The 71,499-nt window shown below is 37.7% G+C and overlaps 7 protein-coding genes across 7 annotated transcripts; 3 read left to right on the top strand and 4 right to left on the bottom strand.

The window, feature by feature from the left end:
* The first annotated feature begins 19,018 nt into the window (after window positions 1–19,018).
* Window positions 19,019–25,635, top strand: LOC126686748 (uncharacterized). Its single transcript, XM_050380974.2, has 4 exons — window positions 19,019–19,892; window positions 24,141–24,776; window positions 24,898–25,186; window positions 25,301–25,635. Exons 1-4 carry the CDS (start codon window positions 19,227–19,229, stop codon window positions 25,333–25,335), a joined length of 1,626 nt encoding a protein of 541 aa, XP_050236931.1. The 5' UTR covers window positions 19,019–19,226; the 3' UTR covers window positions 25,336–25,635.
* A 245-nt stretch (window positions 25,636–25,880) lies between these two features.
* On the bottom strand, window positions 25,881–27,812 carry LOC126686747 (pentatricopeptide repeat-containing protein At1g59720, chloroplastic/mitochondrial). Its single transcript, XM_050380973.2, has one exon. The coding sequence runs from the start codon at window positions 27,753–27,755 to the stop codon at window positions 25,926–25,928; it is 1,830 nt and encodes a 609-aa protein (XP_050236930.1). The 5' UTR covers window positions 27,756–27,812; the 3' UTR covers window positions 25,881–25,925.
* Window positions 27,813–36,248: 8,436 nt separating this feature from the next.
* Window positions 36,249–37,091, top strand: LOC126687769 (uncharacterized). The gene has a single exon (XM_050382325.1). The coding sequence runs from the start codon at window positions 36,249–36,251 to the stop codon at window positions 37,089–37,091; it is 843 nt and encodes a 280-aa protein (XP_050238282.1).
* Window positions 37,092–48,086: 10,995 nt separating this feature from the next.
* Window positions 48,087–51,025, bottom strand: LOC126687768 (uncharacterized). Its single transcript, XM_050382324.1, has 7 exons — window positions 50,563–51,025; window positions 50,029–50,334; window positions 49,813–49,959; window positions 49,310–49,719; window positions 48,619–49,165; window positions 48,218–48,537; window positions 48,087–48,104 (listed from the first exon to the last, which is right to left on the bottom strand). The coding sequence occupies exons 1-7, from the start codon at window positions 51,023–51,025 to the stop codon at window positions 48,087–48,089; spliced, it is 2,211 nt and encodes a 736-aa protein (XP_050238281.1).
* Window positions 51,026–57,640: 6,615 nt separating this feature from the next.
* On the top strand, window positions 57,641–59,496 carry LOC126686107 (uncharacterized). Its single transcript, XM_050380138.2, has 2 exons — window positions 57,641–58,436; window positions 58,848–59,496. Exons 1-2 carry the CDS (start codon window positions 57,937–57,939, stop codon window positions 59,305–59,307), a joined length of 960 nt encoding a protein of 319 aa, XP_050236095.1. The 5' UTR covers window positions 57,641–57,936; the 3' UTR covers window positions 59,308–59,496.
* A 300-nt stretch (window positions 59,497–59,796) lies between these two features.
* LOC126686109 (thioredoxin H7-like) lies at window positions 59,797–60,685 on the bottom strand. Its single transcript, XM_050380139.2, has 3 exons — window positions 60,454–60,685; window positions 60,229–60,351; window positions 59,797–60,099 (listed from the first exon to the last, which is right to left on the bottom strand). Exons 1-3 carry the CDS (start codon window positions 60,601–60,603, stop codon window positions 59,965–59,967), a joined length of 408 nt encoding a protein of 135 aa, XP_050236096.1. The 5' UTR covers window positions 60,604–60,685; the 3' UTR covers window positions 59,797–59,964.
* A 725-nt stretch (window positions 60,686–61,410) lies between these two features.
* LOC126686106 (uncharacterized) lies at window positions 61,411–66,884 on the bottom strand. Its single transcript, XM_050380137.2, has 4 exons — window positions 66,053–66,884; window positions 65,760–65,956; window positions 62,138–62,212; window positions 61,411–62,055 (listed from the first exon to the last, which is right to left on the bottom strand). Exons 1-4 carry the CDS (start codon window positions 66,711–66,713, stop codon window positions 61,696–61,698), a joined length of 1,293 nt encoding a protein of 430 aa, XP_050236094.1. The 5' UTR covers window positions 66,714–66,884; the 3' UTR covers window positions 61,411–61,695.
* Between the last annotated feature and the right edge of the window lie 4,615 nt (window positions 66,885–71,499).

Genomic DNA, 71,499 nt, shown 5'->3' with positions numbered 1-71,499 from the left:
GTGCACTTGGTTGCACGATCGTGTACCCACCAAAACGCACACCCGTGCACCCCAACTCGTCCCCACGCGAGTACAAGCTGTAATTGACCTAAGTGTTTGACGCTTAGAGTAATTGGACACGAAAGGATGGATTTCGGACTTGGAAAGTTATTAATCTCGAGATTTTCTCGACATTTTAAATGAATAATAATAATGGAAAACGTCAAGGACGTTAAGCGATTCTCAATTATGAGAAATAGTATTTGCTAAGTCGTTTATACGACTCAAGTTATTGAATACGTAAATAAGTGTAAAACGAAACTAAATCCTGAAACCTAAAAGTATTATACGTATAAGAATGCGAGAATCACGTCTAACTATTAATGATTTATCAGACGTGTCAGCGAGTAGTGGAGTCAGTAGAGGCGGAATAGCGAGAGCGTACTATCAGATCGATCATATCATTTCTTGGATTGCGGTCACTGTGAGTTGTACTTTTACTTTCATGTATTAAAACTATTTGATATATATATATATACTGTTTTCACGCATCGCATTATATATGATTGACTGAAATGTTATATGTTTATTTAAATTCTATATATGAGAACTAGTATGCGATCCGAAGAAACTAGCTACCTATTGGGTGTCAATAGGCTGTGTGATCACCAGTATCGAGTCAGTCTAGTATGTTTGCATTTGAGAAATGACTTGACACAGCTGGGAGCTGTTGATGAATATGATATTTACGATTGGGTATATGATTTGATACGAGTGAGTACTCGGCTACGGTGTAGTCTGGAGTCCCCGTATCTAGTGGCTGGGCCACCAGCGAGTTGGACTCGCGATTGATAATTACGATTGGGTTGAATGATAATGATTATTCGAGAAATGTGTCGCATGCTAGGATATTAGTTTCACACGGATCAAATACATGTTTATATGTTTTATATTAATATTTTCTTGAGATGCGATGCTATGTTTCTATATTAATACTGTTAGTAAATTACAACTCACTCAGTATTTTCCCAAATACTGACCCCTCACCTTTGATGTCTTACAGGTGCTTAGTTTGTGGACCTAGCTAGAAGCCAATTTTGGAGTGCAGAAGTCATCTGTATATGTTAGTTTATGACTTATGTGAATGTTGCAGTAGTGGTCCTGCGTCAATGGAATAGTAGCCTAGACAGCAGTTCATTTTGATTGTATATATTAACTGCTGTTATTGTTTTATAGGCATTTTGATAGGCTGCGTGTTATGTATATGATCCACGGCCCCCGTTGCCGGTGTGACATTTTGAGACACTAACTGATGTATATAGTACCGCGAGGCCAGTTCGTGCAGGGTACGGTAACTAGAGCCCGCGAGGTATTGAAACAGTTAGTGTAAATGTATGATTATATGTTATATATATGTATATTTGCTTCCGTTGTTTGATATTGTTTATTTTATATTATATTTGTGAAAAATTAAATTGTGATTTTAGGCTTGCTACGGGTTCCGGAGCTACCACTCCCGTTCCCTAGCGCCGGTTGCGGCTCAATAGTTTTGGGTCGTGACAATAGGCTTTTAAGATGACCTAATAAAATCAATCAAACTTAGACATCGGTTTTAGATTTTATGCATGTAAAATATTCAGAGCAACCAGACTTTACTATTTGTTAGAAACTGCCAGGTTTAGATGAATGTTTAGAGATAACTATTATTTGCCTCAAATGCAGTCCAGATTGAGTCATATGCGCGTCAAATGTGTTTACTTTTTTTAAACATGTTTACTTTTCAGTGCTGTATACCGTGAATTGCATGAATATTGAGATGAGAAACAAAGTATGTCTAGTAATTAACAGCTGAAACAAATAATCCAAGTACACGAGTTTCGAGAAGCTCCACAAACTCAATCTTTTGGTCTGGCATACGGTAATCTTACCTATAAGCGAGTAAGGTCATCAACTCGATATAAAAGACATTTCCTAACTGAGCTAAATGGCGACTCCATATTTATTTCAAAACCTGTCTAGAATAAAGTCCTACCATAAGTTTGGGCGAACGGGACCCCGAGACTCCCGCTTCCGCTCACAATAATATTTGAATACATTATTTGTCATAGGATATAATTGTATAAATTAAAGTAAATAGGCTAAATAAGTAATTTGTAAAATTGAAAAAATACAAACTAATCCTATAGAGTAACGAATAGTGAAACTCTACATGCAGAGTAAATTGTTCAAAATCCTAAATAAGTGAGTTCATAGAGTTGAATTGGAGTTGATTAACTCTAATTGGTAGAACCCAACTCATATTTAGAGTTGGATTGGAGATGCCCTCAAACAACATTATTATAAAATCACTAGAAACTATTGTTAATAATTAGTATTAAATCGGATAAAAAAGATCTGATTTTCGCATACCGTTTAAAAAACACTCTTCTGACAAAATCAGAGAGCGGATTACCTAATTAAATCTAATTAATTATAATTTATTCTAATTAAAATTCTAATTAAACTCTAATTAAATTTTAATTATTACCCTAATTAAAACCTAATTACCATAAATAAACATTAATTAACCTAATTATCTCAAAATAAACTCTAATTCACCTAATTCACCATCTTTTTCTTCTCTTATTCTGTTGACCTACTACTGCTACTACTGCACACCATACCACCAAGTTTTCATTTCCTCCACCATCAGCTGCGTCTGCTTTCGTATCGAGATAATCAGGCTAATGAGTTCAAAAAGGTTTGCCGAAATAGAAAAAAGACTTGCTCTACCATCGTTCGCCTTCGTCCACCATCTGCAAATAGAAAAACCAAAAAGAAAGAAGGAGCAGCGGTTTGAACCTCTTCTTGCATTCTTCATCAGCTTGACGAACCCAATGCTTTCAGTAACAATGTAATTGCATGTGCCGGAGAAGAACAAAAGAGATCGACCACTGTTGTTGCTCGCCTTTTGTTGCTCCTCCTCGCCGCTGATGAACAACATGATCCTAATGCCACTTCTTCTTCTTGCTGTTATTCGTCATTTCGTTGAATTTAATTGGTAGATGGTGAAAAGAGGTGGTGGTTGTCATAGTGGTGGGGATTGTGGATGGTTAATTCGGTTAGGTTTATCATAGTTAATAGGTGAATGTGTATTTAGGTTTAAGTGAAAAAAAATATAAAAAGGTTTCTGATTTTCTTTAAAAAATGACATAATTATTCAACTTTTAAAATTATAAGAAAATAATTAAAACTAAGATTGGAAAAATCTTAAGTTCTAATGTGAAGAATGAAAAAAATATGAAGGTCTATTTAAATCCCAATAAAATACTAAACATTTGCGGATTTTGTCAGTTATAACTAAACTTTTCAAAATCGGCTAGATTACTCCATTTTTTGTATTTGAAACCTTTTCTATCCATTAAACTTTTTAAAATCGGCTAGTTTACTCCATTTTTTGTCATTTTTAAGTTGAAGTTTTATTACCTTTGATGGTAATCACCACCTTCTCTGTCGGGATTTTCAACATTAAGTATCGTATACAGGTGGTAGCTCTGGTGTTATACAACATCGGCCTACCTAGAATACCGTTATAAGCCAACGACATATCAACAATCATAAAAAGAGTTTTTACCTTTCGTGTTGGTTCCGCCAAGACTACTTCTCTGCCATCTTTCTATGGCACTTTCACTCCAAGTTCTAGATTTAGCTCAATCATTCCTTCCGGATTTACCGGGATTCCACCTAATCCAAGTAATGGCACATTCATAGGTCGAAGGTCAGCCTTAGCTCCTCCCATTCTCTAAAAACACTGACAAAGTCGGTAAGTTTATTGAACTCCCGTCATCCGCAAGCAATTGTTTAACCCATCTGGTTTGGACTATAGCCGAAATCAACAAAGCATCCTTATAAGGGAATTCCAAGCCTTTCCCATCATCTGTATTAAAAACAATTCTAGGCCAAGGGGCCTCACTTGATACCAACATAACAAGCTTCTTCTTCTTCCTCCTTCTCGATAATTCGGACACTGTCGTACCCCCCGAGATAGTATTGATCACCCCCGAAATATGTGTTCTTTTAGCCGGAAGGGCTTCCTCCCGACTCCCGCTAGGTTCTACTCTTCCTTATTGTTTCTTATGTGTTCCCCCTTGTGCCTTCTCTTGCACAAAGTTCTTGAGCCTTCCGCTACGCACCATTTTGTCTATCTCTCTTCTCAAGTGACTACATTCTTCAGTTGGGTGCCCATAACTTGAATGGAACTTGCAGTACCTCGACTTATCTCCTTTGTAAAGTTTAGGAGGATAGACGATATCCTCATTGCTGTTTTTGATCCGCATAAGAATTGTTTCTCTTGGGCTGTTGAGTGGGACGTAAAACCTTTCTACTCCGTTCCGGTCAATATAACCTTGGGCACCTCCGTTAATACTAAAGCTCGGCTGAACTAGGATACCAGTATGGTTGTACCCCGACTGTGAGTTTCCTCCTCCGATAAACCCATTTCCACTTCCATATCCCGACTGGTTGCTTAGACCATAGCTCGGTTTGGCCCCTTAACACCTGGTTGCTCATTCAAAAATCGGTATCTCTCCTGATTTCTTCCACTACCGACGGAATTAGATTGCTTATTCCACGAGTTCGTTGTGGCCGTGCTAGCCTTCCGCTTCCTCTCTTCATCTAGGTTGATATAATTCCATGCCCGACTCATCAGATCAAGATAAGTGTCCACCGGGTTAGTAATCAAACTATCTTAGAATGAATGCATCGTTGTGTTATCCTTCATCGCATCTATAACCATGTCTACAATCAATTCCTCTACCATTATTGCTTTATCGTTGAACCTAGACACGAAGTCCTTCAAACTTTCTCCTGGTTGTTGGGTTAAAGCTCGTTGATTCGATTCTCACAGACGGCGCCAAGAGATAAATCACCACCGAACTCCAAGCTGTCAAGGACCTGAAAGCACTAAACAGAAGGGCAAGAAGGAACACCGGTGGGGGTCACCTGATGTCCGCTCCGACAGTCTAGTCAGTTTTCTATGGGGAAAGAAGAAGAAGAATGGCCAGAAAAGAAAAGTACCTTAGGGTTTGCACATAATGTGATTTTAATAGTTCCACCCGTGAAAACTCTGTTGAGCTGTGCTTTTCCTCTCCTCTCTTGGTCCCCACTTTTCTGTTATGCTGAGGTGTCTTATTCTGCTTCATTCGGAGCGGTTTGGTAGGTGCGCTCTGAGCGGGGGACATTCTTCTCATGTTGTCAGAGAATCTTCTGTGGTCCCCAAAAGTGTTGGGCGATCTGGGTATGTCATCTGGTTAGCTGTACTTACCCCTTAAGGAATGATTCGCGAGGCCGACATACGATTTTTCACCGCGCGAGCCCTTATGCTTTACTATCTCGGTATATTAAGCTTCGTATCTTAGGTAACCCGACGATTGTCCGCTCTATAGCCTCGGGCTATTTTTCAAGGATTCGGTGACCATCACCCACTGATGTCCTGGTTATCTCGGATCTTATGTTCCGAGGTTCATTCTCATTGTTCTATATCTACATCAGTCGTCCTTTTACTTGACTTAGTGATGCTCGTTCTTGGTGAGGTTGCTTCGCTAACCGATATTACTACTACATTATCAACTACAAAAAGATAAAAATAAAACTATTATAGTTAATATAAACGATTTTATTTTTATTGTTGAAACATCTTCAATCCATTTTCTATTATTTGTTTGAGATAAATTGAATTTGATATACTTTGTTGATAAAATTTAATTAATAAAAAAAAGAGATTGGTTATTTGTTATATTTTATAAAATTAAAATAATACAAATAAATAGATGGCTATATGCAACGATAAAACTAGATCATCAACAACATTCGAAAAAGAAAAAAAAACTACAAGCGACTAATTTGCTTTTTTTGAGAAAATAAATAAAATGATTAAAGTAAATGTGAATTGCTCTCTCTTTAAAATAATTATCATCTTTGACATGACATATAATTTAACTTATGTTTCTATGTGTTGGTAATATTATAATATTAATAGAGAGTTAGTAAGAAATAAACTAAAATAAAAACATTTTACAATTTTATAAAAATATTTATTATAATTTTCTCATTTTTAAAAGTTATCAAATGTTAGAGTTAATTTTTTATCTTAGTGTTTATTAACGTTCACTTATAATTGTAACAATTCACCATCTCTTTTTTCTCTTATTCTGTTGACCTGCTGCTACTGCGCATCATACCATTAAATTTTCATTTCCTCCACCATCAACTCTAATTAGTTCAAAAAGGTTTGACGAAAAAAAAAAGATTTGATCTACCATCGTTCGCCTTCGTCCACCATCTGCAAATAGAAAAACCAAAAAGAAAAATTAAAAAGAAAACGCATTGGCTTGACAAAAGAAGGAGCAACAGTTTGAACCTTTTCTTGCATTCTTCATCAGCTTGACGAACCCAATGCTTCCGGCAACGATGTAATTGCAAGTGCTGGAAAAGAACAGAAGACGTCGACCACTGTTGTTGCTCGCCTTTTGTTGCTCCTCCTCACTGCTGATGAACGACAGGATCCTGCTGCCACTCCGTTGTTCGTGTTGCTGTTTGTCAGTTCGTTGAATTTTATTAGTAAATGGTGAAAGGAGGTGGTGGTTGTCATGATGGTGGGGGTTGTGGATGGTTAATTAGGTTAGGTTTATTACAATTAATAGATAAGTGTGTATTTAGGTTTAAATGAAAAAACTTGTAAAAAGATTTCTGATTTTTTTTTTAAAATTGTATAATTATTCAACTGTTAAAATTATAAGGAAATAATTAAAATTAGGATTGGAAAAATTTTAAGTACCAATATGAAGAATGAAACAAATATGAAGGTCTATTTAAATTTGAGTTAATCTCGATAAAATATCAAACGTTTGCGGATCTTTTCTGTTATAACTAAACCTTTCAAAATTGGCTAGTTTAACCCAATTTGGAATATTTGAAATCTTTTATAGCCATTTGTGAAACAAACCAAAACTTTGTCATTTGTGAATGAGATAAACTAGCTGATTTTAATTGATTTTGCTAGAAAAAGTTTCAAATATCCCAATTCATTCAACTTTAGGATTGAATTTGTCAAGTTTTTTTAAAATTAACTTCTTTGATACTTCGTGCCAACTTTCAGGGTAAATTGATCCTTAAATCGATCTTTTGTTCATTCAAAAACAAAGGATCAATTCACCCCCTCAACTTGGCACGACCGAATCAATAAAATCCAAAATTTAGTAAAACAGATCAATTTCACCATTCTGGCACAAAAAAGAAGAATGGATTACCTAATTAAAAAAATTAATCTTAATTAACTCTAAATAATCTTAATTAAATATTAATTAAATCTTAAATTAACACTAATTTAAGTTTATTTTTAACAAAAAAATACTAACGCACTGCCACCACTGACACCCACCATCCACCACCAACTGCCGGAAATCACCACTAAAACCTGCCGCCACCGAGACCCACCGCCACTATCCTCCTAAAATCGAACGTCAGAGGAGGAGCTGCCGCTCCTTTCTCGCCTGAGAATGAGCACACGAGAAGGAGCATGTGCTCATTCTCATGCGAGAAAGGAGCGGGTCTGCTCCTTCTCGTCTATCGCTTCTTCTCAGAGGCGAGAAGGAGCAGATCTACTCCTTCTCGTCGCCTGAGGCGAGAAGGAGCATAACAGATTTGCTCCTCCTCCGACGGTTGGTGGCGGCAGTGGTGGGTCCGGTGGATATAAAATGTAAAAAAGTAAATAAAAGCTTGTTAATTTTTATTTAAAAACAATTTAATTTTTTTAGTTTTAAATGTAAGGGAAGAGTTTAAAATTAAAAATCCTTAAGCATTAATTTAAAAAATAGAAAAAATATCAAACACTATTTTGAACACCATTATCATGTGGACTGTTTGTATGAATTAGATGAGATATTTCAGATATGTCCAATAAATGAATTTAATCGATTAGTAAAGTATAAGAATTTTGATAGTGTTCATCGAACCCGGTCTTTTTATCCGATGTACGATGATCTCATCCATAAGCGCGTAAGATTGACTAGTCGGTATAAAATTCATTTTCCAGTTAAGGTAGGTGGTGGACTCCACTTTTCAAATCCTAATCAGATTCGAAATTACTCGTAAACTTGGGCGAGCACTCCCGAAACCCGCTCCGCTCACTTAATATTAAATAAATTCATAAACTATATATGTTTTTTCAATTTAATCACAAACTTTAAAATATGTCAATTGTATGCATAAAGTTTTATTTTTATTTCAATCAATACATATTTTGAATAAATTATAAAAATAAAAATAAAATATTACTCAAAAACATAGTAAAAAAATTAAAATAATAAAAGTGGAAGGGAGGGAGTAAATATCAAATATCAGCAGAAGCATGCAAACAACATTATTATCTATATCTATCTATACTATATATAAAATGTAATACCCCAAAATATTTAATTATTTAATTGGGCCACGTGTCCAATTTCGATTCGCCAGAGTGGTGATATCAGAAGAATTTTTGAAAAGATAAAGTAAATAAGTTTCAAGTAGGTCGGTTTTGAGAAGTTAACTATGAGAAAATTAAGGTTATATTTCAATTCTAAAGTTAGAATTGGAATTAATAGGAAAAATGTCAAGAAAAGTCTAAAATGAAGTACAGGGACCAAAGTGGTAAGTTAGCCACTTTGTGTCGAAAATAGAAATATGGGATTTTGACGGGAAAGTGTTATTATCGGGCTTTGTATTATTTATAGGATATAAATAATACGTATAAGTCGTAATAAAAGAATTTAACGATTTAGTTATGGACTAAATCGTATAAAAGAAAAGTTTAAAGGATAAATGATAAGAAACAAAAAGAACAAGGATCAAAGTGGGCTTTTAGCCATTCAATATAAGAGGAAACCATTTGAATGAAGGAAGGTATCAGAGGGTGGGAGTCCAGAAGCTTCATTTTCCGTCGATCAACTTCGTTTCTTTACGGTTTCTCCGTTCGACGTCCGATTCAAGCGATTCAAGCGGCAAACTCTTCAGAATCTTGTCCTCTATCGATCCTAAGCTTCATTTCGAGGTAAATATCTAGAGAATTGGGTCAAAACGTGATTTATTGGCTGATTTGGATAGGAGTATGATTTTGGATTGAATTTTGATGTTTTGAGGTTATTATGGCGTTTTCGAAGAAACCGAGATATGGGTATTGAGCGTGGATATGTTTAGCACGTCGGGATTGTGGCGAAACCTCGGAAAATCTGATTTCCGGGGCTGTGCACGTGGTACACGACCGTGTACCACGGGTGCACGAACGTGTACTTGAAGTACACGAACGTGCACCTAGCAAGGTACACGATCGTGTACTGAAGTACACGAACGTGTACTTCTCATGGTACACGAACGTGTACAATGAGTACACGAACGTGTACCCCTGAGGTGCACGAACGTGTACTCAGTTGCACGATCGTGCACCCACCAAAACGCACAATGTGCACCCCAACTCGCCCCCACGCGTATACAAACTATAATTGACCTAAGTGTTGGACGTTTAGGGTAATTGGACGTGGAAAGACGGATTTCGGACTTTGAGAATCATTAATCTCGAGATTAGCTCGACGTTTTAGATAAATAATAATAATGGAAAACGTCAAGGACGTTAAGCGATTCTCAATTATGAGAAATAGTATTCACTAAGTCGTTTATACGACTAGAGATATTGAATACGTAAATAAGTATAAAACGAAACTAAATCATAAAACTTAAAAGTATTATACGTACAAGAATACGAAAATCACGTCTAACTATTAACGATTTATCAGACGTGTCAGCGAGTAGTGGAGTCAGTAGAGGCGGACTAGCGAGAGCATACTATCAGATCGATCATATCATTTCTTGGATTGCGGTCACTGTGAGTTGTACTTTTACTTTCATGTATTAAAACTATTTTACATATATATACTGTTTACACGCATCGCATTATATATAGTTGATTGAATGTTATACGTTTATTTAATTTCTGTATATAAGAACTAGTATGCGATCCGAAGAAACTAGCTACCTATTGGGTGTCAATAGGCTGTGTGATCACCAGTATCGAGTCAGTCTAGTATGTTTGCATTGAGAAACGACTTGACACAGCTGGAAGCTAATGATGAATATGAAATTTACTATTGGGTTATGATTTAGATACGCAGAGTGAACTCGGCTACGGTGTAGCCTGGAAGTCCCCGTATCTAGTGGCTGGGCCACCAGCGAGTTGGACTCGCAATTGATATTTACGATTGGGTTGAATGATATATGATTATTCGAAAGATGTGTCGCATGCTAGGATATTAGTTTCGTACGGATCAAATACATGGTTATATATTTTATATTAACATTTTCTTGAGATGCGATGCTATGTTTTTATATTAATACTGTTAGTAAATGTCAACTCACTCAGTATTTCCCCAAATACTGACCCCTCACCTTTGATGTCTTTCAGGTGCTTAGCTTGTGGACTTAGCTAGAGACCAAATTTTGAAGTCCAGAAGTCAGCTGTATATGTTAGTTTCTGACTTCTGTGAGTGCTGCAGTAGTGGTCCTGTGTCAACAGAATAGTAGCCTAGTCAGCAGTTTATTTTGATTGTATATATCGACTGCTGTATTTGTCTATATGCTTTTTGATAGGCTACGTACGTTGTATATGATCCACGGCCCCAGATGCCAGTGAGATGTTTGAAACACTAACTGATGTATATAGTACCGCGAGGCCAGTTCGTACAGGGTACGGTAACTAGAGCCCGCGAGGTTTTGAAACAGTTAGTGTACATATTCGGTTATATGTTATATATATGTATATTTGCTTCCGTTGTTTGTTGTTATTTGTTTATATTATATTTGCGAAAAATTAATTATGATTTTAGGCTTGCTACGGGTTCCGGAGCTACCACTCCCGTTCCCTAGCGCCGGTTGCGGCTCAATAGTTTTGGGTCGTGACAATGTTGGTATCAGAGCAGTTTGGTCCAGTTACCACTGCAAGTTTGTTTCAATGTTTGTTTGAGAGCAGTTTGGTCCAGTTACCACTGCTAGAGTTGTCAGATTGTTTGTTTGACTGAGAGTATTTGTCAGTAAGTATACCTAGGGACTACTGCAGCAAGAGTCATACCGTGGTTGTCTGTAATTGTGTTATGTGTGCATTAGTAGTACGTGGCATTACGCGCGCGGATCAGGACTATTAAGTTAGTAAGTGAATAGTATCTGTTTATACAGACGACTAAGGCAATTAAGTATGTGTTGCTTATGCTAAGATATAGAAGGTGGTTACATGTTTGCAAATTATGATCGATTGAGAGGGTTAAGTATTTGTTATTAGCACTGAGATTGTTAAGTGATTATCTGCTTGCGAATTACGTGCAGTTGGATTAAATGCTAAATGTTTACAGCATTATATAAGCTGACTTTGGAATTGCGTGTGAAATGGGCTCAGATGGTTGCTTACGTTCGAAATTGTTTCTTTTCAGCATGTCTGGGCAAAACGGAGCTCAGTCGCATGCTGATGAAGAACGGGAGGAAGCGCCTCCTATATTTCAAAACGGGTTTCATAATGAAGTGGGCGAACCATCTGGGGTCCATCAGAATGGATTCCACGCAAATCATGGAGCATCGCCAGAAATATATCAAAATGGCTATATGTCTGTATCGGAGATAGGTAGTTCTTCTAGAAATCGAGTTAGAGTGCATTCACCGGAGATAGAATACAGCGAAGAAGAGGAAGAGGAACCGGAGGAAGATCCGGAAGAGGATCTTGAAGAAGACCCTGAGGAGGATCCCGAGGAGGATCCAGAAGAAGAATTAGAAGAAGAAGCAGAAGAGGAAAATCCTCAGGAAGAAGAGTTCGAAGAAGAAGAAGAGTTAGATGAACTAGATGTCGAGGAATACAGAGGTGACTATTTCTGGTCAAGTGTGCGGAGATACCGCAATTTGAGGGAAGATGCGGACATAGCTAACGGTCAGGCGCAGATAGCCCTAAATCAGGTTAGAAGGCAGATGCGTTCATTTTCTAGAGGGATGTTGACTGTAGGAGCGTATTCTACTGATTTTCTGCGGATGGCTGAAGGAGTCCCTAATCTGAACGAAAGCAATAGGACCATTAATCGTAGATATGTCAGGGGCTTAGGACCTCAGTTTGATGAGCTGTATGAGCATGTGGACGAACATTTCAGCACGCTTACTACAATGGCCCGTAGGATTGAAACAGAGCATGAATGGTCGGGTGATCCGATACGACCTTATTACTTTAGACGTGAGTATCACCCAGATTACGTCAGTACGTCCTCTAGAACCATAACCAACCCCTATTTCGTACAAAGAGGTGGACGAAACTCAGGTAGAACAGTTAGGGGCCGACATACAGGCATAGTTATTAGGGAACCTAACGTTCCGCGTCAGGCACCTCCAGGTATTAGTAATTTATATGCTTTGAGTAATTGTGTTTATGTGTTTGCATTATTGTGTTTATATATTTGCTGCATTGCATAGTAGAATGTCAGTAATAGGTTTTGCCTTTTGGATAATACCCCAGAAAGTGAGAACCTATAGGGAGCGCTGTTATTAAATACGTGCCTAAGAAAATATATATAAATATAACTTACAGAAACAATAATATGATAATCATCACAACATAATTATCGCAAACGTAATTCCTATATTACGTTTTGGAAATTGAAGAAAGAGATGGATTACTTACAGGAAGTCGATGTGAAACATCGGTATCTGCGTCTGTATATGACGTAGTTTAGAGTGTTGTAGAAGTGGATGTGGTGATTATATCAGTAGAAAATTTTGAATTAAATTGAGTTGTCGGAGATATGGAGAGAGAAGAAATGTAACAGAAGAACAGTCTGTAAATGACAGCAGTACAAAAATTTGAATTATACCCAATAAGTATAAAGAAAACCGTTAATAGTCGCAGAGCGTATAATCTAGAGTAAGACTTACGATCTTATGAAAATTTTGAAAGTTTTTATGATTTTTCAAAGTACAGTTGTGCTCAGACATCGCATATAACATTGCATAATCATAATAGGAATGCATAAGAAACTGATTTTCAAAATGTAGATCATGCATCATATCTGTACAATGATAAAGAAAATGCGATTTTGAGCAACTCCTTGGTGATGAGAGATGTCATCACTCTGAGCAACAATTGTACTAACGATTTAAAATAATTTATGAAAAGTGGTTTAGAAAGAGCTGCGCAGCCAAAAGAAGTTTTAAAATCGTATTGTTTAGTAAGTAAACTCGGATGTAAAGCCCTGCGACAAATAATCAAAGATTCTTAACAGATAAGAATAAAAATTTGTGAAAGAAACTCCAATAAAAGAATAAAGCCATGTTAATAATTATTTTAATTCGGCTAATAAAGCTAAAAGAGTGATCATCGGGAAGCATACGCAGATAAGCTGCGATGCACTGGCAAAATTTAAGGATACAGTAATTATCTTTATACAAGAGTAGAAGATGGAACGACAGAGAGTCGTGTTAAAAGAAGAAATGTAACGAATACATAAGAGTGATAAGTGTTATGATTATTCTTAGGTTGGAATAAACGAAGTAGCAATCCAGAGTAATAATTGGAGGAAAAAGATTAAAAGTATGAAGGACGAGAAGATGGTAACACGAATGACGAACATCAAGTGATATTCAAAGTATATATAGTGTTATCAATATCAGTAAAGGCACAGAAGTAGAAAGAGAAAGGATACGAAATAATGAAGCATACGATTTTGCAAGATACGAAAGTTTAAATTAGATAAATCAAGAGAGATGATGATGTTATATGATTGGTATTAAGTAAGGTAACTAATATCAGTATCAAGAATTATAAATTGCGTTAACAGAAAAGAGAAAGGCACACGTATAAACGTACGTGTCAGTAACTGTAAGGATGGTGGATAATATGAAGAAAAATGTAAAAGTAAAATGCAAATACCTCAAAAAATTTAGTAAGGTAATTAGAAAAGTGAAAGTTTCAGAAATACGTCATAAGGATTGTCAGAATAGAATAACAGCAATAGAACTGCTATAAACGAAGGAAAGACGTAACGAATATAACAAGTAAAAGACAAGACAAGAGTCGATACTAGTACAAAGAGACCAAGATATTTGAAGACAATTAAAATCAAGATATAAGTGCTAAGGAAGCATAAAATGTATAAGACGACGGTGAGTTGGAATTATTCCTTGACTTTGGGAATTGTAAAGTAAATGGAGTACAAATACTAGAATCAATCGTAAAACCCTTCAAAGAAGACAAGAGATAGAATAAGAAAGAAGTTAGATGAAGGTTAGCCAACGAGAAGGATTCTCGAAACAGATAGACTTAAAAGAAACAGGTGAAATTCTTATGGGGTTATTATAAATAAGAAATCATGAAGTAAAGAAGAGACAGTTCTGATTGATAAATCAATAAGAGTAACCAAAGAGAAGGTGAAAGGGATAAGAGAGTGAGGATACGAATAGTATCAGTCAACGAAGACGATCGTATAAGCTACATGGTTAAAGTCAACACAAAGAGAAGTACATTTAGCAATGGGGAATGTACGAAGGATCACGATCAATAGAACAACATAAAATTCACAATAGCTTAAGCAAAGCAAGGAAAAGTTAAAGGAAGCAAAGGAAGTATCAATCTCAACTACGTTGAGAAATAATAAATATGATAGACAAGATACAAGTTGAGAAAAGATTGATTGGTAAAGAACGAAGTGTCGGATACTGGTAGAAAGAGGTAAATACATCATTAAGGATAGCCGGCACATTGTCACTATTAACGTGTAAGAGAGACAAGTAGCGACCCGAGGACGACTGAAAATGAAACAGTAGACATGAAGAATACCGAGTGAGGGTTAATCGACGCTAATAAGGACAAAAGAAAGATCACAACCAGTTGTACAAGACGTCAGAATTACGATATCGGTGATACGCCTTAAGCCACACTATTTTAGAAAGATGACCAATAAGACAAAGGTAACAGTAAGAATATTTTCAGTTATGCTACAACAGGAGATTACTATGAGCAAGATAGATAATCAATTAATGATGAGTACGAAGTCACAGCTATATGTGGAGAGCTAAGAGCTAAGTAAGAGAAAAGACATGACTGACGCGTAGTAATGAATGTTGAGGAAGATATAAGAATAATTATAAGGTCCCACCGAGTTTTATGAAAATTCGAGGACGAATTTTTATAAGGGGGGAAGAATGTAATACCCCAAAATATTTAATTATTTAATTGGGCCACGTGTCCAATTTCGATTCGCCAGAGTGGTGATATCAGAAGAATTTTTGAAAAGATAAAGTAAATAAGTTTCAAGTAGGTCGGTTTTGAGAAGTTAACTATGAGAAAATTAAGGTTATATTTCAATTCTAAAGTTAGAATTGGAATTAATAGGAAAAATGTCAAGAAAAGTCTAAAATGAAGTACAGGGACCAAAGTGGTAAGTTAGCCACTTTGTGTCGAAAATAGAAATATGGGATTTTGACGGGAAAGTGTTATTATCGGGCTTTGTATTATTTATAGGATATAAATAATACGTATAAGTCGTAATAAAAGAATTTAACGATTTAGTTATGGACTAAATCGTATAAAAGAGAAGTTTAAAGGATAAATGATAAGAAACAAAAAGAACAAGGATCAAAGTGGGCTTTTAGCCATTCAATATAAGAGGAAACCATTTGAATGAAGGAAGGTATCAGAGGGTGGGAGTCCAGAAGCTTCATTTTCCGTCGATCAACTTCGTTTCTTTACGGTTTCTCCGTTCGACGTCCGATTCAAGCGATTCAAGCGGCAAACTCTTCAGAATCTTGTCCTCTATCGATCCTAAGCTTCATTTCGAGGTAAATATCTAGAGAATTGGGTCAAAAACGTGATTTATTGGCTGATTTGGATAGGAGTATGATTTTGGATTGAATTTTGATGTTTTGAGGTTATTATGGCGTTTTCGAAGAAACCGAGATATGGGTATTGAGCGTGGATATGTTTAGCACGTCGGGATTGTGGCGAAACCTCGGAAAATCTGATTTCCGGGGCTGTGCACGTGGTACACGACCGTGTACCACGGGTGCACGAACGTGTACTTGAAGTACACGAACGTGCACCTAGCAAGGTACACGATCGTGTACTGAAGTACACGAACGTGTACTTCTCATGGTACACGAACGTGTACAATGAGTACACGAACGTGTACCCCTGAGGTGCACGAACGTGTACTCAGTTGCACGATCGTGCACCCACCAAAACGCACAATGTGCACCCCAACTCGCCCCCACGCGTATACAAACTATAATTGACCTAAGTGTTGGACGTTTAGGGTAATTGGACGTGGAAAGACGGATTTCGGACTTTGAGAATCATTAATCTCGAGATTAGCTCGACGTTTTAGATAAATAATAATAATGGAAAACGTCAAGGACGTTAAGCGATTCTCAATTATGAGAAATAGTATTCACTAAGTCGTTTATACGACTAGAGATATTGAATACGTAAATAAGTATAAAACGAAACTAAATCATAAAACTTAAAAGTATTATACGTACAAGAATACGAAAATCACGTCTAACTATTAACGATTTATCAGACGTGTCAGCGAGTAGTGGAGTCAGTAGAGGCGGACTAGCGAGAGCATACTATCAGATCGATCATATCATTTCTTGGATTGCGGTCACTGTGAGTTGTACTTTTACTTTCATGTATTAAAACTATTTTACATATATATACTGTTTACACGCATCGCATTATATATAGTTGATTGAATGTTATACGTTTATTTAATTTCTGTATATAAGAACTAGTATGCGATCCGAAGAAACTAGCTACCTATTGGGTGTCAATAGGCTGTGTGATCACCAGTATCGAGTCAGTCTAGTATGTTTGCATTGAGAAACGACTTGACACAGCTGGAAGCTAATGATGAATATGAAATTTACTATTGGGTTATGATTTAGATACGCAGAGTGAACTCGGCTACGGTGTAGCCTGGAAGTCCCCGTATCTAGTGGCTGGGCCACCAGCGAGTTGGACTCGCAATTGATATTTACGATTGGGTTGAATGATATATGATTATTCGAAAGATGTGTCGCATGCTAGGATATTAGTTTCGTACGGATCAAATACATGGTTATATATTTTATATTAACATTTTCTTGAGATGCGATGCTATGTTTTTATATTAATACTGTTAGTAAATGTCAACTCACTCAGTATTTCCCCAAATACTGACCCCTCACCTTTGATGTCTTTCAGGTGCTTAGCTTGTGGACTTAGCTAGAGACCAAATTTTGAAGTCCAGAAGTCAGCTGTATATGTTAGTTTCTGACTTCTGTGAGTGCTGCAGTAGTGGTCCTGTGTCAACAGAATAGTAGCCTAGTCAGTAGTTTATTTTGATTGTATATATCGACTGCTGTATTTGTCTATATGCTTTTTGATAGGCTACGTACGTTGTATATGATCCACGGCCCCAGATGCCAGTGAGATGTTTGAAACACTAACTGATGTATATAGTACCGCGAGGCCAGTTCGTACAGGGTACGGCAACTAGAGCCCGCGAGGTTTTGAAACAGTTAGTGTACATATTCGGTTATATGTTATATATATGTATATTTGCTTCCGTTGTTTGTTGTTATTTGTTTATATTATATTTGCGAAAAATTAATTATGATTTTAGGCTTGCTACGGGTTCCGGAGCTACCACTCCCGTTCCCTAGCGCCGGTTGCGGCTCAATAGTTTTGGGTCGTGACATAAAAGCACGTATGGGGGGGGAACAGGCAAATTTACTGAATAATCCTTTTCAGTTTACTACTAAATAAAGGTTTTATAATAATTAACTAATTAGTTTTAATTAATCACTATTATAATTAAAGTCCTAATTAGAATAGGTAGCTAAATTATCTCCAATTTAGTTTTTAGTATGTAAAAAATAACTAAATTGTCTCCAAATATATTTTAGTTTGATTGCACTATAAAATTAAAATATTGTATTTGGTAAATATATTATTATTTAAATTTCTATCTTATTATTTTTAAAGATATTATTAATAAAATTAAGTTAATTATTTAATTATGATTATTATAAAACAAAAAGAAGAATAAATTCAGTATGGAAAAAAATTAATAATCGAAAATATTATATTTACTTTTACAAAAATTCTTAACTAATTTAATATTAATTATAAATGAAAAATTGATATAATTATAATAAATTTACTAATTTGTTCATTGACGAGATACATTACGAGCCACGTGCATAGCACGTAATGCGAAACTAGTACTATATACGAAAGCACGGATGTGGGGTGGGGACAGACAAATTTACTGAATAATCCTTTTCAGTTTACTACTAAATAAAAGTTTTATAGTAATTAACTAATTAATTATTTAATTAATCACTATTATAATTAAAGTGCTAATTAGAATAGGTAGCTAAATTATCTTCAATTTAGTTTTTAGTATGTAAAAAATAATTAAATTGTCACCAAATTAATAGGAATACCTATCTTTTAGTTTAATTGAAATAAACAATTAAAATACTGTATCTGGTCAGTATAATATTATAAATTTCTATCTTTTTATTTTTAAAGATAAAATTAAATTAATTATTTAATTATGGTTATTATAAAATTAAAAAAAAAGAATAAATTCAGTATGAAAAAAATTTAATAACCGAATATATTATATTTACTTTTATAAAAAAATTTAACTAATTTAATATTAATTATAAATAAAAAAATTGATATAATTATAATAAATTTATTAATATGTTCATTGACGAGTGCATAGCACGTAATGTGAAATTAGTTATTAAAAAGGATGGTTAATATTTAATAGTATTTCTATATAAAAAATAAACAATTAGAATTTCCTGTTCTGCCTTGTGCTTCACGGGCAGCATAGACGCGTGGTAAGTATTACCACAGTATTCAATTTTTTTCTAGTTTCCTTCGTTACCCTCTGTATTAAAATAGATAAAATTCGCAGAATTTTCATCGTCAACCCAAAATGCAAGTCCTGGAAAGGAAATTTAGGCATTTTGTTTCTTCATTTTATTTTCTTATAACTTTTGCTATCTTATATACTAAGTTACAAAAATACTTTTATTCATTTGCAACAACAAAATCCAGACACAATTAGCCTTTACAAAATCCTATTTATTTATTACAAAATCCACTTCTCCCTGTTTTTCTAATACAATTTCTTCACCCTCTTTCTCTAGCTGTCTCCATGGAATTCTTCACCAAAACCATGGCAGTCAAGCTCCGTAGCCACCTCGACAAGTACTTAATCGCCGACGACGACGGCGAAACCATCCGTCAAAGCAGAAACGGCTCCACCACCAAAGCAAGATGGTTTGTCGAGCTTGTAGACGGAACACCAGACTTTATCCGGCTCAAAACAATCGACGGAAGGTACTTAACGGCGTCAGATTCCCACTTTCTGTTAGGTATGACGGGTAAAAAGGTCATCCAAACTAAGCCGTCAAAGATCAAGGACTGGAACTTACAGTGGGAGCCAATCAGAGACGGGTTTCAAGTGAGGTTAAAGAGCTGGTGCGGTAAGTTTATGAGAGCTAATGGTGGAACTCCGCCGTGGAGAAACGCTGTTACTCACGATGAGCCGCATGCTTGCTCAACTACCGGGTGGATATTGTGGGACGTGGTGGCGGTGGAAGCGGTGGAGACGGAGTATTCTCTGGCGGAGTATTTGTCGACCATGTCGAGTTTTTCTTCACTTCCTGATGATGTTATTGAAGCGGCTTCTGATGAGTATTTGGGCTCCGAACCTGGTTCGCCCGTTTCGGTTGTGTCTTCGGTTAGAACTCCCCGGTTGACCCTGATTAAGTCTATGTCTCCAAGGTTGTCTATGTCGCCAAGGTTGTCTCCAATTAAGGTATGCATTTTTACTTTCTTAATTTGATGGTTAAAAGAAATCTTAAGTTTTTTACGGTTAGGGTTATTTATTAAAATTGGGATTTTATTACTTTTCTTGGTTGACATAATGTTTTATGCATATTTAGATAGTGTAAATGCTAAGAAATTTGGTGATTAAATAGATGGATTTACCGAACTATACATTAGAAGAATCCCACACTTCTTAGTTTGCAAAATATTATACATCTCTTGTTCGAAATGCTTTGATATATTTCTTGAAATAGTAGATACACATTTTGGAAGGGACAAACTTTATGACCAATTTGTTGCCTATAATGCACGTGCATAGTTCGATCTTGCATTATGAGTGTTTTATACTACTTTATTAATATAAAAAAATTCATACATGTTAATCTTATAAATTTAATCATCATTTTTAAAAATTGTTATAAAAATACACTAACTTTTCCAAATACACCTTTCATTAGTGTAATTTGTTGAGGTGAAAGTCATTTTTTAGATGACACCTCAGCAAATTATGTATCCGAGTATGAATTTGAAAAAAAATTGAAAATTACTGTATTTTTATGACCCTTTTCAAAAAACATGATTAAATTAAAAAAATGTTTAAATTAGTAAATTTATTTTATAATATTACCCAGTTTAAAAATTAAATTTAAAAAATCAACAATCAAGTATAATACTTTCAATATAAATAAGACTTCCTCATTTGTGTAATTCATTCACTGTATAATACTTCTTTTTACTAGATAGGCATGGGTAGATTAATGAGTAAAAACATATTCGGTCACTAAATTTATTACTCAGACCAAATAATTTACTATCAGCTATTTTAATAAATTAAGGACAATTTATTTTTAGATCGATTAAAGATAAATTTGGATAATTCTAGTCACTAAAATTATTCATGTTGTATAATTATGTTTTTTATTAATTTAAAAATAAAACAATATTGCCATATTGATTGATCAAAATGGCCCGAGAAATTCAATTATTTGATATTGAGTCACAATTTAAGGACCAAATTGATCCATAATTTTTAGATTATGTTTAGTTCATATTATAGCAATTCTTAAGAAATGAAACAACTATTTTTACTTTTTGAGAGAAATATTTATTTTATAAAATTATGAAATACTAGTAATTTTATAGAGTTATTATTTTATTAGCAATTATATGGAATGGAATAATAATTTGATAAATCAAATATAGCCTTAGATTAATTGTCAAACAGATAGAGAATTTTATTAGGCAAGCTTTAAAGGTCGATTTGTTTAATTTGAGAAATTAAGGAAAAGTATATACGAGTGTGAGAGAGGCAAGAAAAATACTTCAAATCAGAAAAAGAAAAAAATAAGCTAGTAAAAGAAATTGCTTAAACCAGACAATAAACTTTGAAAGAACAAATTGCGTGTACGGTGTGTCAAACTTAGTACATATTTATATATGTAATAAAATTGATTGGATGGACACATTTAAAAAATTTCATATTTTATTTTAAAATGTATCATTTAAAAAATTCGATTATTATTTTTGGAATATTTTTTCATTTAATATTCTGTTTTACCCTTATTTTAGTTATTTTAAAAGAGCTCTATGAAAAATTTCACCATCATTAATAAAGATAAAATATGAAAAAATATGAAAAAATAAAAATAATTAATGTTTTTTTAATTTGGGTGTAAAATCAAATAGGACTTTTAAAATGGAACGGAGGGAGTAATAAATAGAGGAATAAGAAAAGGACGAAGTGATGGTAGTTTTGACAAAATAGAAAGGAAAAACGTTCACCACTTAATTACTCATCATTTCAAACCCCAAATTATTGAATTTTTAGATATTGAAATCACCAACCTTTCCACACTCTATATATAAATATATTTTAATGCTTACATGGAAGCAAATGGCACTACTACACCAACACTAAGTTAGTCAATTAAGTGTTTGATCATCCTCTTCCTATTTTATTTTATCATATATATACGAGTAGTATAATAATAGGGTAATAATAAACTCATTATCAGTTGTAGTTATAAGTAGGTTTACATCTTTGTCCAAGTTTTAACAAGGGTCATCATCATTAATGTCCATGGATGCCTCTTCTGTTAGATTAGCAAATGTGGTTAAATAATATTTCTTCTAATAAAATATATTTTATTTATTGATTTTTTTTAAATAATACTTCATTTGTCCCAAAGTTTATTGTCATTATTAAATTAAATAGGAAAATAATGAACTAAATACTATTCAATTGATTACCAAGAATAAAATGGAGTCTATATCGTCAAAAATAAAAGGCTTAAATGCATAAAAAATCACCAACTTTCGCGTGTTTTTGGTATTTAACATGAATTTTTAGTTTTGGCATAAAAATACACGAACTATCTGATTTTTGCAATAATAACACGAACATCATTTTGGGCATAAAACGACACCGTTTTAAGGCTAAAACGGCACCGTTTTTGCCTTAAAACGACATCGTTTTTTGAAAAAAATGCAAGATTGGTCTTATATGCAAAAATTTGATAGTTCATGTATTTTTACGCCAAAATTAAAAGTTCGTGTTAAATACCAAAAATACGCGAAAGTTGGTGATTTTTTGTGCATTTAAGCCAAAATAAAAGTGACTATCAATCCAGGTTGAACGAAATAAGTATTATATTTTATTTTTAATAATTGGGGAGGAGAGTTTATAGAAGGATTTTGAACCCACGATCTAACAGTTTACTACTCAGCACTAATACTATTTAAATTATAGCTCATCAGTAATAAGTATCATATTTTATTTATTAATTTTTTTTTTCAAATAACATATATAGAATCTTACCAAATAAATAGAACAATATGAAAGTGGATTTGCTTTACCCTGCCTTTTCTAGAACACCCCATTAATTTAATTTCAAATTTTGACAAAACAATATGCATCAAATTTCTTAATTAAAAATCCGAATCTCTTTTTTATATACATAGACTACAGATTTATTTGTTAGAAATAAGTGAATGGTGAAAATTAACCCCTAAATTTACACGACAATCATATGCTCATCTACACGCTAAACATAGAACAAGAAGAAGATTCTAACAACACGCAATTTCTTTCTTCTTGTCAAACTCCCAATCAACTTCTATTTGGTCCTCTCTCATGCGAATAATGCTTTAAATTTATAATATTAGAAAAAATTATTTTCCATCCTCAATGATATTACCAAATAAAATAATTTTTCAGTCCCATTTAAAATAAATCATATTTCTTTTGCACAAAAAATAAGAAAAAAATAATTTTTTTATTAATAGTGATTTTATAAATTGTATTTAGAATTGTAGTCATTAATTTTAAAAATTAAATTAAAAATTTATGATATTATAACACTAATAAATTGGGTTAATCACCAAAAAACTGCTCACCTTTTAGTCTCTTTTCAATTGCATCCTGACGTTATAATTTTATCAGCTGCACCCTAATTCGCACTTTTGGGTTTCAATTCTACCCTCAAAATCAAATTGGACTCTTTTTCACTCGGAAAAAATTCATAAAAACCCTTATAAAGTACTCGGTTGAACTCTTTTTCACACAGAAAATTAAAAATAGATGACTTATTTTAACTTTTTTTAAATGGAGAAGAAATCAATTTAATATTTGAGGGTGGAATTGAAAACCAAAGGTGCGAATTAGGGTGCAGCTAACAAAATTGCAACGTCAGAGTGCATTTGAAAAGGAGATAAAAGGTGGGGGTTTTTTTGTGATTAACCCCTAAAATTTTTTTAGAACAGAACCTTTAAAAATGAGATATATTTATTTTTAAATGTTTCAAATATATAAATATATATGTTAAAGATATAGATGGAGCAGACATTTGCTGACTCATTCAAGCAGATATAGTGAAAAAAAATAGACAGATAAAGACTATTCTATCCACAAGGCTAATCCCGTAAATTCAGTACTGCTGTCTGAAAAGTAAAACAAATCTGAAAAAGGAGCTAATCACAGTAACGCGCACCAAACGACGTGATCAGTTACCAGACAACACTAAAACGACACGTAAACAGCAACCGCGTCCACCTGAATTATGCCACGCGTGTTCTTCTATCCCACTTCCACTTTGTACTGTTGTCGGCCAGCCGGCGCTGACCATTATTACCTCACTTTAAACATTTCCTAAATCAAAAACTAGAATAAATTGCTGATTTCGAACCAAAAGCAATCGAAATCAGTTCAGATCAAACTAATCTTCAACTATTTTCACAGACAAACTCGAACCAGTTCAGATCAGGCATGGAGTTTTTCCGCAACGCAAAAGCAGTGCGTCTCCGCAGCCACCACGACAAGTATCTCCACGCCGAGGAAGACGAAGAGACGGTGACCCAAGACAGAAACGGATCCTCCAAGAACGCTAAATGGACCGTCGAGTCGGTTTCCGGATCAGACTCTATAATTCGGTTGAAATCTTGCTATGGAAGGTATCTCACAGCTTCGAATCATCCCTTTCTTTTGGGCATGACGGGTCGGAAAGTGCTGCAAACTTTGCCGAGGAGACTTGATTCTTCTGTGGAGTGGGAGCCCATTAGAGAAGCGGGTCAGGTGAAGTTGAAGACCAGATATGGTAATTTTTTAAGAGCTAACGGTGGATTGCCGCCTTGGAGAAACTCTCTGACTCATGATATTCCTCATAGAACTGCTACTCAAGATTGGATTCTTTGGCAAGTTGATATTGTTGAGATTCAAGTCACGCCTTCAAGAACTAATACTGCCACCAATAAAAACACTCAAGAAAATAAAGATCATGATCCACCACCAGAGCTTCCTCATTCGGATTCGTTGGATTTCGGATCTAGCTCGCCTTCTTCGGTTTCTGTCAAATCTGACAACTTTTCGAGACAGGAGGTTTGCACATTTTATTCTGTCTGGCGCTTATACCATTTGAACCATATTTCGTTTATACCATTTGAACTGTAGTTGGTTGATATATTTTGAAGTTTCTTGACTATTAGTTTTGAATATGCAGTCTAGTGAATCGAATGCTAGTTCGCCTCCGAAATCTGAGGGGAGGACTATATACTACCACGTGGCGGATGAGAGCGGGGAAGTGAATGAGGAAGAAGAGGCTTATTATTTCCATTTTAAGGGAAAAGGAGTGGATGAGTTGACTCAGAAACTGAGAGAGGAGACTGGTTTACAGGACATTGTTGTGTGTTCTGCTAGTCCTTTGAATGGAAAGCTTTATCCTCTTCGATTGCAGCTTCCTCCGAATAATGCTGATATGCATGTTGTTGTGGTTGAGACAGACTCTAAACGTGAGTTTTTCTACTTCTAATCACTTGTTAAATAGAGCTTCTATGATTGTGATAATACTCATAATCCGTTGCGTATTCCCTCATGTTTTAACTCATTTTCTTCTGATGCATCAGTTGCCGGAGATTTTGCTAAAGGGTTTGCACTATGATCGACGACATATGGGTATTACAGTTTGGCTCTCTCAATGGCTTCACTGCTATATGTTATGTACATTCTATTCGCCCCTCTTATCGTGCCAGTTAATAAGTTCAGTGATCGATAAACATATTGAATGGACAACCTTATTTGCTTATGTTGTTCAACCTGCAACACTTAAACTACTAGCACAACTCTACTTGCTTCACCCTTGTAACGTAAGTATAGCACAGTTTATTTAAGATTCATTGATATATTTTTGCTGTAAATTTCTATCATATCAATTTTTGTGAAAAATGTTTGGCTGTGCTCATTTGGTGTGTCTCAGGATTCGAGTCTGTTTTTTTTGTACGACTGATTCTGTCTATACAATAGGGAAAGGATTTTAACTATCACTCGTACTCATTTCCTTTTCTATAAGTTGATGAGCAGTTATACAGTTTTGCTATTTCGTAAACTTTTGTTTTTGGATAAAAAAATTGTTATTAGATCGTAAACTTTAGCCATACCAATGAATTAAACTAGGAATGACTGAAATAAACAAAAAGCTATTTTGTTGCTGTGTTAACTAAGAAGAGAGACAATGAATTTATATGGCAATCATCACCAGTTATCCATGCATGAACAAGAGCCATTTTTAAAGTGATGAAATCGAACACGATCTCTCATAACAATCTCCACATTGAAGATTTTAGAGATGAATTTAGCAACCTTGTGGCAATCACTGCAAACCTGAAGATTCTTGAATATTCGTATTGGCATTCCTGGTTTCAAGCTTATGAGCCCCAAAGCAATAGCAAGTCTTTCGCTATGTACCTTCAAATTTATACCATCATACAGCTCGTCAACCAAAGGTGCTTGCGAATAGTCAGGTGTATACCCGGCTAACTTCAACTTTTCTTCAATCACATCCAAAAACTTATATATCTCTTTAGTTTGAGGATGACAAGTATCTCCAGCGAAAAATTCATGGGCAACACCATCTATTTCTATCAAACTACAGCCAGGTTCTTTGGTTATCCCTCTATCCGTCATCAATTTTCGGAGCAAACCAACATCATTCCATCTGCTGGCTGATGCATAAACTCTGGATAGAAGCACATAAACACCACTAGAGTCGCCCCCGTTGGACTCCAGCACTTGCCAAGCCATTTCTTCACTTTGTTCCACACTTGCATTTTTCTTGCTACAAGAATCAAGAAGACTCCTCCATATAACAACATCAGGTTTCATTGGCATGCGTGACACCAAATCCAAAGCTTCCTCAATCAAACCAGTTCGCGCGAGAACATCAACTAGGCATCCATAGTGCTCTAATTGAGGCTCAATTTTGTACTCAGCAACCATCATATCAAAATACTTTCGACCCTCATCAGCCATATACCTGTAATTACAAGCACTCAGAACACCGACGAAAGTGATAGAATTTGGAGCAATCTTCCATGTATTAACCATTTTGTCAAAATATTCCAATGCTAATTCGGCTTTCCCGTGCATTGCAAATCCAAGAATCATAGAATTCCACGACGCTAAATCACGCTTATGCATCCTTTCGAAAACCTTTAAAGCAATATCTAACGATCCACATTTGCAATACATATCCAATAAACAATTATAGACCAAAACACTCATAGTTACATCAAAATCTAACTTTCTCAACAAATAAGCATGAACCCACATCCCCAAAGACAAAGCACATAAACCAGCACAAGCATTTAAGATGCTTTGCATTGTATACCCATCAGGCTCAAATGCATCCTGCAACTGAACAAACAGTTTCAACGCATTTTCAAACTCACCAAACTGAACAACCGCATCAATCATCACATTCCAAGAAACCAAACTTCTTTCAGGCATTTTATCAAACACGTCCCGTGCAGACTCCAAACAGCCACAAGAACCATAAAAATGAATCAAACTGTTATTAATATAAACATCCAAGCCAAGCCCATGTTTTATAATCTGGGCATGTATTTGTTTCCCTTCATTCAAAGCAAACAAGTAAGCACAGGCCTTTAAAACAAATGGGTAAGTGTGGTTGTCAGGTAAAGCATCTCCTTGCTCAACCATTCTTTTATAAAGCAAAAAAGATTCTTCTTTTCTACCAGCGCTTTGTGCACAGCCTCTGATGAGAGTGTTCCACACGAATGAATTGGGGACGTTAATTTTGTCAAATACTCGGTAAGCATAGTCAAGGTCGTTGAGTGAACAGAAATGGAGAATCCTAGTGTAGAGGAAAAGTGTGTGGGGATGATTAGGCAATGTGGAACGTAAAGTTTGAGCGTAAATTTGCTTGAGTTGGGACATGTTCTTGCATTCATTCAAGTGTTTAAGAAGAAGATGGGAACGTTGTTGGTGGAATGAACTGTTCTTGGAATCGGAAGTTGAGGAGAGGATTGGAAGGGGTGGTGTTTGGGCGATTGCCATTAACATTTTTGACAGACAGCTCCCGTGTGATATATTTTGTACAGGTCCTTTTAGTTTGTCGAAAGAAAGAACCAACTAGTAGAGGCGTGCATCGGTCGGTTCGGTCATCGAACCGAATCAAAACCGAATTAACCGAATTCGAAATATTAGAAATTTCTAAAACTGTAACCGAACCAAATTATTTTAAAATAAACTATGACCGCACGGTTACTTTGGTTAACCGAAATAACCAAATTTTATTAAAATTAATTATTAAAAAATAAAATGAAAATAAAAAATACTAATTTTAATACTAATTTATTGTTATTGTATAATTTTAAGGTTATTTAGTAGCTAAATCCTAAAAAAATTCAGACTTACTTTAATATTTTAAAAAAAAAATTATAAAAATAACATTATAAATATATATAATTTAGTTATTTTGGTCGGTTCGGTTAATTTGGAAATTTCATACCCAAAACCAAACCGAACTGAATTAACCAAACTTTTAAAAAATGAAAATCGAAACCTAACCAAAATAACCAAAAATCAAACCAAACTAAAATTTTGGTTTGGTTCGGTCAGTTAATTTGGTTTTGACCGAATACTGCACACCCCTAGCACCAAATAAGGATCTAATAAAATCGAGACCAAGTAAGGATGTAATAGAATCGATTCGAAACATTTCTAAACTCGTATCCATTCAATTCGACTCTAAAATTTTAAATACAAAATCGATCAAATTTTATTGGATTGAGATTCCCTAGAGTCATATGTTCATGATCTACACCGTTTATTGTAAAATGAACGGTATAGAAAAAAAGTACAAGTTCAATCAAATTAATTTGGGAAAAGGGTCATTTATGCCCTTAACGTTTGGCTTTAGGATCAAATAAACCCTCAACGTACAAAAAAGTTCAAATATGCCCCTAACGTCTTAGAAAATAAACAATCAGGCCCCCCGATTTGGACAACCAGACCCCTAACGTTTCATTTATGCGTCAAAATTAGGGGCCTGGTTGTCAACATTTTAAGACGTTAGGGGCATATTTGAACCTTTCCGGACGTTGAGGGCTTAATTGATCCGGGAAATAAACCATAGGGGCATAAATGACCCTTTTCCCAATTAATTTACACCGTTCATTGAGATTGTGAACATGACTCCATCAAGTTCATTTAAACTTGAGAGAATCCCAATCCAATTTTATTTTACAAGATTGTTTTAAATTTGATAGTATATTTAAAACTCGAGCTCGATTCAAGCTTATTCGATGATTTGTATAAGTTTTCAAATTAAATATTACATTAAAATAAAAATGTCATCGGTTACTTCCACGATTTACTTCCTCTTGGCTTTCTCATCATCTTTCTTTATCTCATTCTCTGTCTTTTCCCTTTAGGGTTCTTTGTTATCTTGTCGGTGTGTGAATTTTCTTGATGTCCTTGACTTTATCAATTCCTCGATTTCCTTCTTCAAGTCGTATCATTCTTCTGTGTCATGTCTATAATCTTCATGAAATTTGCAATTGCTGCCTTCATCTCTGGTTCCTATTTGATGTACCATCTTCCGGAGCCATGTCATGGGTGTCCGATTCTCTTCCATCTACATTAGCACATTGGCCTCGTGGTGTTGAGCGAACTGAATCCTTGGCTTCCTTCACCGTATCTTCCGGTCTAGTAATCTCCACCAATGTATTTGCTCTTGTTCCGCTAGTGATTAGATTCTTCATAAGGGCATCTCTAACCCTTGTCACCTAATTTAAATTAGGTGACAAATGAACTCCAAGGAGTCACCTAATTTAAATTAGGTGACAGGGGTACTCCATTTCTCATCAAAATAGGTGACTCCCTATTTGGAGTCACCAAATTACTATTCATTATTTTAATATTTGGTTAAAGTATAATTTTGATACTTGTAGTTTGTTTTTATTTAATTTAACACATTTATAATTAAAGAATTAAATATATATGAATATTATTTATTTTTAATATTATAGAATAATTTTACACATGAGAATAAAATATTAAAATCATTTATTTTTTTTAATAATTTATTAAAATTAACATAAAAATATTATATAAATAATTTTACGAGATAATAATTTAAAAGTATTACAGTACTAATTTAACGAGACGAGAACATAAAAACATTACATAGACAATTCTACGATACGGTAACATAAAACATTACATAAATTAGACGATAGCCTAGAAACGAAACATACTACGACATTACACGATAACAAAATAGACCAAATTTTATGATATATAATAATTATTATATATATTAATTGAACTAATATGTAATAAAAATAAGTTTATGGATGTAGTTGATAAAAGTGTATAAATATTAAAGTAAAAAAAAATGATTAAAATATTGAAGATAAAAAGAATATTCTTTTTGGTGTAGAAAAAGGTGATTGTGGGTTGGAGTGAATTTGATGACAAAGCACCTAATTAATATTTGGTGACAAAAATTTGGTGATATGGGTTGGAGATGGCCTAAGGAGAGTATCGTCTGACATTTTGATGTCTGGTAGTTGATAGGAGTAAAATTACTCCTATATTCCGAGTCGTTTCTAAGCGTCTTTAATCGCTTTTATCGTATTATTCATACATTATTTAGTATTTTTATGCTTTATGGTGTGTGTTAGTGTTTCAAGGATTATTTAGTGATTATGGAGCGTTTTGAGCAATAAAGAGTAGAAATCATGGATTAGATCGAAGTCGTGAAGCTTGGGAATGAAAAAAGCATATTTGCAAACATGAAAATCTGACCCCGACACATTCATTGACAATTTTGGAGCAGTTAAAGACTTCCAATGACATCATGTTCTTCATAAGATATAAAGTATACATCCTAGACTTTCTAGCGGTTCATGAATCGACTCATTTGGAGTTTTCTACATCGAGTTATGAAGTTTTGAAGTTAGTAGTTTTACAGCTGGAATTGGGTCTCGAACGAGAATTTAAGGCCTCGAACGAGACCTCTGAATTTTGCTCACAGAGAGTTGTTTTTTCGAACGAAAAAAGCATTGAAACTTCAATTTAATCCATGTCTCGAACGAGACATGAGAAAAAGTGCTGAATCAGTGTTCGAATTGGATTCTTCTCCTATTTCAACTTCAACGCAACTCCTAATTCAATTCCGACTTGTATTTAGAGTTATTTTATTCCAGAGCTTCCTCCACTATATAAAGGTATTGTAATAGAATTAGTAAATAAATCAATAAATTAGACATTAGATTAGAGTAGTTATAATTTTATTTTCATTAAATAGCTTTTAGTTTAGTTTTTCCAGCAGTTTATAAGTAGTTTATAATTAATTTCTGCAAGACGATAGTTTAATCAAGACGATTCTTTCCGAAACTGAAAACTCCGGTATTTATTGTTTAATTATGCTTTCTTCTTCGTCATCCTTCTTGTTTTGTTTCAGTTTTAATATGAGTAACTAAAACCCTTGTTCGAGGGTTGATATGAACTTATAAATTGGTAATTACTTGGATTGGATGGATTAGTGTTAATTCGTGTCTTAATTATTAATCTTATTGCTCAGATTAAATTAGCTACTTAGTTCATGAGTTTGTGTTTAGTTAACTAATTGAGAGATTGTTAATTAAATAGACATAGATAATTAAGAACTTAGAGAAAAACGCCGTGAGAGCGGGTTGAAATTTAGGTAGTCATTGAGTTTGCTTTATAATTATAATTTGATTATTTAATTCGGTTTTTATATCGTGAGAGCGAGTTAATTATTGGTTAGTTAATTAGGTTGTGATTTTATTCAGATCTTTGAGGCTTGAGAGGGCGGGATTCGGTGCTTTAGAATAGCTCGATTCACGATAAAATCACTAAGAAATCCTATTCCATACTTTTACTTATTTATTTGGGATTATCAATCCTTGGACTTTTAATCTTATTGTTTTAAATCATATTGTATTATTTGTTTTCAATTTATATTAGTTTAATTAAATTACAAAACCCTATTGATTTTTCTAGCTAGCCGATTAAAGAATATTTGAAATTAGTGATTAAGTCCATTGTCTCTGTGGGATCGATACTTGGTCTTCCAAGTTATATTACTTGAGCGATATCGTACACTTGCGATCATATCCAACAGTAGTATATTCTTTTCTCGAGTGAGATGTTTGTCTTTGGAAGGTGGTTCCTTTGTTTTCTTCTTTCTTTGTTGTGTCTTGGCTCTTATGTCTTCTTCCTTCGTCCATATTTATACACTTTTAGGCCACTATCATGACTTCTTGGTACGTCTTGGGTTTTTTTGAGCTAAATTTGTCCCCCAATATGCCTATCCATGTTCCCTTCTTCGGTGATTGTATAATTGTGTCGTAAAAAGTGATGAGAAACTATAATGAGTCCTCATAAGTATCGTTATGAGTCCTTAACTCGTTTTCAGGTGATCCGGATATGGAATCCAGCTTCGGATCGATGGCGTTCTTGGGTGATTGAAGCGTTTTATCTTAGTTTTATCGACTGGTGTGTGTGTAAGGAGTATAATGGTTCGGCCACCACTGTGTTTTCTAGGATTTGATAGTCTGTTTTGTATATCATCAGTTTGAACTTTAGCTAGGCTGTCCTAGGGTCCTATTTATAGTGATTAGATTAGGAGGGTGTTAGCAAGAATCTAATTTATGTTAGGTTTATGTTAATTAGAGTTGTAGATGTACATGGGAGGTGAAAAAGTGTAAAGTGATAGACCGATTAGAGGTAGGATTAGGTAAAACTGCTATTATTAGGATTACATTAATTAAAATTCAGATTTTAGCTTACATGCTACGCAAAGGGGTACTAAAAGCACATTTTGGTGCTCAAAATATCAAAAATGACTTCTGGGACTCTAAGAGTTTGGGAAATGGTCAATTTTAATCCATCAAACTTATAAATTGGTCCACAAACTTCTAAAATATTACGATTATGTAATACCCCAAAATAATTAAGTATCTAATTGGACCACGTGTCCAGTGTCGAGTCGCCGGAGTGGCAATATCGGAAAGATTTCCGAGAAATTAAGATAAACATTAAATTTTAGCAGGACGGATTCGAAAGGATTATTGCGAGAGATTTAACATTATATTTCAGTTCTAAAGTTGGAATTGAAATTAGAAAAGAAAAATGTTAAGAAAGTCGCAAAATAAAGTACAGGGACTAAAATAGTAATTTAGCCATATAAATCCCGAAGTGAAAATTATTTCGCGAAGGTCTGCGAAATGTTTTATAGTATATGTGGTAAAAGTTTCGGGTCAATCGGAGACCTTTTAAAATTTGGACGCGGATACGTTTTGGGCTAAATTAGCCTATTAAATCTCCGGAATAGCAATTAAAAGATTATTGACGGAAAATAATAATTTTGAGTTAGTATTATTTATATGGATATGAATAATATGTAGGTAATAGAATTAAAAGGATAATTTAACCATCTGGTTAATTATTAAAGTTTAAAAAAGAAATAGTTTAAGTGAAAGAAATGAAGAATTAAAGTGGATCATTGGCCATATATGTATATACAAGTTGATCACTCATTTGAATGATCCAGAAGGTGAAGAAAGGGAGCAGATGGCGAGAGAAAAAGAAATGACGATCGATTCGACCTGTCGCCGCTTCGCCGTTTCTCGTCCGTTTGATCGTATTTCAATGGCGAATCACGGTAAGCTTGGCGTTTCGCCTTTTTAATGGATAAATTGGATTATATATCGAGTTAAAGTTTTAGGTCACGAAACGATTGAATCGTTTTAATGGTTTTGAGATTGAATTATAGTGTTTTGAACTTAGATTAATTGTTATTAACACGTTTGGAGCGTTTTCACGCCGGAAGCACGTCGAAATGGCCGAGGGCGAATATTACGCGGGCGTGTAAGTACATTACGCGGGCGCGTAAGTACATTACGCGGGCGCGCAATCATATTGCGCGGGCGCGCAGCAAGACTATGCGGGCGCATAGCTTATGTGAAGCACCTATAGGTTATTTTCGCCATGCTATGACCCCGTTTTCCGACTTTAAGAGTGTCGGACACTAAAAAGGAAACACGGACCCAAAAAATGAGAAATTTGGATATCGAACATAACGTGTTCGATTAGGGTTTTGAGATATAAAGAACTTATGATTGAAAGTCAACTAACAAGAGCTATAATTACAAGTATCTCGACTAAGTATTAAAACACGATCAAAGTTAGAAGATGTATTTAGAATAAGATCGTGTTAACCTTAGTTTATAAATTAGGATTTTGATACTAAGCCTACGTTTATGAATTAAACGTACGTATGATTTGAGTAAGAAATGGGTATATCGACAAGCTATCAGGCCGTCGAGCTGGAGTAACTACGAGATCTAACGATACACGGAACCTACGTGGTCGGGTGACGATAATGCAGTTTTGGATAGCGGTCACTGTCGCAAATTTACTTTCGCGTATTATTATTATAAAAATCATTTTCTTATATTATAAATATTAGTATTATTACCTGTATATCACATTCATATGAACTGTTATATGAGATGATAGGTTGATGAATTTGATTATATAGATGATGTTGTACTTGTTGTTTTGAAGATGAGTGTCTAATGTGCGGTCCGAAAAGACCAACTACCTATTGGGTGTCAATAGGCTACGTGATCATTAGTGAGTCAGTCTAGAGTGCCTGACTTTGATATTAAGATTTAATATATTGATGCATGATATAATACGAATACGATACGAGGGTGAACTTGGTTACGGTGTAACCTAAATCCCGTATCTAGTGGGTTGGATCCACCAGTGAGTTGGACTCACACTTTGAATTCGATACGAGTGAGCACTCGGCTACGGTGTAGTCTGAAGTCCCCGTATCTAGTGAGTTGGACTCACACTTTTAAATTAAAAATGATTATTGTTTACTTATATTATTAATTTATGTATGTATTAAGCATAGGATGCTATATTTTAATAATACCATGAGTAACTTGCAAACTCACTAAGTATTTTCCCAAATGCTGACCCCTCACTCTGATGTTTGCAAGTAGTCGGAGTCGGATCAGACAAACCATCTCCATTGTGCCAGAAGTCGTTGGACTTGCACAAGTATGAATTCCTAGAGCTGCAGTAGTTAGTAGGCGTCAATAGAAAACTTATGATTTGATTTCAAATAGTTAATTCTTAATGTAAACTCTAATATAATATTTCAATATCTATAAATATATTGTTTAAAGAGAGTTTTCCGAAAATGTTTTATATATAATATTATACTTTTAAATGCGAAAAATTATTAGTGGTTTTAGGCTTGCTACGGGTTTCGGAGCTACCACTCCCATTCCCTCGGCTCAATAATTTGGGTCGTGACAGATTAGTTAAATTTCTTAGACTTAGCTCATATTCTTTTGGATTTTTATATGCTATTTGCAGCTAGTTATGTTTCAATCCTTCAAATTTGCAATTACACACGGATCTGATTAGTTTGAATCCAACTAAGCGGATCATAAGCTCATCAGCTGGATATATTTCTCTAAAACTCATTCAGTCCCTTGTCACTTTTAATCTGTCGCGAAAATGGATGTCTACACATTGTTATTTTCTCCATTTTCCGATGGCATTGCAATTCGGGTAGGTTCAAGATATACATGGGATACCCATCTTTTTGGCTTGCTAGAGTAGCCGGTGGACCAAAGCGGAGCAGCCAATCCCATATTACTCTTATGGACGGTGGCAGGGGGACGTCGGGCTCTCCCTGAGGGTAGCTCTGCCACTGCCTATATATATTAGAAAATTGGAAGTCGGCATTTCTATTTTCTTTCCATTAAAACTTGGTTGGCGAGTCCGTGTATTGCATGTTCCTTCTACACCTTTTTCAATAAAACAGCCCATTAATTTGCTATCCTTTTCAATGACAAAAAGAGGTTCCTTCTACACACATAAAATTTCTTTTTTAAAAGAATGGAGATTTCCGTTACTATTAGGCAAGTACATTTGATACAACTGCAAAGGTGAATAAACGAAAAGTTCTGAATTGTGGAGTTAGATGGCAGGTCAGAACAGGCAAAAGTATTTCCGTTGAAAGGGATCCTTGGATACCGGCTAACCCGGGATTCAGTGTCAGTCCGAATACGGTTGTTCCCCGGCATATTACAAAAGTCTCTGACCTAGTAGTAGAGGCGACAAATGCTTGGAATACTGAGCTGGTTAGGGGTATCTTCAACCAAGTAGAAGCTGATTCCATATTGAGCCTACCCTTGAGCGCTACGGGCCAGGACGACAAGCTGGTTTGGCATTACAACAAAAATGGATCGTTCACAGTAGGTTCAGCCTACCACCTTGCACATTCAAGAGCCCCCCTATCTCTTAGGAACGCTGCGAACAGAAGATGTACAATGGAAATAGCCTGGAAAAACATCTGGAAACTGCAACTGACTCCAAATCTCAAGACTTTTATTTGGAAAGCTCTAAACGATGGTTTACCCACAAACTATCATATCCATAGAAGAAATCCAGATCAGAGAGAAATCCTGTCCTCGCTGCAACGCGGATGAAACCATGATGCACCTATTTTTTCACTGCCCTTTTGCTGAAACCGTGTGGATTGGTACAAACGAAGGAATCTTGGACCTCATCCAAGAGCAAGACTGTCTTAAGGGAGCTTGGCTTGCCTTAGACCAGTCTCAACATCTTATGCAGGCAAAAATTGAATTAATGTCAAAGGTGGTGTGGATAATGTGGTCATTATGGCAGTCCCGTAATGGATTGATTTTTAGAGATGAGTTTGATGATCCCAGCAGGGTGATCTCAGCTGCGACAATTCTCCAGACAGAAGCCAAACGTGCTGAACTGAGCTTGCAAGTCATGAATAGTACGCGAAGTTCGGAGACAGTCATTACTGCCACAGCGGTTTGGACCCCCCCTCCTCCTACCAGCTTCAAAATTAACTTTGACGGGGCCTTTAAGGCGGATCTTTCAATAGGGGTTGGGGCGTGTGTGGTCCGAGACCATTCCGGGAAAGTAATCCACACGGTAACGAACAGGTATTTCAATGTCATCTCCCCAGCTATGGTGGAGGCCAGGGCTATGAGAGATGCTATTCTACTTGCTAAACGCATAAGACTGCCAACGGTGATTTTCGAGGGGGACGCTAAAGGTATTTTGGAAGCCATGTCTTTGGGAACGAAGGTTGACTCTTCTTGTGAAGTTATCCTTGAAGATTGTAGAGCCATGCTGGCTAATGATCAATCTTATTCGTTTCAGTTTGTTAGACGTGCATGTAATTGGGTGGCGAATATGTTAGCCAAAAAAGCCCTTAGAGATGTAAATTTTGGTTGTAATTCTCTAGCCCAAATGGTGTGGCTAGATGTGAGACTCTCCGAGTCGATTTCTAATCAATGAATCATATTCATCCTTGTTAAAAAAAAAAATAAACATAAATTATAGATGGAATATTACAAGTAATGAACATAAACTATAATTTCTCAACCTACTTAAATAACAGAAAGATGTCTAACGATTTTGTCTCTTTCATGATTCTAATTTAAAATGAAAATTTTATGAGGGATAAAAGTATCAAATATTCATCGATACTATTGAAAATGAGATAAAACCTAGCTTAATTCAAGAATCTCTATTAAAAATGATGACTTGTTTGTTGCAGAAATTCAGCTCTCTTGTCGCAAAAGTTGAGCATCTTCGCCAAAAGATAAAAATCTTGAATTAATTTAGATCAAGTTTAACTCAACCAAAACTGACTTGCAATTTTGTCTTGCGGCAAGATTACGGAGAGAGGAGAAATTGATAAAAGATGAGAGAAAAAAGAAGAAAGATGCCGAATACTCATAATATTTTCAACAACAAAAACTTTTTAAAAAATGATTATTTTGAAAATTAATCAAACGTTTATTTTTTACTTATATACATTTTAGTACTCAAATATTTTTATTTTTGAAATAATTCATTTTTAGATTCCTAAATTATACATGGTTTGTTTATCAGGTCATTAAACTATTTTTTGTCATTATCTGGTCCTTCAATTAAGTAAAAATGTATTTTCAAGTCCCTGAATAGTAAAAAACAATCTCGTGTCATTATTTTCGAAAACGAAAATTGATACCCTAGTCGGCATCATTTTTATCAATGAAGGACTGAAAAACAATTTTTCGCTAAGTTGAAAAATCATATAAGGATAAAAAATAGTTGAAAGATCAGATAAGAATATAAAATAGTTTAAAGACTAGACAAACGAAAGGGGTAGAGTTTAAGGACCTGGAAATGAGTTTTTATTTTTATTTTTTTTGCAAACACATACTGTTAACATGTCATCAATTATTATGATTTTGATTGATATCATTGTATCAGCAGTTTTAAATTGATATATCTAAATTTAGCAGTTGGTGGCATAGCATAATTCAATCAGCAACAATTACATAAGCATGTGGTTATGCTATTTTTTAAATTGGAGCTCCTAACATAAATTATATTTATAAGGACATGAAATCTGAAATATGAACTACTATGACAAAATGGTACAAAAATATTTTGTTGTAGTTCATTCTTTGACTGTGTAGCGTTTGTCCAGCGACTACTTCACTGCACGTTCTGTTTTTTTTTCTTATATTTCATTTTCATACTTATTTCTTTTGAGATAAAAAAAAAGACCTTTTTACGTAATATCTATGTAATATGTATAGCTAATAAGTTTTTTATTTCTAAAAAAAGTAAAATTCTAATTTATTATAAATAATTTAAATTTTTAATTAATTAGATAATTTTCCTTACACTTTGTGTGGTTGTGTTCTTCTTAAAGTAAATTATTAATATTAATAAAATATTTTTTGTTTTGAACTGTAAAAATAAAACCTAGTTATAAAAAAATTAACTCTATAGTAAATAATTTAACTTTCAAATTAACTCATTATTTAGTGAAATAATTTAGTAAGAAAGACAAATTTAGAATACAATTATACAATCACATAAAATTTTATGTGGTAATTTCTTACAATATATTATTTCCCATTTTATTTACAATTTTACCTACCGGTTTTTGACTTTTCTTTTCTAACCTTTTTTTACGAAAAATACCTTCTTCTTTTTTTAATTTCATAAATACTTTTTTCACTTTTTAAGGATTTATTCTCTTTTTTTAAAAGATTTTTTTCTGGTATTATTTTTTATTTTATTTTATCGTATTTTTAGTGCAACTATGGTATATTATAGTATATCTATTGCGTTTTTAATGTAATTATGATATTTTATATTGTAATAATAGTGTATATATAGTGTACTTATGGTGTTTTTATATAGGCTTATCCCCTTAAAATCCCCCCCCCCCCTTTTACCCCCAATTCGTTTGCACCCTCACGTTGTAAAACCACCAATTATACCCAAATTACGACCTTTCACTTTCAATTGTACCCTCAAGCATTAAATTGACCTCTTTTCATTTGAAAAATGTTCAAATCAATACTTTAAATTTTAGCATATATTTTAAAATAGGACTTAATATTTTATTTAAAATAAAAATAAATCTATTTTTTTCAAGTGAAATAAGATCAATTTAATGCTTGAGGGTACAATTAAAAGTGAAAGGTCGTAATTTGGGTATATTTGGTGGTTTTGCAACGTGAGGGTGCAAACGAATTGGGGATAAAAGGTGAGGGGTTTTTAAGGGGATAAGCCTTTTATATATAGTGTAACAATAGTGTATTTATGACATTTTTTTAATATTTTTATGGTGTATACCATAAAAACACTGCAAATAAAACATAAACACTGCAAATACACCATACATATACTAAAAAACGGCAGACATACAACAAAAAAACATGAATATACCACTATACACCAAAAATACAGTATAACGTAAATATATCATAAAATGACTACAAATACGGCATAAATCAATTTGTTATTTACAAAATCAGTAGCAATAAACAAATATATGAACAAGAGAAAGACAAAATAATTATATGAATAATAGAACAATCTTATAAATAAAAATATTATAGATTTACAATAATTTATTTAGAAAATGTTTAAATCATCACAAAAACCTAAAAAACTACACAAATCTAAAAACAATGTCGAAAAATCCATAGGGCGAACGGAAGAGACGAACGGAAAAACGACAAAAAATCTATCGGAAGTAGACGAACGGAAGTGTGAACGGAAAAGACGAACGGAAAAGCAACCGGAAGAGATAAACTGAAAATCAAACGAAAAAGAAGAATAAAAGAAAATTTTGAAAGAATAAAGAGAGGAGAGAAAAAAGTTATTATCTAAAAATTTAATATAAAATGAGATGAGCATTCTATATATAATGGATAAAAATAAGTTAGTAAAATATGTTGCGACGAAAATTTAGAAAAGATAGCAAAAATTGATATAAATAAATTTCAAAAACAGGATATTTTATAAATAATTCAAAACAGGAGGGGAATGTTCACAGGTTTGAGGTCAGTCTTGGATCCTCCCATTGTCAAAAAGACTGACAGAGTCAACAAGTTAACCGAGCTACCATCGTCCACCAGCAATCGTTTTACCCATTTCGATCCAATGATGGCTGATACAATCAAAGCGTCTTCATGGGGAAAATCTACTCCTTTCGCATCCTCTGGCCCGAAAACAATGTTAGGCCATGGCGACCCAGTAGATACCGACATGACCATCTTTTGCTTTTTCTTTCTGCATTTTCGACTGTACTCAGATTCCGAAGTTCCTCCTGAGATTGTGTTAATTACCCCCGTGACCTGTGTCTTTTTTGATGGGGATTGGGCTTCCCTGCTCCCCCCGGGCTCCGACCTGACCGAGTTGACCCTCGTATTTCCTCGGTCTTGGCCCTCCTTAGCCACAACAAAATGTTGTAGTCGCCCCTGGCAGACTAACTTGTCTATCTCACTTCGCAAACGTCCACATTCCTCTGTTTCGTGGCCATAACCATCATGAAAATCACAGAACTTGGATCGGTCCCCATCCTTCACTAGCCTCGGTGGATAACGAATCTCTTCATTGTTGTGCTTGATCAAGGATAGAATCTGCTCCCTCGGTGTGTTAAGTGGTACGTATTGTCTTGGTACTCCTGCTCGGTCCACGTATCCTTCCGTTCCTCATCCAATACTGAAACTTGGCTTCGTACCAGGACCTGTACTTGGCGGACTGGTTTGAGCATTGAATGGCTTGTTACCCCTGTATCCCGAAGTCTCATTCAGAGGTCGGTACCGATCTTGGCTACGGTTGGACCCCTGAGTATTCTGCGTTTTACTGGGAACTGGACTAGCCATCCCGTAAGACTTCCTCTGCCTTTCTTCGTCGAGATTGATATAATTCCACGCCCTGTCCATTAACTCGGTGTAAGTGTCAACCGGGTTGGTGATCAAGCTGTCTCGGAAGACTTGCATGCTGGTATTATCTTTCATAGCATCGATGGCGGTATCATCGTTCAAATCTTCTATCATGATCGCCTCGGCATTGAACCGAGCGATGTAAGCTTTCAAACTTTCTCCCTGCTTCTGAAAGCATTTCTTCAAATCACTGGATCTTTTCTTTCGTTCGATGCTCGGGGCAAAATGAGTTTTGAAAGCCATAGCGAGCTCTCTGAAACTAGTAATAGAGCCCTCCTTGAGGTTCTGGTACCACTTTTGCGCGGCGTCACTCAACGTTGAAGGGAACACTTTGCACACCGTGGCGTCCGAGACACTTTGGACTCCCATGGCAACCTGAAAGCAACTTAAATGAGTCATCGGGTCGGATTTACCGTTATATCTGTCAATGGGCGGATATTTAAACTTATCTGGAAATGGGTCATCCCATATAGCCTTTGACAAGGGGCTAGCAATGCCACAAGTAGTAAAAGGTCGAGACTCTGCCTTGTGTCCTTTGTGCTTATCCAGCTCGGCCTGGACCAGACGAGTGACTTCGTCATGCAAAGTTTTCTGATGCTGTGACGCTGCACCCGAGCTGTGAACACTTTCTGCCCCGTTTCTCCTGACCGGTGGAACTCCTGCTCTCGCGGTCCGCAGAGGATCTGCCTCCGGGTCTGGGTCTCCCCTCCCCAATCCAGCGTCACCGCGCTGTGTCCCCGGTGGTAGATTCTCGTCTTGCACCCCCTCCCTTCGAGGAGGAGGAGGATCATTCCGACCTTCGTCTCTCGGAAAAGGGCGATCATGCCGACCTTCGTCTCTCGGCAGAGGGCGATCATGCCGACCTTCGTCTCTCGGCAAATTAGTGTCACGATGATCTTCGCCTCTCGGTGCTTGATGCTCTGTGGGACCCCTAGGTCTGGGTCGTGGGTGATCGCTCCGACCTTCTTCTCTCGGAGGACGACCATCCTGAAACTTAGCAGCTTGGGGTGGAGGGGCCACGGGGGTGGCGGAGGGATTGTAACTTGGGTAATACTGGGACATGACTGCAAAATGCATCTGCTGGGCCTGGTGCAGTTGGCGAGCCATGTATTCTAAATATTCTTGAGCTTGTAAGACCGCCGGAGGTATATCCTGCCCAGAAGTTGTTCCTGTTCCCGTAGCCACCAGTGTAGCGTCTACCGGGAAGTTGAGTTGAGAGGGAGACAAGGTATTGTGGAGGAAACTCTGAGGCACGGTGGTTCCTGGGGTTGATAAGTGGGTGTGACTTGCATCTGAAGCAAAAGGGTTCGCCCTAGGATAGTTTTCCAACCCATATAAAGGCACAAATCCAGCTCCACTGCCGGAGGCCCTGGATCCTCCCACCTGAGCATTCGCCGGAGGAGTTAAACCAGTGATCACAGAGGTCCGACCACTGGCAGAAACTCCACTAACCAAGTTAGTGTCGGTAACCGTAGTTCCCAGAGGGTCTACCCTGTCCAAAACAGGATCATCAGCCATTGTTTCTTGTCAAGATCTGATCAGCAACGTCAAAAGAACCAGAGCAGAACAGGGGAATACAAAACGTTTCCCACAGACGGCGCCAAGTGATGAATCACCAAACAGAATCCGAGCTTTACCGACCTGCACACCACAAATAAACAGAGGTCAGAAGGAACTCCGGTGGGGGTCACCGGACGTTCACTCCGACGCTCAAGTAAGGTTTTTTTTGAAGTAAAGGAAGAAGAAGAAGAGAAAAGGAGAGTGCTTAGAGTAGAGAAAAGAGAAAATTACCTAGGGTTTGTCCTTAAACCCTCTATTTATAGTTAGGGTTTAAGGACAAACCTGCCTTGCTGGCAAGCTGTGAGCCCAGTGGTCCCAGAAATCAGTTATGCTGACGTGGCAGAATATCCCTGCGGGTGGCACAGGTTGTTAGGTGTGTCAGAGGGAACATTCTTCACGTACTTGTCAGAAGATCTCCTGTGGTCCCAGGATCTGGTACACGAGAGCGCTCCGGGGCAGGACCTCGGAGCCCGGTCAAGCCTTGAAGCCCGGATAACTTGGGAGTCAAGTTATCATGGCTCTTGTATTTGAGAGTTGTTCAGAGCTCGGACCAGATGGTCCGGTCCTTCAGGCTTAGGAGCTCGGAGCTCGGCCTAGGTCTGAGTTGAATATAACTCAGATCCCGGATAGAATTCCTGGTCCGACCTTATCAGGCATGATTGTCTCGGATGATGTTTGAATTCCCATCGATCCGGTGACCCCCCAAGTCGCGTGCTCTAAGATTTCGAGAAGGTCGGGCATTGTTATCAGGTCGGTGAAATGCTTGACTTAGTGATGTTCGTTCCTGGCGAGGTTGCTTCGCCCCTATTAGATGTGCTACGTTATCACTAGTCCCCCCCAGTGTGTCGGATATTTATGTCCGAGATGGTAGTGTTATCCGAGTTATTAGGTCACGTGATCCTGGACGTACTTGCTTTGTTTTTGGGTGATCTCTGACACCGAGCCGCTTGTCAGGAAGATGGGTGAGCTGATATGGTTATGTGAAAGGACGTGACTGTCGAGATGTTCTGTCTGACAGCTGTTGTAGCCGTTGTCCTATGTGGCGATTGCTTGTTGTCTACACTGTGTCCACGTGTCTAGCAGTTAAGGCGTGAGCGCTTTCCCAGGAGACGTTTTGAGTGGGATGAGAGAGAAAAATTAAAAGCGTGGCTTTTCATTTTCCCTCTCTTTTCAGTTATAGGTTTTATTTTTCAAACTTTACAAAACTTCTTGCCTTCTCTCTCGTTTCTTATCCTTCGTTTTCTGCTGAATCATAAAGAAAACTCTCTGTTTCTTTGCCTTCTTTGAGTTTTCCAGTTTTTATCTTCCTTCGACACAAGCGTTTGTTAGTTGCTGTTTGGAGGTGTGGTCTGGTGATTTTTCATTCAAGGTTCATCCAAGCTTTCTGAGATCGTTTATTCTGTAACAAGTAAGTAATCTCATCTTTTGATGCTTTAGTTCTTCTGTTTTGTGCTGTTTGCTAGTGTTTGAATTTCTGTGTTCTTAGTGATAGGCCTCTGATTGTGTGTTTGATTTTCGATTTCTGCCTTTGTAATTTTGATTTTGGATTTCTGAATCATAGATAGAGAAAACTCCCATTGCGTTTTGTGGTATGTTGATTTTCCAAAAATGGATGAAATTTGTTCGTGTTTGCCTTGTTATATGTATTTTAGTACTGTGACTTGCTAGATCTTTTGTTGTTGATTTCCAGAAATTGAAACGCCTTGTTATGCTTGAGTTTTTGTTTTTTGTTTGCTTTGAGCAATGAGTTTCCAGAAATTCTGGAAATTCATTGTGATGTTCTTCATGTTCTGATGGTTTCACCCCTTAGGAACTCTGTCTTTGATCCATAATTTTGATTCTGTTACAAGTTTATCTAGTTTTTCCATTTGAAACTTGTCTCATCCGAGCTGGTTTCTGTGTCTTTAGGTATGTCGGGTGAAACCTTAGATCATGAGGAAGGGAGGGGTTATGATGATCACGGTGTGGGCACAGACGAGCCGTCTATGGAGTTCGTAGTCGTTCGCGCTCTCCGAGGTAACACCCCGGATGTGGAAGAGACCGGGACCTCTCAACCTTTACCGGCCGAGAAAGGGAAAAGGAAGGATACCATCCCGGACGGTGGGGAGAAGACGGGTGATCGCGACATCAACGCCTCGCGGTGCACCGTGGGTTTCTTGCAAGCTGTACGAGGGGCTTTTGGCATCCCTGCAGAATACGAGCTCTCTCTGGTCCCGGAAGGAAAGAGGCTGAACGATGTTCCCCCTGCAAATACCATCATGCTAACTCTGGAGCATTTGCAGTCCGGGATTCGGCTTCCACTGCTCGAGCATTACAAGGAGTTGAGCCGTTACTTCGAGGTGCCCATGTCGCAGATTCACCCCAATGGGGTTCGACACTACAATTGCTTTTTGAAGCTCTGTGAGAAGACTGGGGTGGTTCCCAGCATGAGGTTATTCTGCTGTTTATACCTCATGTCTCTGAAGGACCGGAACCACTTCGCGTATATGCGGTTCCGGAGTGAAAGAAAAGACGTTCCCGGGGGACTGGTTTCTGGGGTGGTTGATTCCCTCCGGGACTTCAAGGAGGACTATTTTCAGATATCTCACCCCACGGCGTTCGACGGGATGGTCACCTCGTGGGTGGCAAAATGTTTCAAGCCGGATAAATGGTTCCACGTCCCGGGACCATTGGAAGATAAGGACATCCTGATTTTGCGGGATGATGCTCCTCCGGGGAAGAAAGCACTGGCTGATGACTTGTGCCCGAAGATTGACTTCGAGTATTGGAAGAACTTGGCGCCCGGTGCTGGGGGTTTGTCCCTTGTCTTTTTTTTTACGTGCCGTTGGTCTTATTGCTATTTTTCATTGAACTTTGTCGTTTTGTGTAATACTGACTTCGTCATGCTTATTTTGTTGCAGTGAACAGCATTGATCTGAGCAAGTTGGCTGGCAAGAAAAGAAAGAGGCCGGCGAGCCGAGGTGTGACACCGGCTCCTCCTCCCCCTCCCCGAGCTGTCGAGGTGCCTAAGTCGCCTGCTGCCGAGGCACCTGCTGCCAAGGGCGTTCCCGAAGAGCCCCTGCGGGGTGTTGATGCTGTCCCCCTCCGAGTTCGTTTACCGGAGGGGATCGAGGTGCCGGTGGGTGCCGAACCGGTCGGGAATATCCCGTTCGTGAATTTGGACTCCACCGAGACGGTGGATGGTCCAGTCCGGGGCCCAGCTGATCCCCAGGGAGCAACTCCTGTGCCTGCTGGTCAAAGTTCCCGGGCTCCTCCGACCCGGGTACCGGATCTCCCAGAGATATCTTCGGGGTCGAGCACTACAGCTCCGGGGCCCCAGACCATCACTCGTGCGAGCTTTGCCGAGTGGGTCAGCAGGCACAATGATGGTCGACCTGCGACCCTTCATGATCTAGTCATCGCGGGCGATGTTGCTCGGGTGACTACTCTCCCTGCTGATCGGGAGCACTATAAGTCCCACAGGCCTGAGAACTTGTGGGCTGTGGTCTCCTCCTTTTGCCTCCAGGTAAATATCTCCTGTTTTTATCTCTGTACTTGTCTTATTTTTATTTTTACTTATCGTGTGTTTTTGTTTATCTCATGCTTCGCAGATGGCCTACATGGCCGATCAAAACCAGAGCAAGGTGGAGATCGACCTGACTTTGACAAAAGACCTTCTTCTGACTGAGAAGAAGAAGGCCCGGGAAGCTGAGAGACGGGCTTCCGAGGCGGAGAAGAAAGCTTCTGAGGGGGCTGCCCTCGTTGCCACTTTGGAATCCCAACTGAAGAGTTCGGAAGACCGCCGAGCTGAGGACCTGGGTGTGCTGGAGAAGTTGCGAGCTGAGGTGACTCAACTCGAGAGCGAGAAGGCTGCGGCCCGGGATGATTTTGCGAAGCAGCTGGCCGAGATGACCACCCGAAATGAGCTTGCTTCGAAAGGGCTTCGGACGACGGTGTCCGACCAGAAGAAGCAAATTACGGAGGTCACCCAGCGGGCTGAGAAGGCGGAGGCCGAGGTGAAGGAGGTCACTGGCCGGGAAGAGAAAATCTATGACGACTTCCGCCGCATCCTCTATGTCAGCGAGGTCCAGGCGGGTGAATATATCCGAGGTCGATTCGGGGCCGAGCTGGATGTTTCCGACTTTGTTCTAGACATCGAGGAGCTGGGTCGGAGGGCCAAGGAGCTGCCTGAAGACTACGATGTGCCTGCCGACATCGAGGACTACCTTGCTGATGATCAGGGTCCGAGCTCCGACCCCCCTAGATAGTTTTAACTTAGATAGTTTTATCTTATAAATTTTGAACAATGTTTTCTTTTTTGTATTTTTGGAATATTGAGCCTCGAGCTCTCTTTTGTAAATTCTGAATATTTTCCTTTATATGCACGTCTGTTTTTACTTGTATGAAAACCTTCATTTTCTTGTGAATATTTGCTGTTATCTTTCTGAATGAAGTTTTTTTTTTCTGAGAATTTTGACTAAGTATGTGACAACATGTTTTTCATAGCTAACTTAGCTTAGTTTCCGAGCTGGTTCCAGTAGTGTAAATTTTCTAGTTTCTGTGTTGTTTTTATATATATGGGCCCTTGACTCAGACTTGGGATAAAAAATGCTAGGATAGGTTCTTGGTTGTTCATAGATCGAGCTTGATCAAGTTGCTCGGCGCGGATAACCTGTTATCTCTGGATGATCCGGGATTATCATGACTCGCAGGTGGCACATAGCCCGTGGATGGCCCATAGCCCGCCGGTGGCACATAGCCCATGGATGGCACATAGCCCGTGGATGGCACGTAGCCCGTTGGTGGCACATAGCCCGTGGATGGCACGTAGCCCGTAGATGGCACATAGCCCGCTGGTGGCACATAGCCCGTAGATGGCACATAGCCCGCTGGTGGCACATAGCCCGTAGATGGCACATAGCCCGCTGGTGGCACATAGCCCGTAGATGGCACATAGCCCGCTGGTGGCACATAGCCCGTAGATGGCACATAGCCCGCTGGTGGCACATAGCCCGTAGATTTTTTACCGAGTAGAGTGCTCGGGTTTTGGAAAAGACATGAATTCTTTTTAATCTTTTTTATTCATTGAGGGGAAAAACTTATGTTTGAGTTTTACAAAGGTCTAACTCAAACATAAGTGAAAAAACCCCTAGGTACCTCGAAAATGAAAACAAGAGACTACTGATAATATTTCCGAAGAACCTGGGAGTTCCAAGTTCTCGGGAGCACTCTGCCCGACATGTGTGCTATTTTATAAGCTCCTGCTCGTCCGACCTCAGTGACTCGATAGGGGCCTTCCCAGTTGGGTTCGAGCTTTCCCACTCCAGCATTTCCCTTAGCAATGTCTGCCCGTCGCAGGACCAGATCGCCGACTTGGAAACTCAAGGGTTTAACTCTCTTGTTGTGATACTTAGCCATTCTTTGCTTGTATGCTTCGATTCTTAGCGCTGCCTGCTCTCTTCGCTCTTCCAACAGGTCTAGGCATAGTTTCTGTTCTTCCTCGTTCTTAGCCTCATCGAAGAACTGGACCCTTAGAGTTGGCATCCCGATTTCCACAGGTATCATTGCCTCACACCCATATGTCAGAGAAAACGGGGTGTCTCCTGTGCCTGCCCTTGGCGTGGTTCGGTAAGCCCATATGACCTTTGGTAGCTCTTCCAGCCACTGTCTATCGAACTCCCCTAGCCTGGCCTTGAGCCCTTTTAGGATCGTCCGGTTGGTTACTTCGGTCATCCCATTGCTCTGCGGGTGAACTACTGAAGTGAAACGCAGGTCAATGTGCAAGTCGTTGCAAAATTCTTTGAAGGCTCGGCAGTTGAACTGCTTTCCGTTATCAGTTACCAACGCTCTGGGTATACCGAAACGACACACAATTTGCCTCCAGAAGAAATCCCGGATCCGAGCTTCTGTGATGGTGCTCACTGCCTCTACCTCGATCCACTTTGTGAAGTGATCTACTGCCACTATCAAGAACTTTTTCTGCCCCGTGGTTGGCGTGAAAGGTCCCAGGATGTCAATTCCCCAAGTTGCAAATGGCCAAGGACTGGTAATAGGGCACTGCTCTGTGGTGGGAGCATGTCGGATGTTCTGATGCCTCTGACAGTTTTCACATTTCTTTACTATCTCCTCTGCTTGTCTGACCATTAGGGGCCAGTAGTAGCCTTGCAACACTGCTTTCTTGGCCAACATGCGAGGAGCTATATGTGCCCCACAAATACCTTCATGTATTTCTCTCAACACATACTCCCCTTCCTCTGCTGTCAAGCATCTCGACCACGGGTGGGTGAATGACTTTCTGTACAAGACTCCGTCGAGGAACGCGTAATACGGAGCTTGTCGCAAGATTTTGTAGGCTTTGTCTCTGTTTTCTGGCAGGGTTCCATCCATCAGGTAGTGGGCTATGCCTTGCATCCAATTTTCCAAAGGCTGAGTTAGAAAAATGGTTTCATGGTTGTCGATGCTGGAATGCTTTTGAACAGAGAAATGGACCCCCGGTATCTTTTCGTTCACTGTTGCTGCTTTGGCTAGTACATCGGCCTCTTGATTTTCCAAACGAGGGACTTGCTCTATCACCCATTTCCCTCCGAGCTCCTGAATCTTGTTCAAGAAGAACTTGACTCTGTCCACGTATCTCCTCATTTCCGAATCCCGAGCTTCAAAAGTACCCAGGATTTGACAAACGACTAACTGAGAATCACTCCTTATTGTTACGTGCTCGGCCTTGACCACGTTTACCATTCTTAATCCGATCAACAGAGCCTCATACTCCGCAGCATTGTTGGATGCCGGGAAATCGAATTTTACCGAGCTTCGGAGTGTGACTCCGTGAGGGACTTTCAAGACTACGCCTGCCCCAGATCCTTCCAGATTTGATGCCCCGTCGACTTCTAAGACCCACCGTAGAAGTTGTTCATCAGGTTCTTCAGGTTGGTCGCTTGCTGTGGTCTCGGCTATGAAATCTGCCAATACTTGTGCTTTCAGAGCCGGTCTCAGTTCATACCGGATGTCATGTCCTCCCAGCTGGACCGACCAGCTGACCAGCCGTCCCGACATCTCTGGCCTCTGCAGCGCCTTTCTCAGAGGTTGGTTCGTACGTACTACAATGATGTGAGCCTCGAAATATCTCCTTAGCTTTTCCGCCGCCACTTTTAATGCCAAAGCAAATTTCTCAATTTTTGGATATCTGACCTCCGGGCCTTTCAAGACCCTGCTGAGATAGTAAACTGGGGTTTGCAGACCCTTATCTTCCTTCACCAGGACTGCCGCTGCTGTCTCGTCATTCACCGAGAGATACAAATATAAGATTTCCCCAGGCTCAGGTCTACCTAGCACCGGGGGTGTGCTGAGGTAAACCTTCAGTTCTTCAAAAGCTGTGTTACACTCCTCTGTCCACTTGAAATTCTTTGTATTCTTCAGGATTTTGAAAAATGGCAAACATCGTTTGGCCGAGCAACTCATGAATCTTCCCAACGCCGTTACTCTCCCGTTCAACTTTTGTACTTCTTTCACCGAGCTAGGTGCTTTCATGTTCATTACTGCCTCGATTTTCTCCGGGTTCGCCTCGATGCCTTTCTCCGAGATGAGGTGCCCTAGAAATTTCCCCGAGCGGACTGCGAAAACACACTTTTCCGGGTTCAGCTTGAGGTTAAAACCCTTTAGCTTTTCAAAAGTTTCTGCCAGATCCTCTGCGTGATCCTCAATCCCCTTGGATTTCACGACTATGTCATCTACATAAACCTCGACGTTCTTGCCCAGTTGATCTTTAAAAACATGATTCATGAGTCTTTGATAGGTTGCCCCAGCATTTTTCAAACCAAAAGGCATCTTCTTGTAGCAATAAGTCCCCAGATCCGTTGTGAAAGCTGTCTTTTCTTCGTCATCTTTACTCATCGGGATCTGGTGATATCCCTGAGAAGCGTCTAAAAATGCATAGACCGCAAATCCGCACGTCGCGTCTACCAGTTGGTCAATGTTTGGCAGAGGAAAACTGTCTTTTGGGCAGGCCTTGTTTAGATCAGTGAAATCTATACAAAGCCTCCATCTACCGTTGGACTTCTTGATCAGGACTACATTAGCCAGCCATTCAGGGTAGTCTACTTTCCTGATGAACCCGGCTTTCAAGAGCTTTTCCACTTCATCTCGGATAGCAATCTGTTTCTCCAGAGAGAAAGTTCTTTTCTTTTGCTTGACAGGCTTGCATTTGGCATCCACGTTTAACTTGTGAGAGATTATCTTCGGGTCTACCCCTCCAATATCCTCTGGCTTGTTGGTAAACTCCTCCACATACTGTTTTATCCGAGCTATGATAGCCTCCCGGTGCTCGTTTGGCCAATCTACCCCCAGCTTTACACACATCTCGGATCCCTCTGTAAGTTCAATCGTTTCTAAGTTTTCTCGGGGTTTCTGAGCTTTTTTCTCTCTGAGGAGCAGCTCCGGTGTATCGATGTTCATCGTTTCCACCGTGCTGCCCATAGTGGCCATGTAACATTGCCTAGATAGGGTTTGATTTCCCCTGATAGTTATAACCTTGTTTTCCACTGGGATTTTCATCATCAAGTAACGAATACTAGTCACTGCACCTGTGCTATACAACATAGGTCTACCAAGAATACCATTATACGCAAGAGGCATGTCAACTATCATGAACAGTGAACGTACCTTCCGTGTTGGTTCCGCCAGGATTCCCTTTGTTCCGTCCTCCTGAGGTGTTTCGATGCCGAGCTCCAAATCTAGCTCGACCATGCCCTCTGGGGTGACCGGAGCTCCCCCCAGCCCCAGGAGGGGAATGTTCACAGGTTTGAGGTCAGTCTTGGATCCTCCCATTGTCAAAAAGACTGACAGAGTCAACAAGTTAACCGAGCTACCATCGTCCACCAGCAATCGTTTTACCCATTTCGATCCAATGATGGCTGATACAATCAAAGCGTCTTCATGGGGAAAATCTACTCCTTTCGCATCCTCTGGCCCGAAAACAATGTTAGGCCATGGCGACCCAGTAGATACCGACATGACCATCTTTTGCTTTTTCTTTCTGCGTTTTCGACTGTACTCAGATTCCGAAGTTCCTCCTGAGATTTTGTTAATTACCCCCGTGACCTGTGTCTTTTTTGATGGGGATTGGGCTTCCCTGCTCCCCCCGGGCTCCGACCTGGCCGAGTTGACCCTCGTATTTCCTCGGTCTTGGCCCTCCTTAGCCACAACAAAATGTTGTAGTCGCCCCTGGCAGACTAACTTGTCTATCTCACTTCGCAAACGTCCACATTCCTCTGTTTCGTGGCCATAACCATCATGAAAATCACAGAACTTGGATCGGTCCCCATCCTTCACTAGCCTCGGTGGATAACGAATCTCTTCATTGTTGTGCTTGATCCAGGATAGAATCTGCTCCCTCGGTGTGTTAAGTGGTACGTCTTGTCTTGGTACTCCTGCTCGGTCCACGTATCCTTCCGTTCCTCCTCCAATACTGAAACTTGGCTTCGTACCAGGACCTGTACTTGGCGGACTGGTTTGAGCATTGAATGGCTTGTTACCCCTGTATCCCGAAGTCTCATTCAGAGGTCGGTACCGATCTTGGCTACGGTTGGACCCCTGAGTATTCTGCGTTTTACTGGGAACTGGACTAGCCATCCCGTAAGACTTCCTCTGCCTTTCTTCGTCGAGATTGATATAATTCCACGCCCTGTCCATTAACTCGGTGTAAGTGTCAACCGGGTTGGTGATCAAGCTGTCTCGGAAGACTTGCATGCTGGTATTATCTTTCATAGCATCGATGGCGGTATCATCGTTCAAATCTTCTATCATGATCGCCTCGGCATTGAACCGAGCGATGTAAGCTTTCAAACTTTCTCCCTGCTTCTGAAAGCATTTCTTCAAATCACTGGATCTTTTCTTTCGTTCGATGCTCGGGGCAAAATGAGTTTTGAAAGCCATAGCGAGCTCTCTGAAACTAGTAATAGAGCCCTCCTTGAGGTTCTGGTACCACTTTTGCGCGGCGTCACTCAACGTTGAAGGGAACACTTTGCACACCGTGGCGTCCGAGACACTTTGGACTCCCATGGCAACCTGAAAGCAACTTAAATGAGTCATCGGGTCGGATTTACCGTTATATCTGTCAATGGGCGGATATTTAAACTTATCTGGAAATGGGTCATCCCATATAGCCTTTGACAAGGGGCTAGCAATGCCACAAGTAGTAAAAGGTCGAGACTCTGCCTTGTGTCCTTTGTGTTTATCAAGCTCGGCCTGGACCAGACGAGTGACTTCGTCATGCAAAGTTTTCTGATGCTGTGACGCTGCACCCGAGCTGTGAACACTTTCTGCCCCGTTTCTCCTGACCGGTGGAACTCCTGCTCTCGCGGTCCGCAGAGGATCTGCCTCCGGGTCTGGGTCTCCCCTCCCCAATCCAGCGTCACCGCGCTGTGTCCCCGGTGGTAGATTCTCGTCTTGCACCCCCTCCCTTCGAGGAGGAGGAGGATCATTCCGACCTTCGTCTCTCGGAAAAGGGCGATCATGCCGACCTTCGTCTCTCGGCAGAGGGCGATCATGCCGACCTTCGTCTCTCGGCAAATTAGTGTCACGATGATCTTCGCCTCTCGGTGCTTGATGCTCTGTGGGACCCCTAGGTCTGGGTCGTGGGTGATCGCTCCGACCTTCTTCTCTCGGAGGACGACCATTGTAATACCCCAAAATATTTAAGTAGTTAATTGGACCACGTGTCCAGTGTTAAGTCGCTAGAGTGGCGATATCAGAAAGATTTCCGAGAGATTAGGATAAATATTAAATTTTAGCAGGACGGACTCGAAAGGATTATTGCGAAAGATTTAATATTATATTTCAGTTCTAGAGTTGGAATTAGAATTGGAAAAGAAAAATATTAAGAAAGTCGCAAAATAAAGTACAGGGACTAAAATGGTGATTTAACCATATAAGACCCGAAGGGATATTATTTCGCCAAAGCCCGCGAAATATTTTATAGTATATGTGGTAAAAGTTTCGGGTCAATCGGAGACCTTTTAAAATTTGGACGCGGATGCGTTTTGGACTAAAATGCAACTTTTGAGAAGTTTAAGGGCTAAAGTGTAAATTAGCCAATTAAGTCTCGAGAATAGTAATTAAAAGATTTTGACGGAAAATAATAATATCGAGTTAGTATTATTTATATGAATATAAATAATACGTGAGCAATCGAGTTAAAAGAATAATTTAACCATTTGGTTAAATTAGAAAGTTTAAAAGAGAAATGGTTTAAGTTAAAGAAATGAAGGATCAAAGTGGACAGTTAACCAAGATATATAAGTAACTTTCCTTAAGAATAAGGAAAGAAGAAATTATCAGAAGGTGATGGAAACAGACGAAGGGAATTTGACGATCGTCGTCGATCCGCCGCCGTTTCGCCGTTTCTCGCTCAAATCGCAAGTTCTTTATATCGATTCGTTCAGAATTCGATTCTCTATTATCGCTAAGCTTCAAATCGAGGTAAGCTTGACGTTTTTATTATGAGAATTGATAAATAAGGGTTATTTCGTTTTAACGAATCAAACGAATCGTAATCGCGTTTCTATTAGCGTTTTTGATGATATTTGAGATGGTTATTAATGGAAATCGTGCTAGAATCGATTTTGGACGTTTAAGCACGTCGGAATTGGCCCGGGGAATGAACCCCGGAGCTGCACATCGGCAGCCGTTTGCTGCACGAACGTGCAGTACACGTTCGTGTAGCAGACTGCACGAACGTGCAGTACACGTTCGTGTAGCAGACTGCACGAACGTGTAGCACACGTTCGTGTAGGACACTACACGAACGTGGAGCACACGAACGTGCAGCGTACTGCACGAACGTGCAGTACACTGCCGCACGAACGTGCAGTCCTTCGCCGAGTAAGGATTCCTGATTTGGGCTTTCTGGGCCCTGACGCGGAAACTCGATTTCAAACAATTTCAAGTCGTGTAATCAATCGTGATTCGATTGAATATCAAAACGTAAACTAGGACGTTTAAAAGAGAAGTGTGACTAAGAGATTATCAAAGTTAAGAATCGTATTTGAAATACGATTATGTTAACCTAAGTTTATAACTTAGGATTTTGATACTAAGTCAACGTTTATGGATTAAACGTATAGGTAACTCGATTAAATAACTGACGTACCGACAAGCTATCAAGCCAGTTAGCAGGAGTGGATACGTGAGTGGACAATGCATGGAGCTTACGCTTGCGGGATTATAATAATGCAGTTTTTGGATAGCGGTCACTGTGAGTGGCAATTTACTTTCACGTATTATTATAAAAGTCATTTTCTTATATTATGAATGTTATTATTATATTCATTGTATCTATATGATTTGTTCATATAAGATATTGCGCTTGATGAGTTTGATTATGCACGTTTTTGTATTCATTGTTTAAATATGAATAGTTAGTATGAGATCTATAGAAGTCAATACCTATTGAGTATCAATAGGCTATGAGATTATCAGTAAGTCATTCTAGCGTGTCTAGATTGTCAATGAGATTACGAAATGCGCATACGATAAGAGTGCGATACGAGAGTGAACTCGGTTAAAATAACCTGAGCCCCATGAGAGTGAACTCGGTTAAGTAACCTGAGCCCCGTATCTAGTGGGTTGGACCCACCAGTGAGTTGGACTCACACTTTGGGATTAAGAGATTGGTTGCGACTGACGTGGTCGAGTGTGAACACTCCCGGGTTGGACCATTTGGATCAAGTTGATTCGATTATATAAGTTTAGCGAATCAAGGATTAGAGTTTTGATAGAGTCTGTTAATTAGGAACGTTTACTGTGTGCTTATATTATGTATGGAATTTGCATACGTATTAAGCGTGTGACGCTATATTTTGATAATACTATAAGTAACTTGCAAACTCACTCAGTATTTTCCCAAATACTGACCCCTCACTTTGATGTTTGCAGGTAGTAGAAGTCGGATCAGACAAACCATCTCCATTGTGCCAGAAGTCATTGGACTTGCACAAATATGAGTTACATGAGCTGCAGTAGTCAGTAGTTGTCAATCTAAGATTGGTAAATTGATTTCAAATAGTTAGTTTTGAATGTAAACTCTAATATGATATTTTAATATCTATATTATATTATTTAAAGAGTTTTCTGAAAACGTTTTATATATAATAATATGTTTTCAATTGTGAAAAATTATTAATGGTTTTAGGCTTGCTACGGGTTTCGGAGCTACCACTCCCATTCCCTAGCGCCGGTCTCGGCTCAATAATTGGGTCGTGACAACCATCCTGAAACTTAGCAGCTTGGGGTGGAGGGGCCACGGGGGTGGCGGAGGGATTGTAACTTGGGTAATACTGGGACATGACTGCAAAATGCATCTGCTGGGCCTGGTGCAGTTGGCGAGCCATGTATTCTAAATATTCTTGAGCTTGTAAGACCGCCGGAGGTATATCCTGCCCAGAAGTTGTTCCTGTTCCCGTAGCCACCAGTGTAGCGTCTACCGGGAAGTTGAGTTGAGAGGGAGACAAGGTATTGTGGAGGAAACTCTGAGGCACGGTGGTTCCTGGGGTTGATAAGTGGGTGTGACTTGCATCTGAAGCAAAAGGGTTCGCCCTAGGATAGTTTTCCAACCCATATAAAGGCACAAATCCAGCTCCACTGCCGGAGGCCCTGGATCCTCCCACCTGAGCATTCGCCGGAGGAGTTAAACCAGTGATCACAGAGGTCCGACCACTGGCAGAAACTCCACTAACCAAGTTAGTGTCGGTAACCGTAGTTCCCAGAGGGTCTACCCTGTCCAAAACAGGATCATCAGCCATTGTTTCTTGTCAAGATCTGATCAGCAACGTCAAAAGAACCAGAGCAGAACAGGGGAATACAAAACGTTTCCCACAGACGGCGCCAAGTGATGAATCACCAAACAGAATCCGAGCTTTACCGACCTGCACACCACAAATAAACAGAGGTCAGAAGGAACTCCGGTGGGGGTCACCGGACGTTCACTCCGACGCTCAAGTAAGGTTTTTTTTGAAGTAAAGGAAGAAGAAGAAGAGAAAAGGAGAGTGCTTAGAGTAGAGAAAAGAGAAAATTACCTAGGGTTTGTCCTTAAACCCTCTATTTATAGTTAGGGTTTAAGGACAAACCTGCCTTGCTGGCAAGCTATGAGCCCAGTGGTCCCAGAAATCAGTTATGCTGACGTGGCAGAATATCCCTGCGGGTGGCACAGGTTGTTAGGTGTGTCAGAGGGAACATTCTTCACGTACTTGTCAGAAGATCTCCTGTGGTCCCAGGATCTGGTACACGAGAGCGCTCCGGGGCAGGACCTCGGAGCCCGGTCAAGCCTTGAAGCCCGGATAACTTGGGAGTCAAGTTATCATGGCTCTTGTATTTGAGAGTTGTTCAGAGCTCGGACCAGATGGTCCGGTCCTTCAGGCTTAGGAGCTCGGAGCTCGGCCTAGGTCTGAGTTGAATATAACTCAGATCCCGGATAGAATTCCTGGTCCGACCTTATCAGGCATGATTGTCTCGGATGATGTTTGAATTCCCATTGATCCGGTGACCCCCCAAGTCGCGTGCTCTAAGATTTCGAGAAGGTCGGGCATTGTTATCAGGTCGGTGAAATGCTTGACTTAGTGATGTTCGTTCCTGGCGAGGTTGCTTCGCCCCTATTAGATGTGCTACGTTATCAGTTCATGTTTTCAAACGTGAAGGCATAAGTGAACTTTTTCAAATGTTAAATGTTCATTTGATCTGGACCTAAACATTAGAAGCATAATAATCCTTTCTCTTCGCCACGTAGGATCACACTATTTTAAAAGCAATGAGACGGTGTCAAACTGAGGACCCATAGGTGAATTTTTTCGGACGTTGAGAACTCACTTGATCCTAATCCTAAACTCTAAGAGCATGAATAGCCCTTTTCTCTTTATTAATTAAGTATCAAATTTATGTTATAAAATACTAGTAAATTTTTTTTTACATCTAGACAGACAGGGCTGTCATTTCGTCGAAGATTACAAGTAATGATCAGTGAGGACTCAGAATGAAATGAAAATAACCCCGTGGCTTCACCATAAAATCATGGTTGCAGAACTCAATTTTTACAGTTACCAATTTCCAATTCCACAACAAATTACTATTACCAGTCGGCCTTGTCGATTCTGTATTTGTGTGTTACAAATAAGTCTCTGACCCACACCTATGCCACCAACATTTCTTCTTTAAGAATATCAGACACAACTCACCAAATCTTCCAACAAACAAACAAACGCGTCATCAAATCAAAGCTATCCCTTCACTTTTCAAACTCCACCAAAACTCAGCCTTAACCACCCGGCTCACCGTATTGTCCGTCGCCGACATTAAAGAATCCAAATTATTTTCTGATGGGTGTTGATTACTTCAGTGTACTGAAGGTGAACCGAAGAGCCAACGATGACGAGCTCAAAAAAGCATACAAAAGACTAGCAATGAAGTGGCATCCTGACAAGAACCCTGTTTACAAGACAGAAGCTGAGGCTAAGTTTAAGCAAATATCTGAAGCTTATGATGTTCTTAGCGATCCGCAAAAGCGTCGAATCTATGATCTTTATGGAGAAGAGGGGTTGAAGAGCTTTGAATTTGGTGCTGATGTGCCGCAGACGCCGCCAAATGGGGGATTCGGGTTTAACTCGAGGGATCCCAATGATATTTTTAATGACTTTTTTGGTGGATCCGGCGGCGGTGGGAGTGTCAAGAGTGGGTTCTATCGGAATGGGGAAATGGGGAATCATGGTGTTAAGAAAGTTGCGGCTATTGAGAGTAAGTTGTTGTGTGGTTTGGAGGAGCTTTACAAAGGTACGAAAAGAAAAGTCAAGATTTCTCGCTCTGTTCCTGACGAATTCGGGTTAGTATTCTGAAAATCGAATAACTATTCCGTATAAAATGATTATTTAATTTCTTACGGAGTAACTATTCAATTCCATATAGAATGACTGTGAATACTTTATTTTAGTTCATAAAATAAATGTAGAATGAAATAGTTATTCTGTATAAAACAACCGTTCTTTATTTTAGTTCATGAAATTGTTATTTCATGATTTTGTGGAATGAGTATTCTTCTCAAAAATAAAGAATGACTATTCAATTTTTTACGGAATAATTATTTAATTTTATGTTATTTCATTTTATGAAGTGAACATAGCCTAATAGCTATTATCTTTTTTTCAATATGAATCACTTGAATGAATTTGTATGTGTTTGGAAATGTTAAAGATCTAATATTTTTAGTTTTCTTGTGTAAAATGTTATGTTGCAGTAAGCCGAAAATTGTAGATGAAATATTGAAGATAGAAATAAAAGCAGGGTGGAAGAAAGGCACGAAGATCACTTTTCCTGAGAGAGGAAATCAAGAAGCTGGCGGTGTAGTTGCTGCCGATGTTATTTTCGTGGTGGACGAAAAGCCGCATGCTGTTTTCAAGAGAGATGGAAATGATTTGATAGTCAATCAGAAAATTTCCCTACTTGAAGCTCTTACAGGGAAGACTTTTGATTTAACGACGTTGGACGGAAGATATCTTACAGTTCCTGCGACGGATATTATCAAACCAGGCTATGAGGTGGTGATTTCGGATGAAGGAATGCCGATTTCTAAACAACCGCACAAGAGAGGTAACCTTATAATCAAATTTGATGTTACATTTCCGTCGATACTCACTGCACAACAGAAATCTGATCTCAAGAGGGTCCTGGGGGGAAACGTCGTCGTGGATCGTTAGTTCAGAGTTCAAATTGTTGTATGGTAGGTTAATTAAGTGTAAATACATTACGTGTTCCCCAGTATTCTTGGTGGAGTAAGTTTGTGCATAGTAGGTATTCATAGCATTTAAAGCACTGTTGTTAATGTGTTACTGCTACTGATTAAAATTTGTGTACAAGTGATCTGCTTTTAGTGTTTTTGCTTTGAAGTTACAAGGAAAAATCATGTATGTAATGTTTATGTTTGATGGGATTGAAATCCTTGATAGAAGGGTTGTGACAAGATATCGATTTGGTTCGGCTGTTAGATGAAATTCAACGATCGCTAACAACTCTTCGAACAGCTGACGAGTTTAATCTGAACAATTTTTATCTATTTTTCGCATATTCCACCATAATATATCTCTGCACTCTGCCTTTATTTTGATCTAAAAGTTGATAGATAATGCATGGATGTGTGTGTTTCTTAGAGCTGCGAGAATTTGGCATATTTTTAGACTGGAACCCGCTTTGTACTAAAACAACATTCAATAGTGTCGAATATTATTTGATTTGACTTAGTTACAGGTAAAAGGGAAATGCCTCAATAAAATGTCAAATGTCGTAATCTCTTAGCTTTATTTTTTTCGTGTTGATTATATATGGCTTCGTTAACTATTGCATATAAGGTATCATAGTTATGGTATCCTGTGTTGCTCAATCTTGCTCTGCAACTCATTCTTTTTGACTCCTGCTACCTTATCAACTTGTTTGCCTCGCTTCATCAGTACAAATGCTGGCAATGTGTTCGCCTTGAATTCGTCAGCCACAAACTGTCGCCAAGACAATTATCAGTATCATTATATCGAGAAATTATTTCATCATATAGTAAACTTCAACCGCTGTCTACCTAAGAGAACATAAATCATGTAAATAAACTGCAAAGGTAAAGATAATTTTACCATCAAACGATCCACATCAATCTTGACAAAATCAACATCTGAGAACGTAGCAGCAAATTCTTGAATAGTTTGTTCCATCAATCGACAAGGTCTGCACCACGTAGCTGTGAATTCCACCACCAACTTCACAAAACAAAAAACGATCAAATCAGAACGAATAAAGCAACAGAAACATAGAGTAGAAGAACTAAATAAGCATTGAACATTGGAGTATAACTAAGTTACCAGCTTGTTGTTTCTTTTGGAGGCATTGAAGTAAGTTCTCCAATGATCTTCAGAACGCATTTCCACAACCCTCGACTGAGTCGTGTCTGAAACTCTGTCCAAGTGATTGAATCTATACATTCTTGTTGTTGGTGTTTGAAGAAATGACATGACGGAAAAAAACGTGGAATTCGAGCTTTGTTTCTGAACTCCAGAAACGAGTCTTCAGCTTGGATATAGAACTTAGGTAGGATTGGGGTTTATATAAGGTTGAAAAGGTGGTAGCAAATTTTGAGCTGTTATTTGTTTAATTTCAGAGAATAGGATTCCTAGCTAGATGTGACCTTCAAATTTACATGAACCGTCCAAAATTTTGAGGCATGGTCCGCATGCAAATTTAGCCCACCGAAGTGAATCAATCTCTTATAATACTAGTACGTAAACAGGTGATGAACTAAACAATCTGCTCACTATTGGCAAGCTATTGTAACTTTTCACCTTGTATGCTAATATTCGAATCCTATACTAATCCACTCTAATTAATCCTTCTATTAATTTTTTTTTCTCACGTAATCAACGAGGGTATTAGAACCAAGATTCGTCAAGTAGTTTACAAGAATTCGAACAAAGATTGGAGTCTGGTTTAGGGAAAATGCATTGTTTATGAGTAGGTAATTGCTGTTGTGGTGGGAAAAGCATCTACATTTTATAATATTTGACAAAACACCCACTTATTCTTTATAGTACATAAGTTTGTTTAAGAGCATGATTTTTGTTTCTCTTTTTACAAAGTGTGAACAAGTATATGTGCGTAAAAGCATCATGTCTAAAGTTGTAAGGGAAAAATAAGCAAAAGCTCATTTATATTGTGGAGTTGACGGCCGTCATGCATGATACTTTTTTTAATGTACTATCATAGCTTAGCTGTTGAGCAACATAGCCCAAAAAGGAATCAAGTTAAAACGGAGAGGAATCAAGTTAAAACGGAAAGAAATCAAGTTAAAACGGAGGATTATGGACCACAGTTGATAGCGAACAAGTCGATAGCTCAATCAGAACCCCTTCTACTTTCCACTAACATAACACCAAACTTCAGAATTATGTTTAAAGTTCAGAAAATACTCCATTCACTCAACTACTAAAGAAAAGGGCGTCTGGCATCAAAATGTAAACCTACACTCATAACTGAGCTTGGTGCAGAAAAGCAAGGCCTACAAAAACTAGCAACAGGGACACCTTAGCAACATACAGGGATTATTGATATCACGAGGCCACCCCAACATCAGCTGCGGAACCATGGTTATTATAAGGGTGCCCACCGCCTCTGCCGCCCCTTCCCCGATTGTTATAATAGTTCCTCTGGTAATAGTTTCCAGATTGATCGTAAAATTGTTGCCTCCCATTTTGGTACCCACCTCCTCCTCTGCCACTACTTCTACCACCTCGCACATTTGGATATCCCCTACGCCCGCCTCCGTTCCCACCCCGCCCGCCTCTTTGGTTTGGATAGTTACGCCGACCAATATATTGTTGCTCCCTGGGGTCTACCTCTGTTTGAATATTGTCCACATCTGATGACTCACCTTGTTCTCCTTCTGCAGGAATTTCAGTTTCTGACTCATCCTGAATGGAGAATATGTACACATTAAAAAAATGTCTGCGAAAGATAAAAAATACATTGTCTTAATGTACCAAGTGTATGCACCTTCTGCAGTTCCCCAGGGGGACTGGATTGGGTATCCCCAGTTTCGCCTCCTTGGAAATCTGCCGTCTCCCCATCCTACACAAAAGATAAACACTCAGAAATCGAATTGACATGTTCACAAAAACTGGTACATCAAGGCTCAACCGCCTCTAGAAACAAATACATTTACAAATGAACATTAACGTTCAATATAATCTAACCATGTCTATTTCAGTTGCAAATTTTACGAATCAATCAATCGTTTTCTTCACAAGAAATAAATTCTATTCCCCACATAGTTACCCAAGGAGATGATCAATTTATTAGCTTCAATATATCATGTAGATAGAACATTTTGTTAAAGTTTTAACTTATTTGGAACTAAATCCATTAAAAAAATTAAGAATGAACTCTCTACTAATTACTACTACCACATTAAAAATCCCTTATCCTATACTATCTTCATCAGGGATCCACGTGTCTATTGTGTGTTAGTTGGCCTCAATTAACTAGGCGTAAAGTGTCTACATTGGAAGCTGAAGTCCTGTTACTGGGACACAATTAAGAATATAGATATGCGACACCAGTACATTGTGTTAAACTGTGACAGTTTAGCGGGATGTTCGTTTTGTGTGCCAACGATACCACATGACTCTTATAACTGAGCATTGGAGCATCAACGACAGGTGGCCTACTTCAGATTGCTGTGGAGTATGCTGCCAAAATGGCAATGCTTGGATAGGAATGATTTGATTAATTGATCCACACCCGTAGATTATAAGTTTAAAAAAATTGAGGGAAATAATGGCGGAGCATAAGTTTGTGGGACATGAATAACACTTAAATAAATTATTATGTATTCCACACATATTCTATATAGAGATTCAAGAGCTAAATATGCAGCAATATCAATAGAACAGCAAACAGCAAAAAGATTGAAATTCAAAAACTCAAAATGAATAATTACAGAATTTGAAACCCTCCAGTCACGACGCTCAACTCAAGTATGCGAATATAAAAGCATCTGAAATAAAATAACAGCAAAAATGCTCGACATGAGATGAATCACGTATATTATCAAGTTCTCTTTATTGGCATGCTAAAAAACTTACACAACTAGTATAAACAAAGAAATTTCTAAAGTTGCAGCGAACTCATGAAGACCAAAAAGTGAGTGATATAGCTCAACTATAATAAGAGAGAATGAGCTAAATCCAGTGAAAAATACTCTAAGTGTAGCTAACTAGACATATAGGATTCCATGGTCGACTGACAGATAAGTTGCTACCTCTGCAGCCTTAAACACCAGCGACAGATTAGAATAGCAATAAAATCTTATTTAAAAGGAAACCTACAAATAATAAAAAAATGTAACCGATAATTCAAATGAATCAGTAAATAATTAAAATGATTTAGTAGTATAATAATTTGTCTCTTTCTATTCCTTTTGGGTCCCAAACACACCTCAACAATCATGTCATGAAACTAACAGAACCTACTATATGTGATGTAATATAATAAAGAATGAGCAACACTTTATATTCTTTTGGCATGTCCCAGTTTAAAATTATCAACCTCCTCCAAGTTAATAATGCTACTCCCCTGTCTTTACAAAGAAACATAAGATATCCATGTACTAGGCCATATATCAGAGCATACGAGTTGGCACTATAGCGATACCTAATGTCTACCATTCCTTAACCTTTCTAGAAGCATTCAGCTAAACAGTAAGCAAGAAGCATTTTCCAATTCTTTCTTCATTGCATCTCTGCCTCGATGTTATCCAAGACAATTTATTTAGAATATAAGAAGAAAAACAAATCAGTCTTGATATGGCAAGACAAAAGCAGTATAGAACTCCTTTGAAGGTGTTGAACATAAGTAACAAGATTCACCAAACACAAGTACACGTTTGATAATTAACTCACAGCTTCATAGTGCATGGTCAAAGTATTACAAATTGGTACACCGAATGGGCGAATCCTAATATAACTACTACAACTTTTTAATCATTTTCTTGTTCATGCTGCAGCATAGAAAGAAGAAATGACAGCAAAAAAAGAGTGCATTCAAGAGAAAGTAAAAAGGCTGACATCAAGAATCTGGGAACAGACAGATAGAAGCCAATACAACAACTAAAACTGATAAAATTCTTCAAATGTGTTATCAAAATTGAAGGAGATGTAGAAAAATTGAACTTTCTAAAAAGATGACATTTAACCAAGAAATCTGGGAGGACAAAGGTAGTTATTTCCTAGATGAAGATGAATTTCAAGATGCATTTGTCTATGAATAAGTTCAACACACACTTCAGATGGAGTTTCTCAAATTTCTAAAAATGTTTTCAAAGAAAAAAATAGCAAGACATTGTACCATTCCATAAACTGGATCCAGAATGCTGATATACAAAAATTCCCTAGAGGTGAACTGTATACATTCTTTTTTAACAAGAAAAATAAAATGAGTGGGAAAATGCAAACATAACAGCATCATAACCTAAAAAGCTCAAATAAGTAAATTCCATAGCATGCAAGCCAAAACTAATCAGCTTTTGCAGTGGAACCTCAAAGTAGGATTAAACTTGTTGGGCTATATAGAAAAAAAAGGAAAATCGCAATTGACGGACCCTCTTTTTAGCCGAGCACAAATTCCATAACAAAATATTTAGCAATCCGAGATTAACATGCAATTTCTCACCATGTGGCCCCTAAACATTGTAATAAAATTCCTTGCTTTTAGCTAGCACCAACTGGGAATGTATTCTTCAAACCAAAGCCCAAAAGCCTTATCTACTATATGCCTATAACTGCAAATTGATTTCTTTGTCTGCGCCCTAAAACCATTAAAAATATTTTATTCCGTAATTGTAATTCTTCAAATCTCGCAAGTCATTGGAAGATTATACAAGTCTAAATATTGAGGATCCAACATTTTGAGATAAGAGTCGACATATGAGTATCAAAGTTACATGTGGCCAATACAAACCAACATAAAACCTACCAGCCCATATATTATGTACAAAAATCTTATTCTATGCCCAGATTTCAACAGTTCCAGTAAGAAAATTATACTTTCAATGATGAGCACACATTTATGTTAGAATGTAATGACAAGCGTTTCAACACCTTTCTATAATGAGTAGATGGCCAATTGGCCATGATGAATTACACTAAAAGATTATGGCCCTAATATAGTGCTGAATTTTTTCAAACAGGTGCAATTTCATAAAATTTGAATGTATGATGATGCTTACAAGTAGGTATACTTTGTCACTTCCACCATACGACAGCACCACACCTTGTTCTCATGTACTCGTGTTTGAAAATTGAAACTAGCACATGTATGAAAAGCAGTCCAGAACAAAAATATAAAAACTTATGCATGCTAATGAGGAAAAAAAATCCCACGTCATAGACTAATCATGCCAAACATCTATCAGAGATCTAATTTCTTCTACATATAATACAGACAATCAGTAAACATGAAGGCCAGCTGCGACTACCAAGAGTAGGCCAAATGTCATAAGCTAACACCTCGAAATCAAATAACAGCCAACCATAAATCAAATGCAAACATGCAAAGGGCAGTTCATATAATAACAGTAAACAAAATCACATAAATGTGTAATGTTTCCAGATTGTACCTCCTGGTCCTGCTCATTAGAGCCTTCTGCTGGTACCGAGGCAGACATAGGAACAGCTCCATGGACTGGAGCCTGAAAAGTAACATAATTGCCAGCAGCAGCAGCAGCCGCCACTTCAACTGGAGCTTTCATCTCCGGCGTAGTTGTAAAGTAATCAGAAGCCATAATCTTAATCAGCCTCTCCTTCAACTCCACATCTGCCATACAAAAAATTCCAAACCATCATCAACAACAATAAATAAAACCTAACTCATCAATAAACAGCCACAACAAAAAGAAAAAAACCCAATTACATGAAACATTGGCATTGGCATCGATAAGCTGATCAGAGTTCGAAAGCCAGAGCTTAGCATGCTCAACACACTTAAGCAAGGCATTCTTATGAGACAAACTAGAATCAACCGGCCGCGAAATGAGCAAACCGCCGAGTTTTGAAATCAAATCCAAATCTCTCTCACCAAGCAGATCAGTAGCATCATCAGTAACATAATCATAGGTCAAACAACAACCCCTCTCGTGAGTCCTAGTCAGCATCGTAGCCGTAAAATCATTTTGCGACTTCACATCAAACAACGAACCAAAATACAACAAATTCAACAGATCCTCAATCACCACACCGTTACTGCTACCGTTACGGTTAATCTCACTGTTACCATTACTGTTAGGTTCGTTAAGTTTGTTGCGTTGGATAGTGAGGTCGATTTCCTCCGAAACGGCGACGGAGAGCGGTTGTTTTAATTTTTCGAGCTCTTCCATGGAAGCGATGAGGTAGGGTTTGGAGCGGAGAACGTCTTCTTGTTCCTTGTTGATAGGTTTGCCTTGTGAGATTGATTCTTCCATTTGAAGGATGCGGTTGTATTTTTTACGGAGTGCTCGTATGCGCTTGTTGATTAAGCTTAGTACTGGTCCCTCGGCTGCTGTTGCTGCTTCTGCCGACGATGATGTTGCTGCCATTTTTTCAAGATCGAAGGAGATAAAAATTGAAGCACCACCGGATGTGGCGGTGGCGGTGGCGGTGGCGGTGGAGAGTGAGGGTTTTGAGTGGGAGTTGGAGGATAAAGAGGAGTGAGTGAGAGAGAACAAAGGGTAATGTAAGCGGCGACTATGTGAAAAGGGAACCAATTAAATGATTTATACTGAGATTTGAAATGATGATGATTGGTTCATGTAGGGGTGAGTATGGTTCGGTTCGGTTTGATTCGATTTGATTTAATAACCTCCAAAACCACATTATATTTTATGGGAAAATATAAAAATCAAACCACGCTAAATATTTATATAAAATTTTGGTTCGATTAACCAAACTTTAGCATCGATTTTGGTTCAGTTTAGTTTGGTTTGATTAATATAGATTTAGATAAAAATTATATATAATTATACGTAATAATTAAAATTATACGTAATAATTTTTACTTAATAAGTGTATTAGTTTATATGTTTTATTTTCATATATGTATCTATACACACATGTTATATTTATATATAAATATTTCAATAAAAAAAATTTGTATTTATTTATACATATATAAATATTACTCCCTCCGTCCCGTTTAAGAAGTCCCATATTCTATTTTGGGATGTCCCATTTAAAAAGTCCCATTATTATTTTTAGAATATTTTTCCATTGAATACCCTATTTTACCCTTATTTTAGTTATCTTAAAAGAGTTTTATGGAAAATTCCACTATCATTAATAGGGGCAAAACATGAAAAAATATGAAAAGACAAGAATAATTAATGTTTTCTTAATCTGTGTGTAAAGTCAAATGGGACTTCTAAAATGGGACGGAGGGAGTAATAAAAATAATATTACTGTAAATTTCGGTTTTAGGGTCGGTTCGGTTAACCACTAGTTAAAAGCAAACTAAAATCAATAACCATATTTTTTTATAATTTGAAACCAAAATAATCCATTTTGACCATTTTAACCAAACCAAAATTAATTTTGAATTGATTTGGATCGGATTAATGTTTTGATTCGGTTTTTGCTCACTCATAGGTTTATGGATAGCAGGTCAACTTCTTTCGACCCATATTGTGAATGATCAATTTGCATCCTTGAACTTGTACATGATGATCAATTGGTATCAAATTTTGCCATTTTTATTCCGTACCTAACTTCTTAAATATGTCAATATTATCAAAGATAAATGCGTGGAAGCAGTAGCGGATCCACAAATTGTACACATTGGGGTTCATTATATAATTTAAATTAATATATTTTTACTATACCATATTAAAACAAAATATTTTTCTATAATTATGTTCTTTGATTGAGTTCTTTGGGAATCGGTCTTTCTGGAAATTCGGATGAATCTCTCTTTAGTCTTTAAGTTCGGCGAGTCTTGGGGACTCGAGTACCGATGTCATTTGACTTTCACCTTTAGACGAGTTTTAGGATTCTCCCAAAAGGGCAGATCTGGTACGACTCGATTCTATTATACTTATGCTGGAATTCGGTTTCCATCATTAGCCTCCCTTTTCCCCCGCCCTCGCGTGCAAGTGAGCTAAAGCCTTGGTATGTACGTCTTGAAAGTTTTAGCTTTATTTGAGGCGAGTCATTCTCTCTTCTAGCGAATCGTTTTTTCTATTAGTTTCAATTTTTAATTCTCTTTGTTTGACAGGTATCAATAGAGTATCTTTTGGTTTGTTGCACATGTCCATGATTGTATGGCATACGTTTTATGGAGTTCTTGTGAGCAGAATGAAATTCAGGGCCGCTCACCCAGGTTTATGGCTGATTTCTTGATTTGGAAATGGTTTGAAAATAGAGTCGCCACCTATTTCAACTATGAAATGCCTTTTATATAGACTAGATAACCTTACTCGCTTATGGGTAAGATTATCGTGAATCGGAACAAAAGACCGGATTGTAGACCTTCCCGAAACTCGTGTGTTTGGCTGTCACGACCCAAAATCGGAGATCGTGACCGGTGTTAGGGTATGAGTATGGTCGTACTGAAACCCGTAGCTAGCCTCGCGGACATCAAACATCACAATCAAACCTGCATAGAACTTGCTCGGGGGCAACTGAGACTCCAACCTGAATCTAGCCCTTTATATAAACAACATATGTTTAATTAAATGCTCGGTTCAAACCCGAGACTCCAACAGATGCCAATTATATAAATACTCCAGAATCAAAAGTATAACATGCCAAAGTAAAATAATAGGCAACCAGACCAACTGGCGAAACAATAGAGTAAAATAATAACAATAATACTAGCACTACTGCGGTCCAAGGGTTTAAATAAAGTTCGACTCTTTTATTTAGTAAAAATAAACCTCCGAGAATCAAGCAAAAGGAGGTCCACAACTCGCTTAAAAGGAGGTCCAGATAATAATCCGCCAAATATATATTACCGGTGCACACAGTCTCGATGATGCCAATCGAGTAGTTCGTTCCAAAGCAGATCCATAATGAGTTAAACACTCTTTTAAAGCTGCATTTACGATATATAAAACAATATACTTTACTTAATAAAGCGGTAAACAATAATATAAACTCACTACTTGCAATCATTGTACAACTTTCGTTGAGATTGAGTTTCCGAATGATAAAAATCTCTATTTTTCCTTATTTTTAAGCATAGTTTCCATGTGTAATTTGTATCCAAACAGCTCAAGAAATATTGTCTTTCACATGACCAGCGTACCTTGAATTGAAAATGGTTTTTGATTGCATAAAAGCTTAACACTGACTTCAGCACCTCTTTTTTTTGTAGAACTGTCCCTCTTTGATTTCGCTATGTCTCGGGTCTGTTATGACATGTTCATCCTTTAAAGTTACTTTTTACTTCATCTTCATTATCTATGAAGTCGTTTGTCAAAAACTTAGCATAATGTATCACATCACATATTACTTCCTTCTATTTTTCACTTGTTGATCTAACCTCATGTGTTGATTTTGTTGTATTTACAGATTGTTGTGCTGACTGGATGTCCGCATTTGATACTTTAACAGTTGAATCAAAGAATGCTATTAATGAAACACATAATAGATATTTCATGCAATCTGTTGTATTCTTTTTCAGCTCCAAGTAGAATTTCAAGCTTCCACAGTCTGTTATTTTTATGGGTGGATAATTGATTCCCACTTGATATTTGATCTCTAGTAAGGTTGATATATGATTCTTATTAAGTTGCTGTGACAGTATTTCCAAAAAATTCCTATAGTTACTGTCATGTTGTGCTAGCATTACATTGCTTCAAAGTTAACATACTACATGTTTTGATTTCATTCTCTATAGTAATGAACAAATATCAAAATATTCTCCATATTTGCATTTATTAAAGATAGAAACGATTACGACAGCTATAATACGTCATTATATTTATTTTATGCTTCTAATACACAATCTAGATTTCATATAAAATTTTAGAATCTAGATTCGTTGAAATTCATATTCATTATATTATGTTTAATTAAATCTAATATTTTGATGATGTGGAATATGTACAACCTTCAATCAACTTGAATTTTTAATTTTTTTATAAATCTGCATGAGCTGAATTAGTTAGAATTGTATTCATTAAAAGCTATTTGATTATGAAAATAAACAATAAAATGAGAACCTAATTTTGATTTAAATATTTATTGACTTTTAGAATTAGATCCTTTTGAAATCAAATCAAAGATTGGGAAATGTATAATCAGCTGAAATTATGTTGTATAACAATTCATTATAATTAAATTACATGCTGAAATTATGTTGTATAACAATTCATTATAATTAAATGTATAATCAGCCGAATGTGAAAACTGAGCCACCGATGTCAAAGGGTGTTATTTTTTGTCTGGCTGCAAGTGAAAAGAGACCTGCAGTAGACAAAAGCTTGATTAAGACATAGTCTGGAATTGTAATTTATATTACATCCTTCTGGAATCTCCCAAGTCCTAGTCATTCTTGTTCTCTCATATTCATGTCAAGTGATCCTCCATGGTACTAGAGGATATGGGAGACGAGTAGCTTTTTTGCTTAATTTTCAACTATTTTTGCTTTTATGGGGATGGAATAGTGAATCTGTGGTTTTTATTGTTCAGAACCCGACACTAACGACTTCAGCAAATGGCCAACATTTACGGCTAAAATACTTTGATAAAACAGTAAATTCATGTCGAAAGAATTCCCTTCCGGTTGCTTTGATGGGGGAAATGAAAGATATGATATGTTGAGCACCTCAAAAAAGTTTAAATTGTTGAAATTTCTATGCGTTGAAGCTCTTGATAGTTAACGCCAAGTAAGGTGGAATGATAAATTATTGTACAATATAAGCTCTTTTTCCTTTGATTAGTGTAGAATGAAACGAAATTAATCATTATGCTTGTTTTTGGTATTATTAGTAGTGATATTAGGAGTTGGATTGATGATTAGCATTCAAAATTTGTTGAATGAGAAGGAAGGGAAAAAAAAAAAGGCTCCTGCTGCAAATATTAAAGCAATTCTCATTGCACAAACTACTTTGGTTTGCCCTGGACCTCATTCATGATACTGCTGCAGATACTGCTGCAGATATGAAGCAAAAAATGTTGGTAACCATTTATTTAGCATAACAGCACCCATTATTAGGAGGAACAAGACATGGGACTAATTAATATTATTCTATTAATTTGGATTAGTTCATTAACGTAGAGAATTTCATTTATATTATATAGGTTTCTTCATTTTATTTTATTCATGAATGTTACCAAAAGTATCATTTTTTAATGGCTTTGCAATGCCTACATAAACACATAATT

The sequence above is a fragment of the Mercurialis annua genome, linkage group LG6 (genome assembly GCF_937616625.2).
Source record: "Mercurialis annua linkage group LG6, ddMerAnnu1.2, whole genome shotgun sequence".
Classification (NCBI taxonomy): Eukaryota; Viridiplantae; Streptophyta; class Magnoliopsida; order Malpighiales; family Euphorbiaceae; genus Mercurialis; species Mercurialis annua.
The sequence above is the reverse complement of the archived record's forward strand: the minus strand, read 5'-3'. Positions and strand labels throughout refer to the sequence as shown.

Bases quoted from the DNA above. Each gene is read 5' to 3' on its own strand.
- LOC126686748 (XM_050380974.2), top strand. From the start codon at position 19,227: ATGGAATTCTTCACCAAAACCATGGCAGTCAAGCTCCGTAGCCACCTC. The intron at 19,893-24,140 runs GTATGCATTTTT...CTATTTTCACAG, and splicing joins CAAGGTTGTCTCCAATTAAG to ACAAACTCGAACCAGTTCAG. The intron at 25,187-25,300 runs GTGAGTTTTTCT...CTGATGCATCAG, and splicing joins GGTTGAGACAGACTCTAAAC to TTGCCGGAGATTTTGCTAAA.
- LOC126687768 (XM_050382324.1), bottom strand. From the start codon at position 51,025: ATGAACATCGATACACCGGAGCTGCTCCTCAGAGAGAAAAAAGCTCAG. The intron at 49,960-50,028 runs GTTGCTCGGCCA...TCAAGTGGACAG, and splicing joins GGCGTTGGGAAGATTCATGA to AGGAGTGTAACACAGCTTTT. The intron at 48,538-48,618 runs GTCCTTGGCCAT...AGTTCTTGATAG, and splicing joins AGAGCAGTGCCCTATTACCA to TGGCAGTAGATCACTTCACA.
- LOC126686107 (XM_050380138.2), top strand. From the start codon at position 57,937: ATGGGTGTTGATTACTTCAGTGTACTGAAGGTGAACCGAAGAGCCAAC. The intron at 58,437-58,847 runs GTTAGTATTCTG...GTTATGTTGCAG, and splicing joins TCTGTTCCTGACGAATTCGG to TAAGCCGAAAATTGTAGATG.
- LOC126686747 (XM_050380973.2), bottom strand. From the start codon at position 27,755: ATGTTAATGGCAATCGCCCAAACACCACCCCTTCCAATCCTCTCCTCA.
- LOC126686109 (XM_050380139.2), bottom strand. From the start codon at position 60,603: ATGTCATTTCTTCAAACACCAACAACAAGAATGTATAGATTCAATCAC. The intron at 60,352-60,453 runs GTAACTTAGTTA...TGTTTTGTGAAG, and splicing joins CCAAAAGAAACAACAAGCTG to TTGGTGGTGGAATTCACAGC. The intron at 60,100-60,228 runs GTAAAATTATCT...TCTTGGCGACAG, and splicing joins TTGATGTGGATCGTTTGATG to TTTGTGGCTGACGAATTCAA.
- LOC126686106 (XM_050380137.2), bottom strand. From the start codon at position 66,713: ATGGCAGCAACATCATCGTCGGCAGAAGCAGCAACAGCAGCCGAGGGA. The intron at 65,957-66,052 runs GTAATTGGGTTT...TTTGTATGGCAG, and splicing joins TGCCAATGCCAATGTTTCAT to ATGTGGAGTTGAAGGAGAGG. The intron at 62,213-65,759 runs GTACAATCTGGA...TCTTTTGTGTAG, and splicing joins CTAATGAGCAGGACCAGGAG to GATGGGGAGACGGCAGATTT.
- LOC126687769 (XM_050382325.1), top strand. From the start codon at position 36,249: ATGATGCACCTATTTTTTCACTGCCCTTTTGCTGAAACCGTGTGGATT.